Source organism: Benincasa hispida, chromosome 7, assembly GCF_027475165.1.
Source record: "Benincasa hispida cultivar pf3 chromosome 7, pf3_genome.v1.1, whole genome shotgun sequence".
NCBI lineage: Eukaryota > Viridiplantae > Streptophyta > Magnoliopsida > Cucurbitales > Cucurbitaceae > Benincasa > Benincasa hispida.
The window spans coordinates 55059992-55131448 of record NC_143484.1 but is presented as its reverse complement, the minus strand read 5'-3'; the positions used below and the strand labels follow the sequence as shown (position 1 = coordinate 55131448).

The 71457-nt window shown below is 35.8% G+C and overlaps 5 protein-coding genes across 9 annotated transcripts; all 5 read left to right on the top strand.

Moving 5' to 3' along the window:
- Positions 1 to 13305: 13305 nt before the first annotated feature.
- Positions 13306 to 25748, top strand: LOC120082055 (heat-inducible transcription repressor). The gene is made up of 11 exons (XM_039037275.2): positions 13306 to 13440; positions 13585 to 13895; positions 14674 to 14751; positions 14864 to 15381; positions 15865 to 16497; positions 16677 to 16831; positions 17326 to 17513; positions 23555 to 23682; positions 23841 to 24196; positions 24267 to 24370; positions 25232 to 25748. The coding sequence occupies exons 2-11, from the start codon at positions 13604 to 13606 to the stop codon at positions 25300 to 25302; spliced, it is 2523 nt and encodes an 840-aa protein (XP_038893203.1). The 5' UTR covers positions 13306 to 13440; positions 13585 to 13603; the 3' UTR covers positions 25303 to 25748.
- Positions 25749 to 29804: 4056 nt separating this feature from the next.
- Positions 29805 to 34054, top strand: LOC120081287 (serine/threonine-protein kinase PBL34-like). Of its 3 annotated transcripts, XM_039036029.2 has the most exons (7): positions 29805 to 30179; positions 30270 to 30609; positions 31755 to 32098; positions 32247 to 32382; positions 32649 to 32785; positions 32862 to 32985; positions 33272 to 34054. In XM_039036029.2, exons 2-7 carry the CDS (start codon positions 30405 to 30407, stop codon positions 33790 to 33792), a joined length of 1467 nt encoding a protein of 488 aa, XP_038891957.1. In that variant the 5' UTR covers positions 29805 to 30179; positions 30270 to 30404; the 3' UTR covers positions 33793 to 34054. The 3 variants fall into 3 exon arrangements, with proteins under 3 accessions (XP_038891957.1, XP_038891956.1, XP_038891958.1); XM_039036028.2 differs by having other exon boundaries at positions 29841 to 30609; XM_039036030.2 differs by lacking the exons at positions 29805 to 30179; positions 30270 to 30609 and adding an exon at positions 31114 to 31444.
- An 8579-nt stretch (positions 34055 to 42633) lies between these two features.
- On the top strand, positions 42634 to 51069 carry AMY3 (alpha-amylase-like 3). Of its 2 annotated transcripts, XM_039036032.2 has the most exons (13): positions 42634 to 43151; positions 43339 to 43469; positions 43606 to 43660; positions 43744 to 43866; positions 43996 to 44116; positions 44800 to 45152; positions 46239 to 46897; positions 47253 to 47442; positions 47779 to 47885; positions 48296 to 48545; positions 48978 to 49100; positions 49670 to 49837; positions 50602 to 51069. In XM_039036032.2, exons 1-13 carry the CDS (start codon positions 42879 to 42881, stop codon positions 50761 to 50763), a joined length of 2715 nt encoding a protein of 904 aa, XP_038891960.1. In that variant the 5' UTR covers positions 42634 to 42878; the 3' UTR covers positions 50764 to 51069. The 2 variants fall into 2 exon arrangements, with proteins under 2 accessions (XP_038891960.1, XP_090171746.1); XM_090315620.1 differs by lacking the exon at positions 42634 to 43151 and having other exon boundaries at positions 43347 to 43471; positions 43586 to 43660.
- A 1455-nt stretch (positions 51070 to 52524) lies between these two features.
- On the top strand, positions 52525 to 54355 carry LOC120081717 (putative pectate lyase P59). Its single transcript, XM_039036811.2, has 4 exons — positions 52525 to 52838; positions 52932 to 53583; positions 53661 to 53903; positions 53991 to 54355. Exons 1-4 carry the CDS (start codon positions 52660 to 52662, stop codon positions 54213 to 54215), a joined length of 1299 nt encoding a protein of 432 aa, XP_038892739.1. The 5' UTR covers positions 52525 to 52659; the 3' UTR covers positions 54216 to 54355.
- Positions 54356 to 56476: 2121 nt separating this feature from the next.
- On the top strand, positions 56477 to 59556 carry LOC120081716 (Cystathionine beta-synthase (CBS) protein). Of its 2 annotated transcripts, none has more exons than XM_039036808.2 (6): positions 56477 to 56713; positions 57344 to 57527; positions 57631 to 58073; positions 58307 to 58573; positions 58647 to 58819; positions 59139 to 59556. In XM_039036808.2, the coding sequence occupies exons 2-6, from the start codon at positions 57362 to 57364 to the stop codon at positions 59416 to 59418; spliced, it is 1329 nt and encodes a 442-aa protein (XP_038892736.1). In that variant the 5' UTR covers positions 56477 to 56713; positions 57344 to 57361; the 3' UTR covers positions 59419 to 59556. The 2 variants fall into 2 exon arrangements, with proteins under 2 accessions (XP_038892736.1, XP_038892738.1); XM_039036810.2 differs by having other exon boundaries at positions 56538 to 56713; positions 57352 to 57527.
- Positions 59557 to 71457: the final 11901 nt, after the last annotated feature.

Sequence of the window (71457 nt, the reverse complement as noted above, 5' to 3'; positions counted from 1 at the left end):
TCGGCAAATCTCGCTCTCTCCACGAATGGCCTCCACACGAGTAGACGAAGATGGGGACAACACCACCACTTAGAACCCTTAGTATTCTTGTGTGAGAATCCAAAGAGTGGGCTCTGTTCAGATTTGGTAGAGAGGAAGAGAAAAAGAGATCGTATACAACGATCAAGTAAATGGGAGAAGACTATGTCTACCGTATAGACAAAATGCTTGATCGTTTAAGTGAAGTACTTGATCGTGTAGGAAAAGGGCAATGATCGTCTATACGATCGTTTAGTAAATGCTCGATGCTAAACAATTGTTTAGGAAAAGGTAAGCGATCGTTTAGAAAGATGGCACGTGCGTGTATGCGATCGTGTAGTAAAAGCGAGCTATCGTATAGTCTTTAATTTTACTAAGCGATAGGCAACACATTACTCTTGAGCAAATAACCGTGATCTTTCCAAAATGAAAACAATTTTTATTTTATTCTTCAGTTACAAAAACTGATTGGAACTTCCCACTGACGTACGGTTACGGAGAAAACGACGGCCAATTATCCTATAACTGTACAATTAATAAAATAATAAATATAGTCATATTATATTCATTAACTTATAGTTTAATATCATATATCAACCATAGTGTTTTCTCCTCCACTAGATATAAATCATATCTATATCCATTTTCCTCCAATTAATGTATCTTATACATAAAGTCAATCATATCATATATAATCGAACTCCCTCTTGTCAATTTGAACATTTCAATCTGACCCAAAAACTAATTATCAACTTGAATCCATTGAGCTACCAAGGGGACCTTATAGACCTATGGCTCGAAGCTCCAAAGATACGTGAATACCTAACTAAACTCTTTAGCCACGAGATCCACCACCCGTTAACTACCAAGCATTCCATTAAAGACCGACAGTTGAACTCTCCTTACCACAGATATATTTTTGTGTCCATCGGATGTAACCAATCAATAGTACAATAACCCTTCACAGATGCTCGTAAGTACAGTTGGGCCAATTTACCGTTTTGCCCCTATAGTTACATCTAACTCCTTAGGTACCATTGATCCCTTTAATGAACAATACAACATAGTTCTACTATGTGTGGACACCTCTCGATCCATGAGAAGGTGTTGGCGCCACATCGTTCAAGCCTCGGGATCAGCCCTTAAGGGAGCAATCTACCCTACTTCGGGGAAGGAGTGAATTCCATCTTGTGTAGTTGAGTTCCCAGCTCCCAAATCAGATGAATCCCCAAAGTGGTAGGTTTGAGTCGGCGATCTGGCCACTGGCACCCATGAAAATCAAAGAACCGCCCTCAAAGGCAGGAGTTGCTAACTCACTCAGGATTGAGGTCATGTTACCTATGGTCATCTTAGTGAAGTGAAGTCTCTGTCATGAACGACGTTATATAACGAGACGTTAACACTTCGTGGTCAGGTCTTTTACAAACTCTTTGTATAGGACTCCCTCACTCGCATATCCCCATATGAATGATCAGGATCAGACCATCTGTAGCAAGTCACAACACTTGTAACTATTCCACAAAGCGGGCCGCATCCATAGCGTTACTAGGATAAGGTTTCCCTCCTATATCCATATACTAAAAACCATTTTGGTTATCACTTAAGACATTATCCACTTGTATGTCACCACATACATGCTTAAGTTACATAATGACAACCAGGGATTTTAGTTTATTGGTTTGTGGTGATGCAAATAAAATATTCAATGTTCAAAGTCAATTAGTGAAGAAAATATCATATATCATACATCATAAACGCTCATATAAACTGTGTTTACAAACTACAGGACACGAGACTTTAGGGCATCATCCCCAACAACTTAAACATGACCCACCTGCATGTCTCCACATTCATGTTTAAGTTATAGAAGATAACCCTGGATCTTAGTTTATTGGTTTTCGTGGTTTAATATAATTAAATGTCAATGAAAATACTTCTTATTTATTAAATAAATAAAATATTTGTACAATACCATTACAAATTACAAGACCATGAGATTTAAGGCATCAACCCTAATAATTTTTCACTTGTCCTAAAGCTAGTAAGGTACGTATGTGTACATAACAAAAGTACAATTAAGTACATAATACACAAAAAACAAGAAACTAGGACATACAATGCGCACCCAATAAAATCTCTCACTTTCCCTTGACTAAATGTGGCTTGTCTCGCAAACTTAGACTCTTCAGGTGGCCCTCAAACACCTTAGTTGTAAGGGTCTTTTTAAACGGATCAACAATTTTTTGCTCCGAAGCGATCTTCGTGACAATCACGTCCCCTCGATGCACAATCTTCTGTATCAGGTGATACTTGTGCTTAATATGCTTTCTACGATAGCTCCTACGTTTCCTAGATTTAGCCATGACACCATTATTATCACAATAAAGGGTGATGGGCCTGACATGTCTGAAATAACTTCCAGATCAATCAAGAATTTTCTGAGTCAAATAGCCTCATTGGCAGCTTCATAAGTCGCTACATATTCTACCTCCATAATGGAGTCAGCAATGCACCCCTGCTTGGTGCTTCTCCACACTACAACTTCTCTATTAAGAATAAACATTAATCTTGAAGTGGATTTCCTAGAATCTCTATCAGTCTAAAAATCATAGTTAGTGTATCATGTAATGATTTAATCCTTAGACCCATACACAAGCATGTAGTCCCTCATTCTCCTAAGATACTTGAGGATAGTTTTAACAGTGATCTAGTGATCTAATCCTAGATTAGACTGATATCTACTGACTATCTCCACTGCATAACAAATGTTAGGTTTGGTACATAACATTACATACATCAGGTTGCCAACAACTGATACATAGGGGGTCTGTCTCATCTCCTCGATTTCTTGAGGTGTTCTAGGACACTGTTTCTTAAGCAAGACAACTTTGTACCTGAAAGGTAGAAAATCTTTCTTGAAGTTTTGTATTGAATACTTGACAAGCATCTTGTTAATGTATGATGCCTGAGACAAGCCAATGATTTTTTCTTATGATTTTTAAAGATCTGAATATCGATAACAAGCTACGATTGTCCCAAATATTTCATTTAGAATTGGGTCGTCATCCTCTGTTTTATGTCAGTGAGCAGACCTACATCACTCCCAATTAGTAGAATATCGACTATTATAAAACTAAGAAAGCCACTGAATTGTTGATGATTTTCTTGTATATACAAGGTTCATTAACATTTTGATCAAAGCCATAAGATTTAATTGCAGCATTAAACCTTATATTCCAAGATCAAGGAGCTTGTTTTAGTCCATGAATTGATCGATTAAGCTTGCAAACTTTTTTCTCTTTACCTTGGGTTGAATCCCTCTGGTTGTTGCATATAGATGATCTTCTCAAAATTGCCGTTTAGAAAGGAAATCTTGGCGTCTATTTGTAAAATCTCATAATCATAATATGCAACAATGGACAAAAGTATTCAGATAGACTTTAACATGGCAATAAGTGAGAAAACCTCATCATAGTCAACTCCCTTAACCTGCGTATAATCTTTTACCACTAGTCTAGCCTCGAAGGTTTGCACCTTACCATTTGCACCCATTTTTCTCTTGTAGATCCATTTGCAACCTATAGATTTTACCTTATCAGGTTGGTCTATAAGATCCTAGACTGAATTAAAGTACATATACTCCATTTCGAGATCCATAACTTTGATTCATTGATCTTTATCTACATCCTCCATTGCCTGTTTATAAGATAATGGATCTTCAACTTTGTCATCAGATATAATGGTTAGGATTTTTGTTAAACGCATGTACCAAACAGACGAGTTTACAACCCCTCCCATTACATTGAGGCACCCTTAACGGTTGAAATGAATGTGAGCTACTAGATGAACCAATATCAACAACTCTAATTGATGTACTAGTTCCTTCAACAACTTCTGTTGAAGGTTCAGTGATTTCGCCGGAAAATTCATTTAATACTATCTTACTATAGGATTGTATCAACAACAGCGGAAGCACAAGGATCATCTAAGCACTCAAATTCACTAATTTTGGCAAAATATGAAGCATGCTTTTGCAGGAAAAAAAAGTGAGTTTCAAGACATACCTTTTGTAAAACTTCTTCAAAACTCCTTCACCAGTTGCTATCTTCTCCAAATCTTGTTGTAGACCACCTCAAAACCTTTCCCACTATTCTCTTGGTGCTCTAGATTGAGTTGTGGGACTCAAAACAAGCTTGAATCAAGGGATGAAGGAAAAAAACTCACTGCAACAACCTTCTTGAAAAACCTTTCTTCAAACCAAATTTTCTCTAAAATTCTCTATGAACTGCATGCCTGATTTTCACTCCAATCTCTTCATTATATTGCAAATCAACATGCAAAGAGAAGAGTTGCATGAGTTGCAGCTCATGCTTGGAGAAGACAAGGCCAAGACATTGCTTCATGTGTGAGCTACTTAGGTGATGGATAATGGAAAATTCATTTTTTCCATTTTGTGTGTTTTGTTTGTTTTTCCTTTTTCATTTTTATCTCAAAAATCAAAATTTTATTTTATTAAATCTATTTTTATTTTAAAATGAAAAAAATTAATTAATTTCATAAATTAATTATTAAATAAAACTTAATTAATTTAATATCAAATATTAAATTAATTTTAACACATATTCATCTTAATATATTTAAATCATATTTAAATGTATATAAATTCTCCTATCCCATTTAATTCTAGAATTAAACATATAATTATAATTTGAACGTTTCAAATTAACTTATCACGCTATTCTAGAGCTAGTCCGTTACGAGCTAGTAGGGGGACCTCGTGGACCTACAAATCATGGGCTCCAACGATTCGAGATTAATTGGTTAAACTCATAAGACCAAATTAATCCCTTCGTTAACTAATGGGTCATTCCACTAAAGCTTATAGTTGCATTCCCCTCATTGTAGATATATTATGTCCACGTGATTTAACCATAATCAGCAAGTCGACCCTTCACAGGTTGTTCATAATAACGGCTGGGTCAAATATTTGTTTTACCCCTAAGGTTATGTCTTATTCCTCAAGTCCCTACTGATCCTCTAATGAACAACTAGTTTGTGATCCAATCACTAAACCAAACTCTTTCAGCCCTATGAGAGGGTGGGGCCCCTTGTTCAAGACCTGAATTCAGTACTTGAGAGAACAACCTTTCTTCTATCCTTAAATCGGATAGGTGTGAACTCCGTCTTGTACCCTATGTCCCCAACTATCTATCTAGTCTTACCCTTGAAATGGGATTCTTATTGAGCCGGCGCTGTTGAGCCAACCCTCAACTATGCAAATCTAAGTGCAATCCCGAATAAACAGGAGTCCATAGTTAGCTCAGGATTAAGATCGAGTTACCCAGGTCATCTAGGTGAAATAGTCAGTTTTAAACAGTAAATAGCGTTATAAAGTAAGAATGACTTATTTCTTAATCATGATCTTATGCAAACTCATTGCATAGGATGCCCCCACTCCTCATGTCATAACATGTATGAATTAGGATCACATCGTATGTAGCAATTTACAACTCTTTATAACAACTACAGAGTAGGCCGCATCCAATGGTGTTACCAGAATAAGGTACCCAATCTCATTCATATACCAAAGATCATTTTGATTATTTACTTGAACCTGATCCACTCTTATGTCTCCACATAAAGTTCAAGTACTCATACTATAGTCATGGGTCTTAGTTTATTGGATTTAGATTTTCATACAATTTATGAGATCAATAACAAATATATTGATAATAGAAAATGTTTATTATTTTACAAACTGCGAGTTTTTAGGACATAAAACCCAACACTTACGACGTGTTTTATGCTCCCTGATGTGGTTCTCTTCCAAAAATTTAGCGTTTGTCGACACAAACACTTTATTATCTTTAGGATCGTAGAAATAACCACCTCTTATTCCTTTATTTTGGGGTATTCTACAAATAGACACAATTTTGAACAAGGTTCCAATTTCTTAGGATTAACCTCAAGAACATGTGTTGGGCAACCCCAAATCCTGAAATGGTGTAATCTACCTTTACAACCATTCCATAATTCCAAAGGTGTTTTAGAAACACTTTTCTACGGAACATAGTTTAAAATATAGGCTGTAGTCTGAAATGTATAATCTTAGAACGAATAAAGTAAGTGGGTGTAACTCATCATAGACCGAACCATGTCTAACAAGATTCAATTTCCCCTTTCTGATACACCGATCTACTGAGGTGTACCAGGTGTAAAGAGTTGGGATATAATTCCATGTTCCATAAAATAGTCCTAGAATTTTAAATCCATATACTCTCTACCTCGATTAGATTGAGGCGTCTTTATTGTTTTATTTAATGCATTTTCAACTTTAGCCTTTATTCTTTGAGCTTTTCAAGGGTTTTAGCCTTTAGACTTATGTTGCGTTAAGTAAACATACATATACTTTGAGTAATCATCTATGAAGGTGATGAAATATTCAAACCCTCATCTTGTCTTAACATTCATAGGACCACAAAGGTCCTTATCTACAAGTTTTAAGGGTTCCTTAGCTTTGTGACCTTTTCCAGTATAAGGCCCCTTAGTCATTTTGCCTTCAAGTCATGACTCACATATAGGTAAATAATTTTCTTCTAATTCACTTAGAGTCCATTCTTAACCAATCTCTCAATCCTATTGAGATTAATATGACCTAATCTTAGGTGCCAAAGTTGGGCATTTTCTCTAGGAGAAACTTTTTGTCTTTTGTTTTGATTTATAGTAGTTTTGAACATTTCAGTATTAAAGGGGGCCTTAGAAGCTAATGACCTTAGCACATAAAGGTTACTCTCTAAGTTTGCAGAACAAATTTCAACACCATTTTTGTAAATAAATGCTTTACTCACAATAAAATTTAAAGTATATGATTATTCTAACAAACATTTCACTGAAATCAAGCTCCTTTTAAAATCAGGAACTACATATATATTGTCTAACAAAATATATGATTTTTGTAAATAGAAATGGAGTCCTCCTATTGCCACAGCTGAGACGACATGCCCAATTCCAACCTGCATCATCATCTCACCAATCTCCAACTGCCGCTAAGAACTAATTCCTTGAAATGAAGAACAAACATGATTAGTGGCACCTAAATCAATTATTCAGGCAGAATCATCATTCTCCACTAAACAAGTTTCTAACATGAGTAAATTATATTTACCTGGTTTGGCCTTCTTCTTTTTTGCCAAATATTTGGGGCAATTTCTCTTACAGTGTCCCTCCTGGTTGCAATAGAAACAAATTTCTTTTGCAGCCTTCGTCTTCTTGCCCTATTGGACAGTAGTGGGATTAGCTTTCCCCTGAACTCTCTTTTTCTTATTCCACTTTTTGGTGCTGGAAGAAGAAGGTACAAATTTTTTTCCTTTGAACCATTGGGGAACTTTTTAGATACCTTATTTGAAGGGAGTGGAAAGTGCCTGTTACAAGCCATCTCCGCCAAGACAACATTTGCCTCACCCTTTTGTTCCTTGATGTGTCTGCAGCTCGTTGAGAATGGTGGTTAGGTTGTAATCAAGCTTGTTTATGACAACGTTGCTACGGAACTAAAAGAAACTTTCAAGTAAAGTTCCAAGATGAAGCTAACTTGACTGGCTTTTTCGATGAAAAATTCGTTCATCTCAGCTATGTTAAAGTGGATCATCATAGAATATGTTCATAAACTGATGTCCCTTCTTTCATTAGGGAATTGAAGATGAACTTGATAGCATCATGTTGAGCTGTGTGGACGGTTGTCCAAACATTCCTCTCAGAGACTCTATGATCTCACAGGCCGTGAGCATGGGCTCATGCTTCTTGCCCAAAACATCAGATAAACTAGCCAAGACATACGCTCAGGCCTTTTTCATTCGCCTTGACCCATCACTCATATGCCTCCCGAATATTTCAGAATGCATTGACAGCTGTGACTTGAGAACACTCCTCAACCAGGACGCATCGTAGGTCATCGATAATGAATATAGTATTAACAATATTTTTCCAGCTCGTATAATTGTCTCTATTTAACTTATCAGCGGAAAGCAGGTTTAAAGTATCGCTCGTCATAATGAAATTGTTGAAACTATACTATTCATTTAGTTATTAAACACATTACCCAAGTAAACAACCAATCAATTTAGCAAAATCTAATGTACCCTATGTGATATATATTTTGCAATGATGCTTCAATGGGGCAGGGTGAAAGCCACCGTAGGGTAATCACTTACCCCTTCACTGAATTGAGACAATCTCAACTAATAATTATATCAGAATAACTCTTATTCCTATAATTATTAGTCACCATTGTTTGGTCCAGAAATTGTTAACTTTAACATTTTAAGTGTAATTTTTCATTTTAGATTCTGAAGTTTTGTCCCAATGAGCTAACCGAAGGAAAGAACTGATTGGGGAAAAACTAAATAATCATATCCATTTATGATTTGAGTAAAAAATCATGCAAACATCATCCATAGGGGGTCATAAGCAAATGTGTCTCGAGGCGAGCATGAAAGTTTACTACAAACTAATGAAGGAGATCGTGGGATATGTTGATACATGTTCCTCTCCCACTTACTATGAACACTCTCTCCATTCACCTTATTATTGGCCTATGCAAATATCATCTATAGGGGGACACAAGCAAATGTGCATATTTTTTGGTGTGCCTTCCTGTCCTATGCGACATGTCTTGCTGAATGAGTAGATAACATGACACTTTGTACGGAAAGGATCGATAACCCAATTTTATTTTACATAACATATAATCGAATGGAGAATGGAAACATAAAGACTTTATTTAATATAAAATGCAATTTCACATAAAATGAAGAGGAAAAGGAGATCAAAAGATCACTTACCTTTGAAAACCAAAACTCTTCACGTTCATTTCAAAATTACGAACTCTTCGAATTCCCTTTGAATTCACGTACAACAAACAAAAAACGTAGCAACGGATCTCCAAATTCTGAACACGACCATACGAAAACCTCGAAATTCTCGAAGGGTAGAAAATCGATGAGAGTTTTATGGGCTTTAAGATTAATTTGGTAGGGATGAAATTCTTTAATTTGAGATAACAATGCATAAGAATTATGTTTCATGTTTAAATTAGAATGCAGAGGAAGATGAAAGATAGCCCTCCCTACTTCCATATGTTACTCAATGAGATAATAATAGGGAGGCGAAGTTATCAAACTACTCCCTCCCTGATAAATTATTTAATTAAACAAAAGTAATTTTTCTTTAATTATATATAGTATTAAAAAACTATATATTATATTTGATATAACACATAACCTATATATTATATTATATCACATATGATATAACCTATAGTTTAATATTCTCTCATTTAACCTATAGTATTTAATATGAATCAAATTCATATTAATTCTAATATTTGAACCATATTCAAATATTCATTTTCTCTCAAATAAAACTTTATATTATAATGTATCATATACATTATTATATCTCATATAAATAATTTTATATTAATTCCCTTTATTAACTTGAAAAATTCAAATTAATCCAAATTAATTTGCTTCTTATTAATCCCAATTGAGCTAACGGGGGACCTTATGGACCTAAAGATTGAAGCTCTAGTGGTACTCGATTAATTAATTAAACTCTTTAATTAAATTAATTAACTTCTATTAACTGTCGGTCACTTCAATAAAGATCGATAGTTGCACTCTTTGCACTATATATAAATTTCTATGTTTATTGGATATAATCAATCAACAATGCATTGACCTTTCACAAATTGCTCGTAAGTATAGTTGGGCCAAAATTATCGTTTTTCTCTTGTAGTTATATTTAACTCCTTAAGTACCATTGATCCCTCTAATGAACAATAAGTTATAGTCCAACTATCGTCAAACCCTTCTCGAGCCAGGAGAGGGTGTGGTGTCACATTGTTCAAGCCCCTGAATCGACCCTTAAGAGAGCAATTTCTCTACTTATCCTAACATTAGAGAATGAGTGAATTCCTTCTTATGTAACTGTGTTCCCAATTCTCCAATCAGATGAATCCCCAAAATGGTATGCATATTGAATCGACGAAACTAGTCACTTTCACCCATATAAATCAAAGAACGGCCTTCATAGGCAGGAGTTCACACCTCACTCAATAATCAGGTCAAGTCACCTATGGTCATTTTGGTGAAATGTAAGTCTTTTTTAGCAATGATGTTATATAGAGAGACTATTCATTTTGTGGTCCGATCTTATACAAACTCTCTGTATAGAATACTTCTGCTCACATGACTCTACATAAATGATCAGGATCAGATCATTTGTAGTAATTTACGATAATTATAACAATTATAAAGCAGATTGTACTCTTAGTGTCATCAGTATAAGGTATCCAGCCTTATCCATCTACTACAGACCATGTAGGTTATTACTTAAACATGATCCACCTGTATATTTCCACATTTATGTTTAAGTTACAGAAGATAATTCTGAATCTCTGTTGATTGGTTTTTGTGGGTTGATACAACTAAATGTCAATTAAAATACTTCGTATGTATTAAATAAATAAAATATTTATACAATACAATTACAAATTACGAGTCCACGAGATTTAGGACATCAACTCCAACATTTGCAACATGCCAAGACATTGTCAAGGACATGTGTCATGACATATAGGAAATTCTACATAAGATTTTTTCCTTATCTGCCAGTAGGATTTTGCAAATTTTGTGGCCTGCTGTCTTTTTCCCTACAAAGTTAATTTTTTTTCCTTGAATATCTTCTCAAAGTAATCTTATAGATATTGGGCTTTTCTTTTTTTTCCTTTCAATTTTAGGGTTGGCTGGTTGTAAGATTTTGATTTTTTGTCTTATGTTTGTGTCGAAAATGCAAGTGTATCAATCCATGAGATTGTAAAGCTTTTGCCACAATAAATTTTGAGTTTTTCTCTAAATCTTGTTGAATCCTTCTACTACAACTTGAGAAGAGATTCTCAAACTTTTAGGGAGTTTGAGTTCATTAAGTGGAGTGGTTTTCATTTGAAGGTGGAAAGATAAAAGTTTTGGTGAGAGGGAGTCTCACACTTAGGGGGAGCATAAGGTTCATTGAGAGGGAATCTCACGCTTAGAGGAGCCTAAGTAATGATTCATTAATATTCTTATACTTGGGGGAAGCCTAAGTATGTTCATGGTGAGGGGATCTCGTGCTTAGAAGGAGCCAAAGTTTTATTAAGAGAGAGTATCACACTTAGGGGGAGCCTAAGTGATCGTTCCCTATGTTGAGCTATTCGCATGTCACTGTAATTTCAATTTATTTATAGATAAGTACATCGTTGTAATTTTTTAACTTTATATTATTGCATATATCTTTCCAGGGGCACACAGCCCCTCAAACGTAGGTGGTATTACACCAAACTAGGCTACCAAACTCTCTGTTCTGTTCTAGCTTTAGTTGTATGTTTATTTATGATATTTCTGAAAATATTGTAACACTGTGTGTAACAAGTTTTGTAGTGTGTTAGGTAACCGTTATTTCATAAGTTATATGATAACACTATGTTTTGTTCAACAATTAGTTCCTTTTCGAGATTTTAGAAACAAATAAAAAAAAAAAAACTAGTTACTAAGGATGGTTGAAGTGTACTTCATTCTGGTTGGATTTTATAAACTAGGGATTGATGTACCCAAATTGAAAGTTTCGGTATCAAAATTGTTGAGTGGTGTTTTGTAAATGCATGTAGAGCCAAAGTATGAGTAACTACGTTGCCAAACAAGAGATGTAGTGGATGTTAAGATCCCTACACCATGCTTGCTTAATATCCTCAACTAAAGGTAAGATCTCCCTATCAGACAGTTATTTTTCTCATAACGAAATCTTAAACTGTGGTAGAACCTATTCTAGCATACATAGAGAAGGAGAGAGTGGAAAAAGGTATGTAAGTATGCAAATATTTAAAGGATTTTAAGATCTGATGTTTATAAAAAGATGAAAGTTTTTTCCATTTCATTAGAGCTTCTTCCTTTAAATAGGAGAGAAGCAAAGAGAAAGTACATCCTAAATATAAGATGTGATCTCCCAAATCACACAAATCAGGGGAGATTAGGTGGAAGAGTATATGTGTAAAACTAAGTACTATCTAACTTACAAGTACATACAATACTTCCAAAAGTAAACATAAAATTAGAATGCAACTAAATTACATAACAGTAAAGTAAAAGGATAAGACTTAGTTACGTCTTAACAACCCCCCTCAAATGAGGCGAAGGTGCAAAGCAAATGTCGAGTTTGTCACAAAGAAGCTTAAATTGATATGAAGGCAACGACTTGGTGCAAACATTAGTGTTACTGCCTTGGCTTCTAATTCGATGTTCCATGCTCGTACCAAACACATTGAAATTGACGCTCTTTCATCTTCTCATAAATATCAGATCCTAAAATCCTCAAAATATTTTCTGGTATCAGAGCTTATTCCTTTAAATAGGAGAAGAGCAAAGAGAGAGTACATTGTAAAGATAAAGTGAGATCTCCATAATCATACAAATCAAAGGAGATTATGTGGAAGAGCAAACGTTCAAAACTAAGTCACTGCCTAAACCCTATCTTACAAGTACAAACAAGACTTCCAAAAGTAAACATGATTATACAACTAAATTACACAACAATAAATTAAAGGAATAAGACTTAATTATGTTTCAACAAGTATCTCTAAGGCTTAATTTAGGTTAATCTTATTATTAATATGGACTTAATTGTTAAAGTGCATTTAGCCAATGTTACACTTATGAAAAAGAAAGAGATTAATTTAACCCCAACCACGCTTTCAACAACCAATGTTTATGTCAAGGTTTCAAAAATATATCTCAACCACTAAAGTAAGTATAGCTCTACGATAATTAACATGAACTCATTTTTGTGAAATCATATATCGGGTAGTACTCAAACTAAAAAGAAAAAAAAAAGAAAAAAAAAAGAAAAAGATATCTACCTCAACATAATAGTAGTAAAATGTTAAAGTTTTATATATAAATTCTGGGTCTATTTGGATTGACTAAAAAAAAAAGTATTTTTCAAAAAATTCATTTTTATTTACACATTTTTAATAAAAACTGATTAAAATACACATGAAAAATTATTTTGAAACAAACAGTCTAATTTCTTTCTAAATAATTTATTTTTTATATTAAACACTTTGAAAATTTATTTCAAACATCCTCTTATTTCGTTTTTATCTGTGAGATAAAAGGGAAAGAAATAAAATGGCCGGGGGCATATCGGGTATTTTAGGAAAAGTTTCCAATTATTGGGCCCAAATAAACTCTGTACAAGTACAGCCCGGCCCATTAGTGCCGTGGTGAGAAATCATGTCAGGCCCGGCCACCGATTTCCTTATGTCCGGTGCTCCGCCACCACTGGATCTATCCTCCACTTCGCAAACAGAGCTTCTCCGGCTCGATCGCCGATCAGGTAGACCCAAGGGCTGCTTGTTTTCACCGAGTTTTTTATATTTCTCAATTTCTTTGCCCTACATGCTTAACGATTGACAAATGGCATCAACGATCAGTTTCAATTTCCAACTACGAGTTTACCGGACGCTTCTTGATTTTGCAGATACTCTGTAGATGCGACAATGAATTTTCTACTCAGATCTACTCATACCGTGCCTCCAGAGCGGCCATCTCTTCAAGAAACTCCTCCTCCAGCTACCTATTACGCGCCAAAGCCAGCAGTAACTTTGGAGGGTCTGATTTCTGAAGATCCATTTCCACAATATTCTACTGTTGATGATAATGACGAGGAGGCTGATGCATCTGGCGGTGAGAATGGAAGTATTGCTGGTCATAGGGAGAAAAGCGGCCGTGCTAGTGTAGTGAAGCACTCTGATGTTTCCGAGGAAGAAGGGTGGATTACCATTCCATGCAGTGCGTTCTTTGTTATATCAGTTCACTAATGTCTGATTTTGATAATCGGTTAATGTGTCGTCGTGCATGAATGTATCACTGATGCTTAACATAACAATCTGGTTGCATAAGATGGTGACCATAACACACCGTATAGTGTGTATGTACTGTGATTTATATTGAAAGAAGATACATCTGGCATTCTATGTGAATAGTCGACTCGAAACTTTTGGCATCTGTTTCAAGTCAAGACGCCTAATTTATCTCTCCACGTATACTTTCTTCGTCATCACTTCTTCTTCTTCTTCTTCTTTATCATGACGAATCATTTTATTGGATAAATTCCGATCAAATGTTTTTTGAAGTTGGATATGAAGTTTTAGTTTCCTAAACTGAATGCAACACTTAATGAACTCAAATATCAACTCCCTGTCCTTTTGTTAGAAGTTTGAAGTTTCTCAGATAGAACTAGCTTGGGAACTTTATAGCATAATATCTTGCGGTTCTTTATCACACATCTATAGTATAATTTTTTTTTAATATCATGTTAGTGTTTTAAGTTGCGAGATTGTTTACAGTCTTGTTACTAGGACCATTACTTAGTAACGCATTCGTTTGATGTGGAATTTTTACATTCAAGAAGATACACCTGAAATTCTTCCACAAAAAGTACGGTTGGAGGTTCTGACTCCTGAGTAGTAGAATGCTTAACATGACTATATTCTTTATGTGGTAGATGCGTGCTCCTCTTTGGCTTCTGATTCATAAAGGAAATCTAATACTTGATATTTTTTTCTAGAGGGTCTTCCTTGTGATTGGAAAAATGCATCAGATATACATTCATTATGCAGTATGGACCGATCTTTTGTTTTCCCAGGTACATATACTTTATCCATGACTTGTTTATTTTGTTTTTCATACACCTGCATCATCAGATGAGAGAAATGCTGTGTTACCGGTATGGTACTTTAACTCTGCCCTTTATACAGGTGAACAAATATGTATCTTGGCATGTTTATCTGCTTATAAACAGGATACAGAAACCATAACTCCTTTTAAAGTTGCAGCAGTTATGAGTAAAAATGGAAAATCGCATAGTCCTAAAAAAAAAAATGAGCACATGGATGATGGAACTAATTCCACAAATGGGGAAAGACATAGTACAGATCAGAATGGTAAAAATCTATTAAGCGAGAAGATTGACCCATCAGAGGATGTTTCTGCCAGTGAATCTCTTCTCCGAATGGAAGATCACAGACGACAAACAGAAACATTGTTACAACGATTTGAGAACTCTCACTTTTTTGTAAGAATTGCCGAGTCTAGTGATCCCCTTTGGTCAAAAAAAAGATCTGACAAACAAAGTGACTCTGAGATAGTGGGTCAGACCATTATTAAGTCCAGCATAAATGCAGTGATTGATCAAGGAGACTTTGATTCCAATGTCTCTGGTGGCGTAGCAAGAGGTACCTTCAAGTGCTGCTCTCTTTCTGATGGAAGCATAGTGGTATGTATCAAAAAGCTTCTGGAGTTCTCGTGCATAGTTGCAGAAACTTTTGATTGAAAATTTCAAGTGTTATGTCCCGCTTTTCTTCTTGAGCCTACACCCTGCAGTAGGCTCCTAGAAGTACTGATAACTTAGTCTTGCATCAGACTGTCCACCTGAAGTATGAATTGATTATCCCAAAGAGTACAATTTTCTATATCTTTTGTATTGATGTTCAGCTTGGTTATTGTGTGATGCAACCTGCTCAGTAGAAATAAGTACTTGTTTGTTCCCTATGTAATTCATATTTGTGGCAAAATTTCTTTTATTTCATATAACTATTCCTGCTGTCAGAATAATGGTTTCTGGTTCATTGGATATCATCATACTCCTTTTGAGAATCCTTTATGCCTATATAAGTTCCCAAGTCTTAATATCAGTATCAATTTCAACACTCTTTCTAACTACTGATTCTCATTCTGTCTTCTTGTGGGAAGGATGCAGGTGCTTTTACGTGTGAATGTTGGTGTTGACATATTGAGAGATCCTGTATTGGAAATACTTCAATTTGAGAAATATCAAGAGCGGCCAATATCATTTGAGAATCAGGATGGCTTAGGTTATTCAAATCTGGATCCATGTGGAGAATTGTTGAAATGGTTGCTTCCTTTGGATAACACCATTCCTCCTATTTCCCGTCCTTTATCTCCTCCCCGTTTAACTACCAATGCAGGAATTGGTGGCACGTCTCAAAAGTCTAGTGTTTCTTCATCTGGCTCTCAACTCTTCTCCTTTGGCCATTTTAGAAGCTACTCTATGTCCTCAATACCTCACAATACTGCACCACCTTCTGCACCTGTTAAAGCTGCAAGTTCAAAGCCAAACTTTGAACTTGAAAATTGGGAACAGTTCTCAACCCAGAAGTCCTCAAAGAGTAAAAGAATTGGGGGCCGTGACCTTTTATCTTTTCGAGGTGTCTCTTTGGAGCAAGAGAGATTTTCTGTTTGTTGTGGACTGAAAGGAATTCATATTCCAGGAAGACGATGGAGGAGAAAACTTGAAATTGTTCATCCTGTTGAAATCCAGTCCTTTGCTGCTGATTGCAATACAGATGACCTTTTATGCGTTCAAATTAAGGTTTGATCACGATTTTTTCTCTTCCTTTTTTCTTTTTCTTTTTTTGGAATCAAGTTATAACCAGTACATGATACGCCAATACGGTTACATATATATCATTTATATTATATTTCTCAAGTATTCGTTTGAAATGTTCTTTGTGCAATTTTTTTTACAGAGTTACATTTGTTGTTTTGTAGAATGTGTCTCCAGCTCATATACCGGATATCATAATATATATTGACGCTATAACGATTGTTTTTGAAGAGGCATCAAAGGATGGACTCCCTTCATCATTGCCAATAGCTTGCATAGAAGCAGGAAATGAACACAGCTTACCAAATTTAGCCCTCAGGTTGTCATCCACTCAAAATATGTTGTATTCATTAAAGTTCTCATGCTTCAGTTATTTTTTTGGTGGTTGTGCTTTTGCTGTACCAAACAAGTGGTGGGGTTGCATATCTGAGGGGGCGGTTTGTGAACTAACTTTCTATTTTCTTTGTGGTGAACTAATAAAATTTTTTGGTTATGGCTTTTATTTTTTAATGGTTGCTTGTTGTATGTGGTTATGGCTTTTAGTACTATAGATCCCAGTGAGGGGTGAGTTTTACAATGCAGCATTTCGCTCTTGATTAAAATATCATCCAAGATTGAGAGTTTTTAGTTTTATTATATTTTTTATTTTTTATATTGCATTAAGTGAAATTGTGCCCTTCAAATATATCTGAGTATTTCTTATGAATCATTTTGGTATGAGAAGATATCTACATTGGTGCCTCTCTTTTCATTCTTTTATGATAACTGAAAAAATACATTCCTTTGATCGTATGTGGAGCTTCTCTGTGGCAGGAGAGACGAAGAACACTCCTTTATTCTCAAACCAGCAACTTCTATGTGGAGGAATATAAAGGCTTGTGGAGAAAAAATTTCCCAATCCTCCCGATTACAGGCTGGAAATGCTACATCAAGTTTGTCCCTTACCTCCAAAACGATTGATCAATATGCAATTATGGTAACATGCCGGTGCAACTATACTGGTATATTCACCGATCTTTATTTTTCTAATTTACTCAATTAATTTAATTGTCGTAATTTGCCTTTTTCTGATTCTCATAGGATAAACATGTCCCTTTCATTGATATTGTGGAAAAAAAATTAAATTGCACAAGTATTACCCACCCACAGGAACATATAGAAAACAACTCCAACTTAAGGTAACCTTGGATGGAGTATAATTTGTGAGACCCCCGATTATTAACACATATAAGAGAAGGGGTACAAGAGGAATTACACCAAGGATCTTAAATGAGGAAGGGAATAATCGTGAAAGGGAATAATCATGAAAACCGTATGGAAAGAGGGAGGGACCACTGGGGTGCTATAAAACCAACAAAGGAAGAAGGCGGGGTGGACCTATTTTGGGGAAAAGCTGAAGTAGCTTTTGGGAAGGAGAGATTAGCAGCCCTCTCGGATTGGCTGGGTATCTGTTATTTTTTTCTTTCATTTTCTTTTATAACTCCTTGAATCACCTTGAGGAGATTTCCTATTGTTCCTTTCTGTTTTCTTCATTGTACTGACATTACTGCTTATTTACTATATCAATACAACTATATCAGAGCTTGTGCTCTGTTCTTTGTCCTAGTTGTTGTTGGGTTTGTCGAGTGCAGGAATCAGACACTTTACACATTGGTATCAGAGCCCTAAAATCCTGGGGCGAACAAGGAAAATGGCATAGAAACAAATAAAGGAGAGAATCGAGGCAAACGAGAAAGAAATCGCTAGCATGAAGGATATGGTTTTGGAGGCCTCTGTAAAAGTATAGAATAACTCACTGAAGAGATGAGGGAGAATAGCTTGATCCGGAAGGGTAGTGAGTTTGGCGCTACTGATGGATCTCGGCTCAAGATGAAGGAGAAAATGGATGAAGTTGATTCAGACCAGAATCAGGGAGTGGGAGGACCAGACAAGAGCAAATACAAACGTCTGGAAATGCTGGTTTTCACGGAGGAAAATCCCGAATCCTGGGTATATAGAGCGGAACACTATTTCGAGATACACAAATTGAGTGATGCTGAGAAGGTGAAGGTGGCGGTCGTTAGCTTTGCTCCAGACGAGGTCGACTGGTTCAGATGGAGCCACAATCGCCGACCGATATCGACATGGGATGAGTTAAAGAAGAGGATGTTTGAGCACTTTCGTCCGACAGTCGAAGGAAGTTTGGGGGCAAGGCTGTTTCAGATCAAACAAGAAGTTATGCAGATTACGTGAAGAAATTCGTGACATACTTAGCGCCGTTACCCGAGATGGCGGAGAGCGTGCTTACTTATGTGTTTTTTAATGGACTTGAGCCATCATTGCAAGTCGAGGTCATCAGTAGACACCCTGTGGGCCTGGATGAGTGTATGAGGGAAGCCCAGTTAGTCAATGATCGGAACCTGGTACTAAAGTTGGCTTTGCGCGATTTAGGAGTTATTGGGCCTTAGAAGGGCGAAGCCCAAGCCCAAAGTGTGAATAAATCAAATAATTATACAACCAAACAAAACCCTAAGGGATTAGATGTGGGATCGACGAGACAAGTATTGATTCCGATCAAGGAAAATTTTATGAAAAAGGAACTGCTGGTAAAGCAATTGTCGGACAGAGAATATCGAGAACGGTTGGAGAAGGGGTTGTGTTTCTGGTGCAGTGATAAGTATTCGCAAGGCCACCGTTGTAAGGTCAGGGAGAATCGAGAACTAATGTTGTTCATCACGAACGAGGACGTGGAGTGTGAGGAAAAAGAAACAGAAGAAATCGAAGCGGAGGAAACGTCAAAACTGGCGTCCATTGAGATCATGGAAGACGCGGAATTTTCCTTATGTTCAATGATGGTGTTTCCCAAGAGAGGAACGGTGAAACTGAAGGGAATGATGAGGGGAAAAGAAGTCGTTGTATTGATCCATTGTGGTGCAACCCACAATTTTGTCAATCAAAGATTGATAGACGAGCTGAAGCTTACAATAACAAGCATTGCGAAATACGGTGTTGTTATTGGCAATGGGGAAGTTGTAAAGGGGAAGGGTTTTTATAAGGTAGTGGTAATCAAACTACAAGACTTGGTGTTCACCGCCGATTTCCTTCCAATTGAGTTAGGGAGGATGGACATGGCTTTAGGAATGCAATGGTTGTTTACCATAGGGTTCATGGGAGTTCATTGGCCGTCTTTGACTATGTGTTTCAAGGAGGGGGAAAGAACAGTCATGTTACAAGGAGACCTATCTCTCACGAGAGCAGAGATTTCCTTAAAGGTTTTGGCTAAGGAATGGGAAGAAAGGGATCAGGGATTCCTTATTGAGTTCCAGAATTGAGAAAGAAATGAAGATGTTGAACAATGGGAGGAGAAAGAAAAGAAACAAGAGGAGGTATTACCGGTTATGATTCAAGCACTACTCCAGGAAAACGAAGACATCTTTGAACTGCCCACTGACCTTCCCCCGAAGCGTGCTATTGATCACCAGATTATAACCCAAGAAGGGCAATCTCCAGTTAATGTCAGAACATATAAATATGGCCACCATCAGAAGAGATCGAAAGGCTTGAGGAAGAAATGTTGCAGGCAGGAATCATTAGGCCAAGTCGTAGTCCTTACTCAAGCCCTGTTTTGATGGTTAAAAAAAAGGATGGGAGATGGAGGTTTTGTGTAGATTATCAAAAGTTGAATCAAATCACGACAGCAAATAAGTTTCCCATCCTAGTGATCGAAGAATTACTCGACGAACTTCACGGCTCTGCAGTCTACTCCAAATTGGATTTAAGATCGGGTTATCATCAGATTCGAATGAACGAGAAAGATGTGGAAAAAATGGCATTTAGAACTCATGAGGGCCACTATGAATTTCTGGTAATGCCCTTCGGATTAACAAATGCTCCAGCCACCTTCCAGTCCTTAATGAATCACATATTTAGGCCATTTCTACAAAGGCTTGTGTTAGTCTTTTTTGATGATATTCCGATATATAGTCCTGACATCTCGACTCATGAAACACACTTGGCCGTTGTTTTTAATGTTTTGCGAGATCACAAACTGTTTGTCAACAAGAAGTGCTCATTCTGCCAAACTTGAATCCAGTACTTAGGACATTGGGTATCTCAAGAGGGCGTTGAGGCAAATGATGAAAAAGTATGAGCTATGACCAACTGGCCTTAACCAAAGAATGTGACGGAGCTAAGGGGATTCCTAGGTCTCATGGGCTATTATAGAAGATTTGTGCAAAACTATAGGCAGATTGCAGCGCTCTTAACTCAGCTCCTACATAAGAATGGGTTCTATTGGAATGAGCAGGGTACACGAGCTTTTGAAGATTTGAAGGTGGCAATGAGGACGATTCCAGTGTTAGCTCTACCTGACTTTTCCCTTTCATTTGTGATCAAGACTGATGCATCCAGTTTTGGGTTGGGGGTTGTGTTAAGTCAGGACTACAGACCGATAGCTTACTTCAGTCAGAAGCTATCTACTTGGGCTCAAGTGAAATTGATTTACGGATGAGAACTAATGGCTGTGGTGTTGGCCGTTCAGAAATGGCGCCATTACCTCCTAGGAAATAAGTTTACTGTAATCTCAAACCAAAAAGCACTCAAGTTCTTATTGAAACAACGGGAGGTACAACCACAATTTCAAAGATGGTTGGCAAAATTGATGGGGTATGACTTCGAGATCTTATACCAACCTGGTCTACAAAACAAAGCTGCGGATGCCCTATCCAGGTTACCAACCGAAGCAGAAATGTTCATGATGACCTCCTAGCATTGGTGGAAGTGGTAGTTGTATTAAAAGAGGTAGAGGAGGATGAGGACTTGCAAAAGATTATTGCTATACTGAAAGAGGATCTGACGGAAAGCCTAAGTATCAATTGGAGCATGGAAAGTTACTTTATAAAGGAAGGCTGGTAATTTCCCAAAATTCATCCTTAATTCCCTCACTCCTCCATACCTTTCATAACTCGGTGTTAGGGGGCCATTTAGGTTTCCTTAGGACTTATAAGAGAATGTCAGGCGAGTTGTTTTGACAGGGCATGAAGTCAGATGTGAAAAGATATGTAGAACATTGTGAGATATGTCAACGGAATAAAACATAAGCCTTGAATACAGCCGGTTTGCTACAACCTCTACCAGTTCTAGAACAAATATGGGAAGATTTGACCATGGACTTTATCGAAGGGCTGCCTAAATCCGAAGGATACAATTCCATTTTAGTGGTAGTGGATTGATTGAGCAAGTAGGCTCATTTCATCAGATTAAAACATCCTTTTTCAGTAAAACTAGTGGCAGATCGATTCATCCAAGAGGTTATATGGCATCACGGGGTTCCTAAGTCCATAATCACAGACAGGGACAAGATTTTCCTCAGTCACTTTTTGGAAGGAGCTTTTCTCCATGATTGGAACTGTTTTGAAAAGAAGTACCTCCTTTCATCCCCAGACCGATGGACAAATTGAAAGAGTTAACAGTTGCCTTAAGATAGACTTGCGATGTTTTTGCAATGAGCAACCCTCAATATGGAGCAAGTGGATTCCGTGGGCAGAATCATGGTACAACAACACCTTTCACACTTCAATCAAAACCACTCCATGCCAGGCAATATTTGGAAGAAAACCACCTCCTTTGTTATCTTATGGTAAAAAAAATACCATTAATGATATGGTGGAACAGCAATTAATGGCTAGAGACGCCGTCTTGAATGCCCTGAAGGAACACTTAGTTGTGGTTCAAAATCGAATGAAGAAACAAGCAGATCATCACATAAGAGAATTACAGTTTGAAATAGGGAAGGAAGTATTCCTGATGCTACGTCCGTATAGACAGAAGTCTTTAGCAAGGAAGAGATGTGAGAAGCTAGCTCCCAAGTACTATGGACCCTACAAAATCTTAGAAAAGATAGGGTTGGTGGCTTACGAACTAGACCTTCCTCCAGAGGCCAGCATACACAACATCTTCCACGTATCTCACCTGAAGAAGAAGTTGGGGCAGAACACTCTGATTCAACAACACCCTCCAGCCTTAACAGAGGAGTTTGAGCTGCAAGTGGTGCCTGAAACTATCATAGGGGTTTGCTGGAATAGGGAACTGGCTACAAAGGAATGGCTGGTAAAATGGAAGAAGCTACCAGAGAGTGCAGCTACGTGGGAATCTGTGCATTTGATATCGGAGCAATTCCCTGATCTCCACCTTTGAGGACAAGGTGCAATTCGAGGCCTGTGGTATTGTTAGACCCCTGATTATTAACACATATAAGAGAAGGGGTAGAAGAGGAATTGCACCAAGGATCTTAAATGAGGAAGGGGATAATCGTGAAAGGGAATAATCATGAAAAAGGGAAATAACCGTATGGAAAGAGGGATGGACCACTGTGGTGCTATAAAACCAAAAGAGGAAGAAGGCAGGGGGAGGGCCTATTTTGAAGAAAAGCTGAAGTAGCTTTTGGGAAGAAGAGGCCCTCTCGAATTGGCTGGGTATCTGTTATTTTTTTCTTTCATTTTCTTTTATAACTTCTTGAATCACTGTGAGGAGATTTCCTATTGTTCCTTTCTGTTTTCTTCATCGTACTGGCATTACTGCTTATTTACTATATCAGAGCTCGTGTTTGTTCTAGTTGTTGTTGGGTTTGCTGAGTCCAGGAATCAGATACCTAACATAATCACAAAAAAAAAAAAAAAAGGATGGGGAGCACCAAAATGGACCGAACAATTCCTGGACTAGTTATTAAAGATTCTTTGATTTCTTTGCAACCACAATTCTCTCTTGATATGATAACTGACAACAATTCTCAAGGGATTGCTTTTACCTTGTTGGACCATAATGTTTTTGCGTTTCTTCTAAAGCTATTCATTTAAGCATATGCTCACTCCACAATTTTTCTCTCTCACCAAGTTTCTAAAACCAACTGATTAAACAAAGAATGATAGCATCCTATGAATTAAGGCTAAAGGGCCACTGGAAGAAGATAAGTATATGGATTGTTCTTACCTCAATCTAATGATTCTGCCAGTTCTTGACTCTTATTTAAGTAAAATTAATTCTTATATTTTCTGAATTTATACAGAATCTAGATTGTTTTTCAAGCAACCAACCAGTTGGCAACCTCGAATTTCAAGGGATCTTATGGTGTCTGTGGCGCTATCAGGGGATACCCCTAAACCCAATGGAATTGTTTCTCACCTTCCCGTTCAGGTTTGAAGCATCAAATATCCAGCAAACCCTACCACCCACAATTAATATAATAATAATAAGAAGAAGAATGATTAAAAAATAAATGAAATATCCATACACATCCGCACAATTTCTCATGCTCTCCAATACGAAGTCATCTGAAACAGTTTAAATTTCAGGTTTTGACACTTCAGGCGTCAAATTTAACATCTGAAGATCTGACCATGACAGTTCTTGCTCCAGCTTCATCCACTTCTCTTCCATCTGTGATTTCATTGAATTCCTCACCATCATCACCCTTGAGTCCATACATGGTTTTAAATGAAGTTGCTGGAAGGATAGGCAGTGAGAAGTATGGTACATCATTGGAAAGGCCAAGATCAATCCCTACTGTATCTGAGAATAAAAAACACAGTATTGATTTTGGAGGCCGGTCGGTTTCTTTTAAAGAACAATCTTCTCCCATGTCAGATATCATCCCAAGTGCTGGTTTAGGTTGCTCGCATCTGTGGCTCCAGAGTAGAGTTCCATTAGGGTAATAAATAATTCCTTTCTCACTCGATAAATAGTTTTTCCAACACTCATTCCTTGCTTGGTCTCTGCAGATGTATTCCATCTCAATCCACAGCTACCATCAAACTTGAGCTACTTCCCTTGACTGATGGCATAATTACACTCGACACATTACAAATTGATGTCAAGGAAAAAGGTACTGATAGTCGTTCTCTCTCTTCCCTGCATTCTTCAATTATGTACCTACTGTGAGAAAAAGCTAAATATTTCTGCTTAATTTATTAAACATTTTTTGGTTGGGGTGAATCAACATCGAAAATTCTATAGTATAGATAATGATATTTATGACAGACGCATGGCCTATTGTTTATGCTTATGGGCCGCTCATTATTGTTACATTCAAGTTATCCTGGTTTGCTTACACTTATAAGCCCAATAAAGGTAGAGTGTAGGTATATGGATACCTAGCATGTACCCCCATATGACTATAATTTATTAGTAGTACCTTTGTCTTTATTTGCTGACCATCACTAATTGTTACTTTTTCTGGAAAACTTATTCTAATATTAACTGGCGTCGGAGGTTTCTGATGAAACTTTAGCTTCAATGCTAATTCTTCTAACAAACCTGAATCCTATGTAGATGCATTTTCTTAATGGGAACAAGAATGATGTTATTTCCTTTCTCATTCTTACTGTTTATTCATCAAGTCAAAGATTTTTTTAAAAAAATCTTTAATTTCCCGTGTCCCATGCTAAAATTGAGAATCACATCTCTTGATTTATCTCTCCCAAAAGGATAGAGTCATTCTCTCATTTCCCTTTTCGATAACTCTCAGCAGATGTTTTTATTTTCTGTAGGTTTTACACCAATTCAAATTTTATTTCTATGCCTGATATCAGGGAATAATATCTTTTTCTTTATCATGCGCAAGATTATTCATTTTGTTCTCATTCTACAATTCTTCATGCCCACTGATATTCATTTAGATTCTCTCATTTTCATTTTCCTCAACTTACATCAACTATAAATTTCTTTAATTATTTTGATGCGACAGGTGCTACGTATATCCCCGAGCACTCACTGAAAATAAATGCGACCTCCAGCATTTCTACTGGGATTATTTAAGATGGTTCCTAGTATCTCACATTTTATCTCGACCTCTGGAAGGGTCCATCCAATGCCCGTCCTTTTGGCCATTCTGAATCAGAATTTTTATGGTTTCTAGGCCAATCAACGACCATTCGCTCATTTGCCTTCTCTTTGAGTGTGATTGATATACCCTTATGGCCATATCAAATTATCTTGGATATATAGCTTTTAGTCGTGTGTTGTAAGTTGTGTACCTTCGTCTTGGAAATGGAATCGATGTACATTCTGGAATGTCAAAATATATAACTTTTATACCTTTTTCTTTTAAAGAATTTGATTGTGCTTCTAGGTTACTGCGCCTAGAAAATAGTGGAGGAACTGTGAATTTGCAACTTTTGCTGTGCTCCGTTTTTGATATATTATTTGATTGTAAGTTTCTGTTTTTACATATATTCAAACCCAAGACCCTTTTTCAGATTTTCTATTCCTGATTCCTAATTTTGATGCCTTAATCACGCTTTCATTTTGTTTAGCTAATAATAATATGCCTCTTTTCATCCTTTCTGCAAGATGTAATGGTGCTTGTGGCCTGTCCAACAGGACGTTTTCAGAGCAGAGCAATCATCCAAAATAGACCACACGATAATTCAGAGTGAAATTATTGATAGTGTTTTTGTTTCTTGGATAATATTTATGACTATTTGTTCTATGTAGATGGTGAAAAAGAAATCACTTTAAAAACAGTAACAGTACTAACGTTCGAAAGTCTTTTCTAAGAATGTCGTCGAGGCTTCTTTGGTGATCGCCCATGGTTTAGGCGGTGTTAATTTTGTCCATTATAAGTGTACTTTAATTTTGTTGTCCTAGTGTGGTATGCAGTTGTTTGAGGTGCTTGTTAGAGGCTTGTTGGGACTCTATTTATTCTGATTAGGTGTCGTCTATTCTTAAATACTAAATTATATTTGTAATTTTGTTGTCCACTCTGGTGTGGTATGCAGTTGTTTGAGGTGCTTGTTAGAGGCTTGTTAGGACTCTATTTACTTTGATTAGGTGTCGTCTATTCTTAAATACTAAATTACATTTGTAATTTTGTTGTCCACTCTGGTGTGGTATGCAGTTGTTTGAGGTGCTTATTAGAGGCTTGTTGGGACTCTATTTAATTAGGTGTCATCTATTCTTAAATACTAAATTACAGATGAGGAGATTCAAACCTACAAAGTATAGTCACTCGAAGATGGTTTAAAATTTGTATATGATAGACAACTTTTTTAGGACAACAAAGTAAAAAAGCAGCAAAACAACACGAACGAGGAGACTATATCACGAGCCGCAAATTTCGAAAACCACATGGGGTAGGGAGTAGTAAGGTAAGAAGACTCGCGCTCCTCTAAAAATCTAGATGCAAGAGAGTGTACTAGATCATTTTGACATTGATGAACATGATCGATAAAATTAGGACAAGGATTAACATAAGTTGAATGAATTTTGTTGTTTCCAAGTAAGAAATAATAAATTGTTTTCACCTCCAAATCACTCGTGATTATCACTTAGATACTCATAATCTCTTTCCTTTGTAAACTAATAGGTCAAAAAGGAAAAAAAAAACCCTTGCTATGGTGGTGAAAGTTATTTGTCATTAGCTAGCAAAGTTTAGAAGGGCTTAATGGTTTATTAGTTTTCAACACTTTTTGACTTTTATATCTAATACACACATGCTATATGGCTAGTGAAATAAAGTACAAAAACAGAGAATTCCCTCCTATATGTAAAAAGAGACTGGGAAACAACTCCTAAGTATGGCTTGTAAGACTACTAGAACAAAAAGGAACGATAGCACCTCCCACCCTATCCAATAAAAGATAGAAAAAAGAAATCCCCAAACTAAAGTGTGTAGAAAAGGATTTTCACTTCAAGCACGCTTCTACTTATTATACTTGCAAATTGAGTTCCTCCATTTAGAAATGGTAGAACACACTTTACAACCAACAAGTTTACTACATCTGGATGGAGTTGGTATGTTCTTTCACCTACATCATCTTTCCTTTCAATATCTTTGATTTTACAAGTCTCAGATCAATTTGTCTACCTCTTTCTATAATATTTGAGTGTAGAGAAAATTCGTAAGATATTAAATTTTAGGTAGATAATTACCATGGATTAAACTCATTTCCTTTTAGTCTTTTATCAAACTCATGTGCGTAATTTACCATTTGGTCAATCTATGATAGTTAGAATTCATCCATTAGTGACCTTTTATTTGACGTAGTTGGTAATAGTTCCATTTTTAACTTTACATATTGGGACAATTACTAGAGCTATTTGACTTGTACATTTCTTTGAAGTGATGCAAAAATTTGATCGTCTTTCTTCTCTCTTTGTCATCAATTTTGATTTGATTTTTTGGAACTGTTTTTGACAAACACCAACATTATTTTGTTAGTTGAACTATTTCAATATATTATTATCTTTGTGGATTTGACTTTCATTGTGAATATTAGGGAGAAAAATCTCAAAATCCACTCATGAAAGAATAAAAACTAGAGCATCTTTATCTATTTATTTATTTATTGGGGGTGTTATAACGTTGTATAATTTAAATATGGAAATAAAGAAAATATTTATATGATAGATGACAAATTTGAAAGAAAAAGAAACGAATGTGACAATTAAGAAGTTGGATCTTTCTTCCATTTGAAGAGTTTTTGTGAATATAGCAATCGGAGGATGGGGATTAAACCTCGGATTTCTTGGATCGGATCGCATGTAAATGCTCACTTTGGCCTCTATTTGAAGAGTTAGAAAATTTTATTGTTTTTTTTTTAAAATTTTTTCTTTAAAAATTCTTTTCCATGAAATCAAATCTTATTTCTTCTCTATTATTTTTAGTCATGTACAGTTCAGGATAATGCTTGCTTATACTAAAATTGACCCTATCATAAGAGTGTATTTTTTTTAAAAAAAAAACAAATATTTTCTTCTTAATTAAAGAAAAAAGTTCTTTTAAAATATAACAATAATTTACATATAAAAATACCGGTACCCTTTTTTGGGTGCATTGTTAAGCTATATAAATTACTATATATCATTAAGTCATGAATGTGTCATTTTCAGGGGGTTATTTTATAAACTTATAAGTTATATAAAAAATTATTACATTGAATTAATAATGTATAAAATTTTAAAAATAATCAGCTTTAATCAATATATTAAAACTAGCATTACAAAAGTCAAGCTATGTGGTGCACGTTTATGCAACAAAAGTCAATCATTTATTCCTTGAACTTGCTAGTAAACTTTTTTTTTTCTTTTAAACAATATTGTGAAAATTTAAGTTTATCATCAAACTACATTAGTTCTAATATGTAGTTTAAAATGAACCAATTTATTAACTTAAAGGTAATTTGAGATTTCATTGCCTATTTTTCTCAATAAAATAACATAATTATGTATTTACTAAAATATAAAGTATCAATATCGTTAATCAAAGCCACTTATTAAAAAATCAAAAGTTCGTAGAAAAAGAAAATCCACTCAATATTTTTTAAAAAAACTATTCATAATTTTTTTAAGGAGCTAATTTCCATATGAATTTTCTTGTTTTGTATATTTGAAGTGACTAGTTTTCTTTTTTCTTTTTTTTTTTATTCCGTTTAATTATTTTTTTTAACAATATGTAAGATGAAAATTTCGAAAGGAATAATTCCATATAGAATCATTTACAAATTCATAATTTATCACAACTCTAAAATTATTTATTTTAAAAAATAATATTCTTTAAAATGTGAAGTGAACCTCTTGTCGATCAAGTATAAAAAAAAAAAAAAACCACCTGAGAGCACATTTACATCTAACAAATTAGGAAGGATTATTTTATTACTTATTAAACATTTTTTTAATTTAAAACATATTTTTCTCCCTTAATTTTGTTCATAGAAATTACGGAACGTAATTATAAAATTGGGAGATAATAATAATTGATTCAAGCTGATGATAGTAAGAGATTTATTTTGAAAATAATGAAAATTAATGTCCAAATCACAATATCCTTTGTGCTCTATTTGATTATCTTACCAACAAATTTACTTCAATAAAAAGCTTGAAATGATTGGGGTTGGGGCTCTATTATTATAATTTAGGGCAGAGGGTGGGGTAGGGGTAGAATCGGTCTTTCAGATTTTTTTATAAAAAAAATTAATTTAGAAAAAGAATTAGATAAATTAATAATTCGAAAAAATAGAGGGAAAATTGAAAAGAGGTGCGTGCAATGCACCGAATAATTTGACGTGCGCATTCAAATCCGCCCACGAAGGCAGACACGTCAACATCCCTGTGGGCCCATGGTCACCTTCTCTCTCATGCCCGAAATGCCCGACTTCCCTACTTTCTATCTGCCCGAAATGTTTGGTCCATTCTAATTTGGACCCCCGGGCCACGGTCAGCTGACACGACCGGCAGTTTGGTCTCTGCCCGTTTCCCCGGGCAGCTACGCTAACTTTTGCCCAGTCTTTGATTCCATTGGAAAATGCAAATAAATAAATAAATAAATAAAAAGAAAAAAAAGAAAAGAAAAAGAAAAAGGAAGAGAGAGAATTGATATTTTGGAAAATAATTTCCTTTTTCTTCTCTATCTTTTGTTTAATTTTTTCTTTTTTAATTTTTCTCCGGCATAAAATTTATAACTCTACCAGCTTAAAACTAATCTGGTCGTTCTTGTTGGAAACCCATCTTGGGGATAATCTGTAATCTGTATCTTTGAGCGCGGAGATTTGTAAGTTGAGCTGCGAAAGACTGAGAATATCATTGTCTTTTGATGGAAGAGGAAACTTCTTTATGAGCTCATTCTAGTTATCGATCCATTTGTTTTTGCCCTTTGAAGGGTTTCTCTTGGAATTCATCGATTTTTATACGATCTGGTAATCTTCCTCTCGACTGGGTCTCAACTGGGTTTCTTCTTCTTTTTTGCCCTAAGTGAAACCTGGTAAATTTGAGTGATCTTTTGGTAGGTTTTACTTGCGCTGTTTCAAGGAGAAGTTAACTAGCTGGGGTTGAAGTGGTGACTTGGGGAAGGTGAGGCACTGGATGGTGTTTTGGATTCGAGGAGTTTTATGATTATCTGTGTTCTTTTGGGTACTTAAGCTATGGAGGTAATCGCTGAAGATGGGAAAGTTGAGTCTCGGGAAGTGAGGGAATCGAAAGGGAAGAAGAAGCAGAAGAACAACAAGGAACAAGTTGAAACCGTGGAAGAAGAGACTGGTTGTTGGATTGCTCTGAGGATTTTTGGTAGCTGCATTTCTTCGAGATCCAAAGTTGATAGTTCGATTAGTGGGACTAGTATCAACTATGGTAATGACTTAATGTTTGCGGAAGATCATTTTCCTCTTGTTATTATCTTCTGTAGTTCGCTTGCTGGCTTAAAACTTAGATTTATTGCTTTCCGGGACTTCCTGAAATTTATACTTTACTCCATGTTCTCTAAGGGTATCATTTCGATTGTTGTGATTTGCAAACATTTTCTGATGTCAGCATTCATTCTTTTAGAAAAAGTACTCGAGAGTAGGCGTGGGGTGTATATTGTTGTCACAAGTTGATTAACAACAATATTAGTGTTCCTGAAATCACTTAACAATGCGAGCTTTTAATCCTGCATTTGTGTTATTTAACCCTCAGTTATGGATAATAGTAGATGATTATTAAGATTCAAAAAGTTGTAAAGTCACAGAGCTTAAAGTCATGTGGGGGATTTATTGCTTCAAACCAGAAAATGGATCTTGAAGCCCTGCTAAGTGTATTGTGAGACTTATCCAGTAAAGGTTCCGTAGTAAGCGGGAGTGGTTGTCTTAAATGCAGGTTTTACCTTCTGAATCAAGAACGATCTCCTAGATTTATGAAAACCCTTGTTGCAAAATGCAGACTGGTGTCTCTTATTAAAAAAAATGCAGATGGGTGGGGTGTCAGTACCCAAGTGGTAGTTTGCATGGTAATCTTCAAAGGTTGTAGATGGTGGGTAAATAACAGATTGTATAGAGGAATGGGAAATTTAGTAACTTTTCTTGAGGAATGGAAGGCCTAGAAGACAAAATGTGTAGACCCGGAAACATTCTCCTTTTATGTATGGATCCAGTACATATTGGAGGTTTTCAGTTCATGGTTGTGCTTCAAGTTTATATTCCATTATAAAGTTAAGTATTTTATATACCAATTGAGGAGTGACACTTGGACTGCTTATGTACTGGACCATCTTTTTTTTTTATCCCTGTATTTTCTTATTTCTAAATGCTAATTCATTTTCTTCCCCTCGTGTAGACTTGTCCACAAGTCTATGTTGCATGATTCTGTTCTCTTTTCTTTTTCCTGCCAAAAGATGGGATTTATTACTTTAGATCAATGTTTTAAGTTTGAAACAAAATTGCATCCTACGTGGTTGATATTTATCTGCATTTTACAATATATATTCGGATTTTTCCTAATTTATAATCTTTTTGTGTCAGCTGAAAGCAAGTCTACGGCTGATTCAAGTAGAGACCAACCAACACCTCGAGACATATCTTCAACAACCACAAGTATGAGTAATGCAGAGAGTAATTCATCAACTTCCAAAGTAGAAGAGGAACTTAAAATTTCTCCTCATCTACGGAAATTTTCATTCAATGATCTTAAGTTGGCTACAAGGAACTTCAGACCCGAGAGTCTTCTTGGTGAGGGTGGTTTTGGTTGTGTTTTTAAGGGTTGGGTTGAAGAGAATGGAACTGCTCCAGTTAAACCTGGCACAGGACTCACTGTTGCTGTTAAAACCCTCAACCATGATGGTCTTCAGGGCCACAAAGAATGGATGGTTTGAAGCTTCTCTGATCTATTGGCTTTTTAATATTTTGATGATTACATTTCTCATCTTGTATGGATGTGATAAAAAGTTGTTTGGATGGTAGGAATTTCCATATGTTCTACTCTTAAATTGATGGGAAGGTTGTGGTTTGTGGCAGGCTGAAGTGAATTTTCTCAGTGATCTCAAACATCCCAACTTGGTCAGACTTATTGGTTACTGCAATGAAGATGATCAAAGACTGCTTGTATATGAGTTCATGCCTAGAGGAAGCCTGGAGAATCATCTTTTCCGGAGTATGTTGATTCTTTTTTCACGATTAAATTGTCCACTTCCTTTCAACATGTAGTTTTTGGGTAAATGGTCCTAGAGTCTTCTCTAACGAATATATCAGGAGGTCCATGACTTATGATCTGGTCTGTTAACTAGTTAGCTAGCTTAGTCTTTAATCTTTAGAAAACGATTTTGGCATATCTTATAATCAAACATGCCTTAAATAGAACCAAGCATGCACGCATGCATGCTTCTGTTTCTCACTTGTAAAAATCTATTTCCTGTGCAGGATCTCTACCCCTTCCGTGGTCTATTAGGATGAAAATTGCACTAGGTGCTGCCAAGGGTCTTGCTTTTCTTCACGAGGAAGCAAAAAGACCTGTGATATATCGTGATTTTAAAACATCCAACATCCTATTAGATGCCGTATGTGACAGAAGCTGTGGTTATAATTTGTTTTTCTTCATTTTTTTAAATCTTCCTAATAATATCATTACTTCAGGAATACAATGCCAAGCTTTCTGATTTTGGACTTGCAAAAGATGGACCAGATGGAGATAAAACCCATGTCTCTACTCGTGTGATGGGAACATATGGCTATGCAGCTCCAGAGTACGTTATGACTGGTGAGTTTTAGAATATTCAACCTTCTATATCTCTGCTGTTGTATTTAAAAAGTACATTAAATGGAAATTTTCCTTGAACTAAGTAGAACTTATGGTTCTATAATCTAGGAACGGGTGGTGATTTCCATTCTTTTCACTTGTCAGTTCTTTTGCCCATATGTTCCCACGGCATGCAACTCTAAGATTAAAATTGTTGAATTTGGAACTGTGTTATCTTGTTCAGTCTACTTGTGCCTTTTCATTCTTCCTGGCGATTGCTTCTGGTCTGATAAGTGCTCTCTGACAGGACATCTTACATCAAGGAGTGATGTTTACAGTTTTGGGGTGGTTCTTCTCGAAATGTTAACTGGCAGAAGATCCATGGATAAAAACCGTCCTAATGGCGAACATAACCTTGTGGAATGGGCACGGCCATACCTAGGAGAAAAAAAGAGATTCTATCGCTTGATAGACCCAAGGCTTGAAGGTCATTTCTCAATAAAAGGTGCCCAAAAAGCAGTACAATTAGCTGCTCAATGCCTTAGCCGAGATCAAAAGGTCAGACCCTTGATGAGTGAAGTTGTTGAAGCCTTGAAGCCTCTCCCAAACCTGAAGGACATGGCAAGTTCATCTTATTATTTTCAGACAATGCAAGCTGACCGCATACGATCCAGCCCAATGGCGAGAAACGGCTACCACACAGCAGCTGGACCAGTTCCGAAGAATGGGCAGCAACTACGCAGCTATTCGATCGCCAATGGTTCTCATGCTTCTCCATATCATCATCAGCAACCCCATCCATCTCCAAAACCCAATGTCAAAGCCTGAGAATTGGGTTGTTTGGTAATTAATTAGTAATTATCTAGTTGTGTTAACCCATCTCATTTTGTCATCAAATAGATCTCCCCCTTCTACCTCAGTATAGATAGATGTTTATTTTGCAAAACAGCATTTGCTGGTGGATCATTGGAAATGCTAGACAGAGATGTCTGCACTATCATCTTGTTAAAATGGGAAACCTGGCAGAAAGAGTGTACGATAGCAGATGAATTTTGTTCATCGATTTTCAATGTCATATTGTTTTGGGAAAGAACAGACAAATCTCAATCTCTCTTCTCTTCCCTTCTTTTCTTCTTCATTTTTCTGGGTCAAGCATTTCCATTCTAGAAAAGATTACACTAACCAGCAATATTTGCCAGCTTACAAAGTCAATGCCCCACATCTCAACATTGATTGACAAGCTGAACTTCAAAGAAAAGAACCCTTAGATTTACAAAGTATTAGGCAACAGAGAGCTACCTATATGGACCAGATGATTGATAATGAAGACTTGATTAGTCAAGGGGTTTGACTGCCAAATTATTGGAATAATGTTACATTTTGATGTTGGAATTATAGTGGATGTTGAATGGACTTTCCCAGTTTGCTTCAGTCATTCATTCTTGACTTGATAGGTCATCGTTGTCAATATAAATTAACCATTTGGTTTATATTTCAAGTCATTGACGCGTGTGTTCTTCCTTACACTACATCCACTTTCTCAGTGCAAGTATCCAAAATACCAACTGATCGAGAAAGCAAAAAGTATGCAGCTATGGACAAAATTCTATCGTGGGGAAGATTAATTATAAAATAGAGGACGTAGGTGGCCGACGGTGAACCGAAAGGTCCTGAACCGTTCAGAATCCGCCGCGTGGACGGCGGAGAAAAGAAGGAATCATTACAGACAACTGAAAAGACCTGAACCCATTCCGTAAAACTCTGATTCAGTCACAGGCTGATGAATTCATGAGCGAAAATGGGTTACCTAATTCGCACAGTTACTCCACTATGGCGCTTGAGTAATTCTTTCAATGATGAGGAGAAGGACTCGGAGTGTGTGCGGTCTGGTCAGTGATCTCCACTTACACATTGCCATTATTTTTTGTTTTTCAGTCCCATTTTGCCATTTGCGACCTCAAATTCACTCGCTTCGCTGTCGCTAAGAGCATGTATTTCTCAAAAAGCTATTGGGTTTTTGCAGTGCAGGTAAGCTGTTTGTTTTATGTCCTGTTTTCTTTCTTCAAGCTATAGAGTCCTTATTTAGTCGTTTTATGAGAAAGACGAATCAAAATTTTGAAATGAGTGTATCTTTTCTTAACGTTTTCCTGAAATTCTTGGGTCATATATCTTTTCTGGGAATATGATTTGATGTCAACCTTCTCAGGAGGATCAAAAACGAATTCATGAATATTGGTTTGTTGGATTTTGATCTTGAAATGCGCCTATCAAGATGATGTTCGTTCTTCCCAGCTGCTGGTTTTTGGAATTCTTTAGTGAGCTTGGAACATGGCGGCAGACATTTGATTGTTACAAGTTCAGTGAAGTGCTTCAACCTGGCATTTGGGGAACCTGATACAGGACACTTCTCTTCTGTGCAGCAGGGTGAGGTTCATTCTATTTACTGGCCTTTTGAGGTTTTTCTATACATGGATTTGAAAATATTCTAAGGTACTGATGCTTGGTTCTGTTCAATTTTCTGACCTTCAGCAATACTAAAGAGGAGAGCCAAAGCCTGTGGTTGTTGCTTCTTCAAGTGTGCAGCCAGATGAGGTTTGAAAGAGCTGTGTTTTTCTTTCCATAGCAAGAAATCTTCATGTCCTAGATTTGAAATTGGGTTTGATATTGAACAAGATGAGCAAGTGAAGATGCAGGATCTGAGGTTTTTGGCAGGGCTCAGGATCATTCAACAGTATTCCATCTCCTTGAAGAAAATCAAACACTGGATTAGCTTAATCAATTATGCAAATCAGATGGAGATTTTGAAGCATGAGTTGGAAATTGGAGGTTGCTTTGATTCTTTAATCCTTCATCCCCATTACCTTTTAGTTTGTAGTTCAGCGATCCAAGCACAACTAAGTTGATAATGCACTAAGAACCATTCTAGAGGCCTTTCGATCCTCCATGGTTAGAGGGTTTCAACGTCAGATTTTTTGGTTGATGCTATACCATTTATACTCCTAAGTCTTATGTTAATAGGAACATAATTTCAAGACAAGTTGGGAGTGAACATTGAAAAAAAAAAAAAAAAAAAGATTTGAGGTAGAAAAGTAGCATAATATGGATAATTTTTATTTATTTATTTTTTAAATAGAGTCTAAAATAGATATTTTGAAGGTTTGAAATTCAAATTTAACAAATTTGAAAAAGTTTAAGAATTAGAATGAGATTTAAATACTCTCTATATATTAGTTCAATAAGAAGATTTAAACTTTTAACCTTTTGGTTGAAGATATTCGTCTTGACAAATTGAGATATTAAAGTTAGACAATTATATTACCTTCTAAGTAAATATCAATTTATATCCTTAAATTTTGGGAGTGTTATATCAATTAAAACTTTGAAATAATAGGTGTATCAATTTAAATCTTGAACTTTCGTAAGTGTATCAATTTGCATCCTTTCCCAAATTTCCTTAGATCAATATCGTTTGAAACTATAATTTTTAAGTCAATTAAAGTCCTAATTTTTATAAGTTAATCAATTTAGACATTTCATTACGATTACATTTAAAAAATTCATGCATTAATTCTAACATGTGTAGACTTCTTCATATGTCAGTTTTACCAAAAAAACGATTAGAGTAAATGCATGGATGGTTCTTAGAGGCAATTATGATAAGGATTAGAAGTTTAATTGATACAATGATAAGTTTCACACGATATTTTCCTATGTAGAATTAATAGAGGGTGTAACTAGATACGCTTATAAAAAGTTTAGGGTTTATATTGATACAACTATTAGTTCAGATTTTACATTTATATGACTCTTAAAGTTTAGGGGTTAATTGTATTGTAGATATCACGATAATAGATTTTCATTAAATATTCATGCTTAGTGTTCATTGACCATATGTCATGCCTTCATTTCTCAAAATATTGCCCATGTGTCTCAACACTACATTATTAGTGTTCATGTAATCCACCTCATATTTGCCAAATTACCTATAAGCATTTGGTGGGTTTTGGAATACACATTATGGGGCAAATTTCATGGAAATTGGAGAAACTGGAGAATTTTTGAGAAATTTCTTATTTCATATTTTGTTAATTTATTTTATTTTATTTATTTATATATTATGTTTTATTTATTTTATTATTATATTATATTATATTTATTTTAATATTATATTTTATTGGTATCCGTGTTCTCGTTGTGCTCCTCAAGTTCACAACACATTATCAGCATGAGCTCCTATCGTTTTCCTCGCTAAAGGTAGGTTCCAAAGGAATAATTAATAATTAATAAATTTTTTATTAAATTTATAATTAATAAAAACCTCACAACAGTTTTTCTCTCTTCGTTATAATTAATAAATTATATGTTAATTTTACATATTTGATATATATTAAATTTCTAATATAGATATAATATTTTTTAATAGTGGTATTATGAAAATTATTACAAAATTAGAATTTATAGCATTTGATATTAATGGTAATAATTATTTGTCATTAGTGCTTAAAGCCAAAATACACCTGGATGCCGTAAAAATGTGATCATTATACAAAAAAAAAAAAAAAAAAAAAAAAAAAAAAAAAAAAAAAAAAAAAAAAAAAAAACTTCCTAAAGCTCATTGTAAATGGATACACTTGAAGCTCCAAAATTTTAAACCAATATATTAGAGAATACATTTTTCTACATTTCGGATATACTTCTATAGTAGCAATATCGAGAGAAATATTTTAAAAGTATTCTGCACTCCTCTGATGTCTTCTTGTGGCTAAATGAATTAACGAGTTATTGATTAAAAAAAAAAAGAATCTTAGCCCATTAGAGTAACAACATTCCCTGAAGTGAATGTTGTAAATTTTAATAACCGTTGATGAAAAATCATGAATCTTGACCAACTAGAACAATACATTCTCTGAAGTGAATATTGTGAATTTTAATAATAATCGTAGTTGAGGTTGTGACCATGGCAGAGGAATAAATAATTATTATTTTCGTGGTGGTCGCTATAATCATTCAAATTTCAAAAGAACCACATAAAATGATTATCAAAGAGAAAAAACTCCACAAGATGAGAGTTTAAAAAGTGTTGAAAATAAATGCTTTCGATGCGGAATGACTAAGCATTGACCACGTACCTCTCATACATCAAAACACTTAGTTGATATCGATCAAGCTTCCTTAAAGAAAAAAGGAAAAAAATGTAGAAGCAAATTTTGCATACAAGGATAATGACTTCTGGCGCACATGACAAATATGGATGTAGCAGACTTTTTTGAATCTCCTGAAGAGAAAATCGGCAGAATTGATGGAGCATGAAATGTTTCTTTTAACTTTGGAAATATCTTGATTTAATGTTTTTTTTATTCATCTCCATGTTTTTTTTCTCTTAGCAGATGTTAACATTTGTAATTCCAAATATTGTTTTTATTATTGTAATTATTTTCTTTTAATGAAGAAATCTAGATATTTTCATATATTGGGTGACTAAAAAATGAGTAAAGAAAATCTATGTCTGGCAGACAGTGCAACTACACATACAATACTTATAAGTAAAAAATATTTTTTCAAACGGACGATGTTGGAAGCAAAAGTCAATATGATATCAGGTTTTGCAAACCTGATTGAACGATTTGGAAAAGTAAATATTATTTTGCCTACAGAAACAAAATTTACAATTGACAATGCATTGCTCTCTAGTCAATCAAAGACCAATCTACTTAGTTTTAAAGATATACGTTGTAATGGTTATCATATTGAGACTGATAAAAAGAATACGGAGTATCTTTATAGCATATCACATATATTAAAAGAGTTGTCTACTTTATCTTCTAGATTGTATTCTATTCATATACGAGTAATTGAAACATATGCAACAATGAACTTGAAGTTCATGAATTCAGACATATTTACAATTTGACATGATAAATTAGGTCATCCAGGGTCTATAATGATGAAAAGAATTATTGAGAATTCAAATAGACACCCATTAAAGAGCCAAAAGATTCTTCAATCTAATGCATTACTATATGATGCTTACTCTCAAGAAAAATTGATAATTAGACCATCACCAGCTAAAATGGGAATTGAATCCCCTATATTTTTAGAACGAATTCATGGTGATATATGTGGACCTATTAACCCACCAAGTGAACCATTTGGATATTTTGAGGTATCAATAGATACATCCGACAGATGATCACCCGTGTGCTTATTATCAAATCAAAATCTTACATCTACAATATTATTGCTCAAATAATTAAGTTAAGAGCAAAATTTCCTGATTATACAATTAAGATCATTCGTATTGATAATGTTGGTAAATTTACATCTTAAGCTTTTGATAGTTATTGTATGTCAATTGAGATAAGTGTTGAATGCTCATGTACATACACAAAATGGTTTAGCAGAATCATTCATAAAACGTTTGCATTCATAAAACGTTCGCAGTTAATTGCTAGATCATTGCTTATAAGAGCTAAGCTTCCTACATCTTTATGGGGACATGCTATTTTGCATGGGTGTCACTTGTGCGCATTAGGCTAGTAGTTTGTCATAAGTACTCGCCATTACAATTAGCTTATGACCATGAACCAAATTTTTGGATATGTAGTATATGTTCCAATTGTTCCACCACAACGTACTAAGATGAATCCTCAAAGGAGATTAGGAATATATATTGGATATGATACCCATCAATTATTAAATATCTTGAACCTCTGACGGGTGATGTATTTACTGTATGATTTACTAATTGTCATTTTAATGAGATAAATTTTTCAACATTGGGGGAGGAATTAAAAAATTGAAAAAATAAATTATATGGAATGCATCATTATTGTCTCATTTAGATCCTCGTACAGATCGATGTGAACCTGAAGTTCAGAAAATAATTCATTTGTAAATATAGCAAATCAGTTACCAGATGCATTTATAAATGCTAAGAATGTGATTAAGTCACATATACCAGCTACAAATGCTCCATTTAATGCAGTAAGTTGTCATTAATGAGTTTGGGACATGCCAGAAGCGTGATAGACCATTCATTTCTAAATATAAAAATCCTAGAAAAAATAGTCAATAAATGACTCAGAAGAAATCCTAGATATGAGTACTCACAAGGATACTAAAGCTTGAAAGACCATTCGGTTCCAAAGATAAAAATCCTCGAAAAAGAAATAGTCAATAAATGACTCAATTAAGAATATAGATGTTCTAAAAGAAATTCTAGATATGAGTACTCATAAGGATATAGAAGTAAATAAGGATAATAATGAGATTTCAATAAATTATGGAACCATATAAGTTAACAACATTTTTGCATACAATGTTACTCACGATATTATTTATGAAAATGAGTATAAAAAATATCGATATAGAAAATATTGACTTATGTGGAAAGAAACAATCCAATATAAATAAATTCATTTTTCAAATCGTGAAAACTAGTAATCCAGACATCGAAGAATGTCAAACATGTGAGATACAAGTGGAGCATTTGTAAAATAAATAGAGTGGAGTCACAAGATATAAAGTGAGACAGATCCCACAATAATTCTCGCAATAGACTAGTATTAATATGAGAAGACATATTCTTTAATGGTCGATATACAATACCATGAGATATTCAATTTATCTGATTGTGTATGAAAAATTTAATATACATCTTATGGATACAATTTACCACATTTATATGAATCTCTTAATAATTATATTTATTTATGAAAATTCCCGAAGAAATAAGGGTACCATAATCTTATAATTCAAATATTAGAGAATCATTTACCATAATTAAATCCTTCACTGTGCTCATGCTTAGTGTCCATTGACCATGTGTCATGCCCTCATTTCCCAATGTTTGTCCATGTGTTTTAAAATCATTATTAGTGTCCATGTAATCCACCTTCTACTTACCAAATTGTCCATGGCATTTTGTGGGTTTTGGAATACACACTCATTGGGCAAATTCCATGAAAATTGGAGAAAGTGGAGAATTTTAGAGAAATTTTTTATTTCATATTTTGTCAAATCATTTTATTTTATTTATATATTATGTTTTATTTATTTTAATATCTATTTATTTTATCACTATATTATATTATATTTATTTTAATATTTTATTTTATTGACATCCATGTTCCCGTTGTGTCTTCAAGTTCACAACAAATTGGTATTTTTTCCTTTATTTCTATGAGTTATTTTAATCATTTTTTCCAAAAAGTAAAATATCAAATTTTGAACTAGTCCTTGGTTTTAGTGTTGTTTTATGGTTCAAACTTCAGAGAAGGGTGTCACTTTTTTTCCTTTTCTCTTCTTTTTCTATTTTTCGTCAAATTAAAGATAGTACTTGGATGCATCTTAAGATTACTTACATAAAAAATAAAATATATTTAAAAAGAAATAAAAAGAATTTACTACATGTCAAATTATGATTGAACAATTTGATATGATGCACACAGATGTGTTGTTCGAGATTGCACACAAATATTTCTCAAAAAGTAATACAACAATTTAGGACACGGCAATGGAAGATGTACATGGCATTTGAACGAAAGCCACATAATATATTATGTACAATTGTAATTCTCCATTTTCCCAAATTGTATATAGTCTTTGCCATATATTGGTTGATCTACCGTGTTGTCATATAATAAACAAATATGGACAAATACAAGAAATTTAATAAGATAGACTCAACATATCTTATACCAAATTCATAGGGAAAAAGAGGAAATTTGGGAAAAAAAGAAAAGAAAAGAAAAGAAAAGTTGGGGAATAGAGAAACGGAAAATTGAATTTAACTATTTTTATGTTTTCTTTTGCAAAACGCAAAAGGATGCCTTTGCGTTAATTGAGAGCTTCAATTCAATAGATAGCTGCAATTCTTCACCGTCCATTTGTCTAGACTTTTGCCAAATTTGCAAAGGACCCGCCGCAATTGCCTAATTACATAAAGCTCCCCATTTAATTAATGTATCCATTTTCGTCCCCCAAGTAATATAAGAACCAAACCATGCACAATTTCATTTGGAAATGAAACAAATTGATTTCTTATCAAATCATTTTTTTCCCTTTCGAAAAGAAATATTTTTTTTGTCTATGGATAATGAATCTAGTTTCTATTTAATCTTTAAATTTAAAATATTATATTTTTATTCCTTAAATTTTGAACATAATCTTAATTTAATCTTTTAAGTTTCAAAATGTTACAATTTTACTTGAGATTTAAATTTTGTTTCAATTTGATTCACTAGTTTCAAGATTTGTACTTTTAACATCAAATTTTCACTAAATATTTACTTTTCGCCTTTAGTGTAAATGTATATTAATTAATTTAAAAGAGTTAAAAGAATTATAATTAATTAAATTTTATTATTTTTTATCATTATTAAAATTGAATTTAAAATTAATTAATAGACATTAATGCAAAATATTGAAAGAAAATATTTAATAAAAGCAAATTAAAAATTATAATTATAAACTTTAAAATTTAGGAACTAAATTCAAACAAAATTTAAATGTGTGAAATTATAATATTTTGAAATTTATAATTAATTGAAATCAAATCCAACACTTAATAACGAAAAATGTATTTTTTTTTCCTTTTCAATATGTGAGTGTCCAACTAATTTATACGTACATCCATTAATTTTATCACGAAAATTTATAAATGGCAGAATTCCCGAACTCTTTATCGTACACCTGCCTAATTGAATTGAGGAGATATTTTATTTCAAAAGCAAATAAGGAAATAAAAAAGGTTCACAAATTACATTACAATTTTTAATTAACAAATATCGTCCACTCTTGTCATTTATCTCCAATCTCCCTCTGTTTTTCTTTTGTTTTTGCTCTCTTTTTTCCGTTCTTCCCTGCATCTGGGTGCTGTAAAGGGAGGAGCGGCAACAGACAACAGTGCGATCATGTCGACGATTAGCCTCGATCCTCTCCTGTATCACTGTGGTAAAGGGAAACATAGATTTCACTATCGTCCTAGATTCAATACGCTCAAGCCCTGTTCCTTTAGTTATTGTCCCAATAAGCTTCTTCATCATGGCCGAAAGAGCTTTGTCAATTACAATTCTTATAGGCTTCCTACTTTTAGAGCTAGCGCTACTAATGCCCCTCTTCTTCAAACTTTCCAATCTAAGGATGTCTTGTTCCAGGAGACGTTTCCTCTCAAGCGGAATGAAAAGGTTTGAATTATATATTATGATGTGGGACTCTGTTTCTTCTTCCTACTTAATTTATGTGATCTCTTTTCTTGGCGCTCGGAATTGCATTCACTCTTGGGATGAAAATCTTTTTGTTTTCCTTTACTCGCTTTACTTCAGAATTTTGAAGGGTTGGATTTAGTTCATTGTTGTTGATTTGAGCTTGTAGTTGGAGGGAAGGATCTCTGTCAGACTAGCCCAGGGGAATGACCAGAATCAATGGGAGCTTACTGTAGGATGTAACCTTGCTGGGAAATGGATTCTTCATTGGGGTGTGTCCTTAATCGACGACAGTGGCAGGTACATCTAGTTTTAATCTATGTTTCTTTAGGTATGATAATAAACTTATTTTACTAAATTTTTTTTACTGATTCTGAGTTTGTTTCGTTGATACCTTGGCTTCATCTAAAATGGGTTGAATGAATGAGCCTTACAGCGAATGGGATCAACCTCCTAAAGAAATGATACCCCCGGGTTCAATACCCATCAAAGTACGTAATAGTACCATCTCCATTCCAATGTCTAAGATGTTCATGCATTACCTGAAAAAGTGTAATGACAATTATATTCTCAGGATTATGCTATCGAGACACCATTGAAGAAATCATCCTCGTCTTCTTCGGGAGATTTTGTTCATGAAGTGAAGATAAATCTTGTCCCCGACAAAACAATTGCAGCTATAAATTTTGTTTTGAAGGTTGTTATTTTCAGTGCTTAGCAATTGAGGACATCCTTCTCTACTATTCCTCTTTGGTCCTTGATCATTCTCGTTTTTAATATTGCAAGTTCTTTTGGTGAATGGGACTTCTTATTTTTGGTAGTGCAGGATGAACAAACTGGAATTTGGTATCAGCACAAAGGGAGAGATTTTAAGGTGCCTCTTTTAGACTACCATGGTGAAGATGGCAATATAGTTGGAACCAAAAAGGGCTTGGGTTTATGGCCAGGTAGGAGAGGTCCTTATGTAATATATGTAATGTTTCTCTTAATTTAGCTACGCATAATATTCTCTTTACTTTTTTTTCCCTCCTATTTATTTAGCCATACTTTTCCATCTATTGTTGTAGTGTTCGTACAGAGCCCCTAATGAATTGTGTTATGTGTTGCAAAAAAATAAAATTGTTGTTTTGACTGGAATCAGTCATTGAGCTGAACAAGAACCAGACTGATATTTTTTATGATGAACAAGAACAAGACTGGTAGCGATAACCAAGTTCATGTTCATTGTATATCTCCAGTTGATTGACGGTACACTAAACCACTGATAAAGCGTCGTCTCCTTTTCTCTTTAATCTCTCCTGTTATGTTCAATCTGATCTAATTTCATAATAGGAGTTGTAGTCTTACATGTTGAACGGCAGGACATTCTAAGTGATTTCATACTGTAACATTCTAAGTGATTTCATACTGTAACATTCTAAGAGCACCAAACAAAAAGTACTTATGGTCTTCTTGCAGTTATGTCTCAAAAGTCCTTTTCTTGCTTCCTAGGGATTTAATTTAGTTAGTGGGTTCTGATTTTTAAATTGCCTCACATCCTGTTTCCCTTGTGTTTATCTCATTCTTTCAGCTATTCTGTATGTCATTCCCATGTGGGTGGGATGCACTTCTTAAATTTCTTCAATTGTAGGGGCTTTGGGTCAGCTATCCAACCTCCTTGTCAAAGCAGAATCAAGTTCTAAAGATAAAGGAAGGAGTGGTGAATCTGGAGATGCAAAGGAGGAAAAGAAGTATTTGGAAGGATTCTATGAAGAGCTGCCCATTGTAAAAGAAGTAGCTGTTGATAATTCAGTCAGTGTTTCAGTTAGAAAGTGTCCTGAAACAACCAAAAATCTTTTGTATTTGGAAACTGATCTACCTGGAGATGTTATTGTTCATTGGGGAGCGTGCAGAGATGAGACTAGAAAATGGGAGATTCCAGCTGCTCCTCACCCTCCAGAAACAACAGTATTCAAGAACAAAGCCTTACGTACCCTACTGCAGGTCTATTGCAAAATATTTCTTTTCTGAATTTGAGTTAATACTGATTGCTAACTCATCAAATGCCTCTATTTTTTGTTATGTAAACAGAATGGTTTTTATTATTATCTGAAAGCCGTTATATAATCTTTCATTTTGTGAGAAAGAATTCTTTTCTGGCATTATTGGGACAACAAATAGAAATTGAGGGGCATATACTCAGAGGGAACCTTGATTTTAGCCTCTTTTAAGTTCTCGAACTATGTGATGAAAACCAAGAGTAATTGATCTATCATTCATCATTTTTTTAATCTGCGGTGGATTTAGCTGTGGGTGTGAATAAACCTTCTGGATAATGAAAATAAAAATTTACGTTTTCTTTATATAGGAATAAGAAATATTAATATATCTTAGAAAAGCCAACCTGAGTATAACTTATTTGGTTAAGACATATGCCCTTGACCAAGAGGTTAGAGATTCGAGATTTGAATCTCCCTCTTCCCTACACCCAACTGTGTGTTGGACTAGAAAAAAACATATCTTAGAAAATTCTATTCAAGTATATCTTTTACAACTTATGATCGAGGAGTTCTTCATCCATTTTCCGTTTAGGGGGAAGGGAGCTTTTTGTGGAAGCTGAGTTGTGTGCTTTGTTGTGGGGTATTGGGGGGAGAGAAACAATATGATATTTAGAGGGATTGAGAGGGATCCGTTAATGTTTGGTCGCTTGTGAATTTTAATGTTACTCTTTGGGTCTCCGTGATGACTAATGACTCCTTTTGCAATTATTCACTAGGTTTAGATGGGGGAGGTCTTTTCTTTAGGGTGCTCCTTGGATTTATTTCATTATTAATTTTTTTTTGTACGTCCCTGTGTTCTTTAATTTCTTATGTGAACCACCCCCCCCCCCCCCCCCCCCCCCAAAAAAAAAAAAAAAAGAAAAAGAAAAAGAAAGAAACAAGGGGTATATCTTTAAAAACTCATGAACAATCCATATTCTGTACATTCTATGCACACATGTACTTTTCAAATCTTCATGTTTAGACTTTGTATAGAAGTCTTGTTAAGTTTTGATTTTCATTCAAGAATATTGTATCATTTTTAATGCAGCCTAAAGAAGGGGGGAAGGGATGTTGTGGAATTTTTACCATAGAAGAAGATTTTGGAGGATTTCTTTTTGTTCTCAAGCAGAATGAGAACTCTTGGTTAAACTATAAGGGAGATGACTTCTACATCCCCTTGTCAAATTCTGGTAACTTGCCTGGTCAACAGAGAGAGAGCGAATTAAAAGATGCAGGAGTATCTAAAAAATCTGGAGAAGAATCTGAAGGAGTTTCTGTTACTGCTTATACTGATGGAATTATCAAGGAAATAAGAAATTTGGTTACTGACATTTCTTCTCAGAAGACTAAAAAGAAAAAAACCAAAGAAGCACAAGAAAGCATTCTACAGGAAATTGAAAAATTGGCAGCTGAAGCCTATAGTATCTTCAGAAGTTCTGCTCCAACTTTTACAGAGGAAGTAATTGAGATGCCTAAACCTGTAGAACCACCTGTGCAAATATCCTCTGGCACAGGTTCGGGTTTTGAAATATTGTGCCAAGGGTTTAATTGGGAGTCTCACAAATCTGGAAGATGGTACATGGAACTTAAAGAGAGAGCTGCAGAATTATCCTCCCTTGGTTTCACTGTGCTATGGTTGCCACCTCCAACTGAATCTGTGTCACCAGAGGGGTACATGCCGAAGGACTTGTATAATTTAAATTCCAGGTATATAAATATATTTATAAAATATTATAATTGACATGACTTGATGATTTTAATATAGGTTTCTATAATAATTCTTCATATGAAGAAACATGTAGAACCTTTTTCTTCTCAATCCGCCCCTAGATTAAAGCATTATCACTTGTTGAGTAACAATTATCATCTAATGATCCTTCAAAACTGTTCTTCTATCTCATGCATGGAGTCTAGAGAAATGTGTTCTAGTAATCTGAGAACAATCTCCTCAAGTTTACTCTTTCCCCTCATATTTAGTATATTGAAAAAATAGAAGGCATCATCATTACGAGGAGGATCTTTAAATTTTATATTTGTCAAGACTCTACTTTGTTCTTTTCAGATATGGTAACATTGATGAGCTGAAGGATGTTGTGAAGACGTTCCATGATGTTGGGATAAAGGTTCTTGGTGATGTTGTGCTAAATCATCGTTGTGCACATTTTAAAAATCAAAATGGTATTTGGAATATATTTGGTGGCCGCTTAAATTGGGATGATCGTGCAGTAGTTTCAGATGATCCACATTTTCAGGTTTGATTTTTCTTTTTGACTTCTCTGATACATGAATTTTCTTACAATGTAAATCGTTGCATGACTATCAAAATAACAAATTGAATGGATTGTTAATGATTTCTGAAAATGTTGACAAATGCTTTGCAAGCAAATACTTCTTATCCCCATTCTGTTTTAAAAACTTGACAACACGTAGTGTACCATGGTAGACCCTGCACAGGTGTGTAAGTGTCCCATTGAAGTTTATCATTAATATTGAGACGTCACCTTCATTTACATACTTACATTTTTTTATAAGTATTTTTGGTTACATGGACAAGAAAATTGATTATTCATTTTTCATGTCATGTGAAGGGTAGGGGCAACAAAAGTAGTGGAGATAACTTCCATGCTGCGCCTAACATTGATCATTCACAAGATTTCGTGAGAAATGATATTAAAGAATGGTTATGCTGGTTAAGGTTAATTCCTCAATTAATCCTTTTTTGGCTGAACTATTAATTTATGTGGATCTTTTATTTATTTATTTTAGTCCTCTATATGAAGACCTTATCGTATTAAAAAACAAACGTTAAGGAGTATTTACTAAGTAGTGTGACATAATAACCCAAAAGTTGGACATAGCAGTGAAAAGAGGCTTTCGACTCAACCACAAGGTCCCTAGTTCAATGCCCTCTCATCATGTAGGCTGTTATTTGAGACGTCTATATTTGAGACCTTTTCTTTTTTACTGATAAGTGCTGATATGGTTAGATATAATTCCTCTCTTTGAACATGCTTTCCTAATCATTTTAAATCTCTTTTGCACCTTGCTTTTAAAAATTCGAGTAGTACTATGTTTATGCATATGTTTCTGGCTGCTGACATGCAGAAAGGAAATTGGGTATGATGGATGGAGGCTTGATTTTGTCAGAGGATTCTGGGGTGGTTATGTGAAGGATTACTTGGATGCAAGTGAACCTTACTTTGCTGTTGGCGAATACTGGGATTCCCTGAGCTATACGTATGGTGAGATGGATCATAATCAAGATGCTCATAGGCAGAGAATTGTTGACTGGATAAATGCTACTAATGGAACTGCTGGGGCATTTGATGTTACTACCAAAGGGATCCTTCATTCTGTAAGCTTTCATTTAATTAAATGGTTGTCAAATCTATGGAGATGTCCTGTGAGATTAGTCGAGGTGCACATAAGCTGGTCTCGACGTTCACATATATCCGAAAAAAATCTGCAGAATATGTTTTCTGAGCTTATTCACTTTCTTTCTTTTTTTTTTTTTTTTTTGTGATTATACTCATAAGAAAAAGAAATTTTATTACGATGTCATAATTTCTGCTTTCTTCTTGTATCTGTTTTAGATATGTCTGACGGATTCAATTATAAAAATCATATTGTTGTTCGTATGATGCGGTATTTCTGCAGCAATCCCTAAGATTCTTGATGCTTGTAAAAAGTTTTCTTACTACTCGTGGAAAGTTATATACTTCTGAGATGCTTATTGTACTTTTCCACGTTCTTTTTTCTGTAACCATTTGGAAAATATCTCTTACAGGCACTTGATAGATGTGAATATTGGCGATTATCAGATGAGAAGGGAAAGCCTCCTGGAGTTGTTGGATGGTGGCCCTCTCGTGCTGTTACCTTTATAGAGAATCATGACACTGGATCTACTCAGGTTTAAACATCTTAAGAACTAGTCTATTGCATTTAAAGCTGAAATCTACTGGGTGAAACATTCATTCGAGATGCACTTTGATTTTACGGATTGATAACCTAGTTCTACAACTATACTCTTGCAATGGTTAATGTGATATAAAATATCATTTTGATCTTGGTATTTTGGATCTTACTCTTTTTTTTTCAATATCTTAAAATTAGTCAATATTGTTTGAAGTTAATATTTGTGGTAATTGGTTAAATTATAATGATAATCTATGCAAGAAATGACACCATATGGATGGAATATATAGAGATAAAAGACTAATAGAGACTAAATTTAGGGACTCGAAGTAACCAAAATGATATTTTAACCTATTATTAAATTGATAATCATATCAATTTCTGTGATTTTCTGTACATTTCTTTATGCCATATAGAATCATCAAGTTTCAGGAAATGTGAATTTACATTTCTTTGTACCATTTAGTATCAACCTCTCTTTCTTTCTTTCTTTCTTTTTTTTTTTTTTTTTTTTTTTTTTTTTTTTAATAATATATTTTTATGTTGTTTTTTTTCATCTTGTAGGGTCATTGGAGATTTCCTTGTGGGAAGGAAATGCAAGGATATGCTTACATCCTGACTCATCCTGGGACACCATCTGCATTCTATGACCACATTTTCTCCCACTACAAATCTGAAATTGCAGCACTTATTTCCCTCAGAAAACGGAATAAAGTTAACTGCCGGAGTGTAGTAAGTATAAATGACCTTTTCCAAAAATTCAAAAAAAAAACAAAAAAGAAAAACAAAAACAAAAAAATGAAGAAAGTGACCACTATGAACTTTATTTTCCTCACCTTTTTGCCTTCTTTGGGATGTTTTTTCATTTTCACATTCATTGGATCAATAGTAATATATTCTTTTTCTTTCCCTCTTTTTCCTTTTTCTATACTAAGAAACCCATTACTTCATTGAAAGAAACGGGGGAAAAAAAAAAGTGCTGGAACTACAAAAGAATTTCGAATGCAAAGAACACCATGGAGCTGTATTCTGTACAAAAATACATGGAATTGAAGGCTGATGACTTATCTTCAAAGTTTCTAACATTCCTTACTTCCATATATGCCACAAAAAGCCCTGATCGTACAGCTGTATAAAATACATTTCAGATTGAACATCCACTATATATCAATCTATGGAATTGAAAATATACTCCTGATTTGTATACATCATGGTCAATTATCTGGTTTACTGTGAAGGCAAGTTAGGCCTTTGCCATCTGATAAATGGAAGGTATAAAGTCCATAAATTGAACTGGAATTACATGCCCGTTGGTATTAACAGTGTTGGTTGGCTGTTGCCAAGTGGAAAATTACTTGCACTGGCAATTTCTTCGACTCTGTACTTCTTTCTCTTCACTTTTTAGAGGATTGTAGTTTCTCAGTAACATTCATCAGTCGCAATGCCACGAACCTCCTATTGGCCTATGCTTTAATCACTTTGTACTGTATTTTTAGGTTACAATTGAGAAGGCAGAAAGGGATGTCTATGCAGCCATCATTGATGAAAAAGTTGCTGTGAAGATTGGACCAGGAAATTTCGAACCGCCTAGTGGATCCAGTGGATGGTCATTGGTTATTGAGGGAAAAGACTACAAGGTCTGGGAAGTATCAAAGTAAATTCAGGTGAATTCTGAAATTTAGACAATAGCTAACTTCTAGGAGACTTTGTGCTTGTTGGATGATCCTCATGTAAACTGTACCAGAAGGCTGAAGATAATACTGCTATTGGATTGTGGATAGGAGATTTATACTGTTTTCTATGTATCATACATATTCATTGGCTCTATTAGAAGCATTCATCGAGGAGGCTGTTAATGTTATTGTAAAGTTCACCAATTGGTGGCTATGTATAAACTTTTCAGCAGGTTAATAATATACAAGGAGATGTGGGTGATGCAATTGTAACCCTTTTTTCCCACCTCAGCTTACTATCTTATTCCACTTATAACATTTTTTCCTTCATAATTTGTATTTTCCAAGCAAGGGAGGAGATGTCTTTCCCATCCTCTGTTTTGATCCCTAAAATTGTGTAATAATTACATGAAATTTATTGATATTATCTAGTTCGTAATGTTGTGATTTATATTGACAAGTTTAGTCTTTTATCTTTGGAGTTTGTGTAATACATCCCTAAAATTTAAAAAGTTTTTAATTGGTTTTGAATTTTAAAAAGTGTAAAATAAGTCTCTAAATTATTGATTTTATATCTAACAAATTCTTGAACATTTAATATTGTGTCTAATAGATTTTTAACATTTAAAAAAATTTATGAACTTATTGGATATAAAATTAAAAATTTAATGATCTATTAAACACACGATTCACTTTTATAGATAACAGATTTGTCAATTTTAAAAAAAAATGTTGAATAAACACAATTGAAAATTCATATACTTTTTTTACATTTTTAAAGTTTTAAACTTATTAAATACAAAATTAAAAGTTCAATGACCTATTGTACTAAAAAAATTAACCTATTAAATACTTTTCAAAGTTCAATGATTTATTAAATACAAACATAAAAGTTCAAGGACTACTTCGCAACTCAACATTTACATAATAATAATGGTATGATGGAAGTATATGTTTACTTATAAAAGCAAAAACTATATATATGTATATATATAGTGATATAATGATATGATCTTATTAGAACTTTTAGATAAAATTACAAGATTAGTTTGTGTGTAATAGGCCTTTAGAAAGAATTTACAAATTTTTAACGGTTTAATTTTTTATTTAATATATTCCAAAATTTTTAAAGTATCTAATGAAATTCTCGATAATGTCCCTAATATCTTCAACATTTTCTAAAATTTATGGATTGCCTAATAAGTTTGTGAATTTTAAAAATGGTCAAATAGGCCAATATCAAAAGGTTTATGGTTTTTTTTTTTTTATGATTTTAAAATTTTAGAGACCTTTTAAATATGGTATTGAAAATTTATGAATGTATTAAATATTTTAAAGATTTCGAGATCTATTAAACAAAAGTTAAAAAATTTAAGGATTAAATTTAAAATTTAACCAAAATTTTAAAAGCTATCATAAAGTACTGGAGAGTAAAATTCGTCAAAAGAACCCCTAAGCTTTCTAATTGGTTAGTATATATTTTGAACTTTGAATTATACCAAGAAGAGGAAGAATGAAAAAGAAAGGGAATTATAACAATAATAGAAAGCTTAATTTGTTCCACGTCTGTTTATAAGCAACGGAAATAGAAAAACAGCCGAAGCTGGGCCACAAAAAATATCAATATTAGTAAATAACTGTTTTAACCGTTCAAATGGGAAACGGTTCTCCCTTCTTCCCGCCATGAACGACCTTCTCCAACCCCTCATCTTCCTCTGTTTTCCTTTTTAACATCTTCATAAAACCCTCTTCTTGCCCATCATACAATTGTCTCCGATCCTCAAGCGAATCCTTTTGTGTTTCGCTTGAGGTTTAAATTCCTTTAACCATTGTTAAGGCTGACCCAATCTCACAACAACAATTCATCATCATCCCGTAAAAATGGCTATACTTCGGCTGCTGCTAACATTGTCCTTTCTGGCTTCTACCGCATTTGCTAACATCGGAAACGTAGATGACTACTGGAAAGCACGTGCCGCTGAGGCCGAACAAGCCGCCGCGGATGCCTTCGAGCCTAATCCTGAGAACGTCACCAACTACTTCAATGCCAAAGTTGGCCAGTAAGTTTGAAATTTGTAGTTTCTTACAACTTTAATAATTGAACTAAATTCAGAATTGGGGGAATGAATTAATGGGGGTTGAGTATGATGCAGGGTATTGATTGGAACCAACAGTACGAGGAGGAATTTGAAGAAATATACAGGCCCATGTCTAGCCACTAATCCCATTGATCGGTGCTGGAGATGCGACCCCAATTGGGCCCAGAACCGGAAGAAGCTAGCAGATTGTGTTCTGGGTTTTGGCCACAAGACCATTGGTGGAAAGTTGGGTCCATACTACGTCGTGAATGACTCGTCGGACTCGGACCTCATGAACCCGAAACCTGGGACTCTTCGTCATGCTGTGATCCAAAAGGGACCTCTGTGGATCATCTTCTCTACCAACATGGCCATTAGGCTCACTCAGGAGCTCATCATGACCAGCGACAAGACCATTGATGCAAGAGGGGCTAATGTTCAGATTGCTTATGGGGCTGGCATTACTCTTCAGTACATCAAAAATGTCATCATTCATGGCCTTCGTATCCATCACATTGTCGTAGGTAGTGGCGGAATGATTAGAGATGCCGTCGATCATGTGGGTTTGAGGACTATGAGCGATGGTGACGGAATTTCCATCTTCGGTTCCTCCAACGTTTGGATCGACCATGTTTCTATGTCCAGGTGTCATGATGGTCTCATTGATGCCATTATGGGATCCACTGCCATCACTATATCCAATTGTCACTTCACTCACCACAATGAGGTAATAGCGTATCCTATTCTGAAACAATGTGACTGCCAGTTTTATATAATTGAAGTTAAAAACTAAGTTATATACAGGTGATGTTGTTTGGAGCGAGTGACGGGTACTCGAACGATCAAATAATGCAAGTGACAGTAGCATTCAACCACTTTGGTCAAGGATTGGTGCAGAGGATGCCGAGGTGCCGATGGGGATTCTTCCATGTTGTCAACAACGACTACACTCATTGGCTTATGTATGCCATTGGTGGTAGCCAGCATCCCACCATCATCAGCCAGGGAAATCGCTTCATTGCTCCTCCCAATGTATATGCTAAAGAGGTAATCAAATATTTAACAAACAACTCAAGCAATTCATATGCTTTTAATTTTGTCAAGAAACTAAAAGTGGGTGTGAACTTAACTTAGGTGACAAAGAGAGAGTACTCACCAGAGGAGGTTTGGAAAAGCTGGACATGGAGATCAGAGGGAGACTTGATGATGAATGGAGCATTCTTTGTTACCTCAGGCGATCAAAGCAAGAGAAGACCCTTCTCAAGGATGGATATGATCTCATACAAACCAGGGACATACGTTAGAAGAATGACACGTTTTGCAGGAGCGCTTGCCTGCTTCGTCGGTCGCCCTTGCTAAATTCAACTCCCAATTTTCTACCACACATCACCGTCAACAAACAGATTCATGATACTAATTTTTGGGATCAACTGCTCAACTCACAAGCTTAGTTTTTCTTTTTTGGCTGTGTCGACTGATTTGGGTGAAGCCATAAACAAACATATCACATTCTGTATACTCTGTGGCTTTCAAGATCTCTCATATAACTGAACTTATTTTATGATAATCTCTTTTCTATTTTCATGTTTACTTCCTTCTAGTTACCATGAAAATAATAAACATTTATGATTACTGGATTTTTAAACGGTGAAGAAAGTTATACACATGGGGGAAATGAACTGTTTCGGAAGAATCTACCAAATGTTAAATTAGATAAACGTAAATTTGAGGAGCATTCTAAAATATAATGTAACAACTTTATCCGCTTGATTTGATAGAGCTCTACTTGCTTGCTGCATCTCAAGTACTCTTGGTTCAATCTGAAGATTCATCTACAAAACTCACTAACTTTTGTTCGAAATCACTGAGGATATACCCACACGATTATGTTTAGACCATAACTCTGATACCAATTAATAAGGACTATGAAACCTCTACCAATCTCCACAATAGTATGATATTGTCTATTTTGGACATGAAATTTTCATGACTTTACTTTTGGAACCATCCAAAAGGCCTCGTACTAATGGAAAAAATCGATTTCTCTCTTTTCCAACTAACTTTGTTTGCACCTAAAAACCCTTACATATCATTGATTTTGTAGAATCTAGAGGTAAACTGAATTTCTCAATACTAAGGTTTATTTGTGTGAAGGAGTAACCAATTTCTCAAAGTATAATATGAATACTGTAATCCAGTAACATTGTTGCACATTAGCGAGCATCAATTACTTCTTCCACATGCATACACTAATAATCTGAAAGCAGAGGAAGGATCAAGAAGAAACCAAAGTCTTAAAACCTGAGCAGGGCTCTTGGTTGGTCTTCTATAAAATCTGTTGAAAGTGTTTCAGTAAGTTCTTGAAGAGCCTGAAAGAGTAATTGAGACACTTACAAACAACTGAACAAGTAATAAATATTAAACCAATACAAGGACACTTATGCTAGCGTCCATTTGATGCTTTTTCAGTGCATTTGAGAAATAAATGCCGATCATAGAAAGTTTTGAAAGGTCAATTTGTGCTTAGGAATAAACCAATTGGGGGATGCTGCATATTGTATATAGGCCTTCAGTTTCCAGATGCGCCAGCAGCCGTGCAAGCAATGGGATGGATGATGGATACAAATATTAGTTTCATAGGAAAGCATGAAGTCGAGAATCGGATACATTATATAACATCAGTTCCAAGAACTGATTCAAGTACTTAAATTGATCACATATGATAAATATGTGAAAAGTTGAAGAAATATAAGTTAGGTTCTTGTTTTTGTATGGATGACCTAAACTTTTTTTAAAAAAATGAAATTTGATCCGTTTTTTTAAAAACATAACTTTCGAACCTTTTGTTAGCATCATATAGGGTTCTTTTTTTTTTTTAATGATTATTTTTTTTCCTTATCTCTTATTCTAGTTCTAGCTTACTTTTTAGTTCACTTTCTTGCTCTTACTCTTTACATATTAGTTCATTTGACATTTGAAAAAACTCCATTTATTGTCAACTACTGTCGCACATTGTTAAAGGGAGAAGAAACAACTCTGGACGAGAGCATAGTCATTGCTAGAGACAGAATTCAAAGAAGGAATCACATGAAGGAGAGAGATTTATGGGAGAAATAAAACTAGAATTGTCAAAACCTTATTTTAAAAATCCATGCGACATTTTGACCCAATTTGTTAGGTCATTTTATCCAATAATCCATATAACTTCCCGACCTCTCTACCAACAATGAAATTAATTAGCGAACCATAAATCCAACTATAAAGAGACTATTTTAAAATAACTTCAAGACCCCTTCAACCATTACAAAATTTAAAATAAAAATTTAGAGACCAATTTTCTTCTTTTAACTTGGGACAAAATAAAATATATTTTAAGACCTTTTTTTGTCCCAAAAATAGTTTAAAATAAATATATGAATTATTAGTGTTTTTTTTTTTTTCAAATTCAAATGTCTTTCTAACCATTTTAAAATTACCAAATTCCCATAAATTCACTTTTTGGGTTATTTTCCAGGAATGGGCCCAAAATATGGTCATTCCTTCCACAAATTCCCTAATTATAAGCCCAAGGGCCCAGAGGGGAGGAGGAAACAAGACGCAATGCTTGAGAGAGAGAGAGAGAGAGAGAGAGAGAGAGAGATGCTGACCATTTCAATGTAAAAATACCAAGTGGCAGCTGAAGGAGACACATTCATAAACGTGGCAGGAAGTTGGGATATTAGCGATAATTCATGAAGAACAACAGTTAAAAGAGAGAGGGAACATGTTTGTTAAACTGGAAAAACTTTCTGATCCTATTTCCTGAATTCATTTGATGATCCACAACAAAGAGCCTTACGAGAAGCACATCTTCTGAGGTAGGTATAAGATGTTTTTTCTTAAACGTTTCAATCACGAGATCATATTGTGTTTTTTAATCAACTTTGACGACGTCCAACTGTAGTTTTCTCATATATATTATTTGGATGGTGAAGAATAGGAGAATCTTTGGTCAGTGGAGAGTTTTGCGAGTCCCTTAGATTTAACTTGTCTTTATGCTCGTCATGTTAATCGGCTTTAATTACTTGCTTGGTCTCATCCTTTTGATTGTGTACACTCTTGTCACTAGTCTTGGGACTTTTCTTGGCGTGCTTGTTTTTGTTTGATCTTGTTCATAGAAAGTCATGTGATTGCGATGCACGTCACTTGAAATATTTCTGAAATATGAAAATTTTCGATCCAAATTTACTACCAGAATAGGGTAAGAATTACCCTAATATCAAATAAAATAAATTGAACTTAATAAATATACTATTTGTTGAAATGGGTGGGTTTCGGTGAGAATGTGCAAAGACAGAGAGTCTGACTCTTAAAACATTGTGGAGAGATTTCTTTAATCAAAATGAAGACTTGTCTAAAGTTTATTTTTGAAAGATGAAATGATCCTATTGACGTCCTCTTGAATTTATTTATGAACCTTAGTACGAATGAATGATTCGTTTTTCTAGGATCTCAGTTTACAACATATGGAACAAGGAAAGGAGGTTAAGTATTCTGCATTGTCAAACTGCGAATCTTATTTTGAGCGCATTCAATCTACGAAGAAACTTCCGAAATTCTTACAAGAGACACTGAATGATGCATTCGCCAGGATCCCAGTGTCGTCATTTCCTGGAGTCCCAGGAGGCAGAGGTAATAATGAGTACCAACAACTTCAATTTTAGAATTTCATTCATATGAATATGCATAAAAAATTATTAGACGGGTTGAATAAAAAGAAAAACACTTTTTGCAGTTATTGAGATTCCAGCAGACACAACTATTGCTAATGCTGTAAAGATTCTATCTGAATGCAACATCTTATCAGCTCCTGTAACAAATCCAAATGCAAAAGCAAGTATGAATTGGAGAGATAGGTACCTTGGAATTGTAGATTATTCGGCAATTATCTTGTGGGTGTTGGAGAGTGCAGAACTTGCCGCAGCTGCTTTATCTGCTGGTTCAGCTACTGCTGTTGGAGTTGGTGCAGGAGCTGTTGGTGCTATTGGAGCATTGGCATTAGGGGCAACAGGCCCTGTTGCAGTCGCAGGGATAGCTGCAGCGGCGGTTGGAGCTGCTATGGCTGGTGGTGTTGCTGTCAATAAAGGAATCGGTAAAGATGCTCCCACAGCTGCTGATAATTTAGGAGAAGATTTTTACAAAGTCTTACTGCAAGAAGAGCCATTCAAATCAACAACAGTAGGCTCTTAAACTATGCCAGTAGGGTAACTCTTATAGCTCAAATTAACGAAACTACGTACTACTTCATATCATATGTAGTCATTTTCTTGGTATTCATGTACTGATATGTAGAGCCATTGTTCTCCATGGTGCAACCGTGTTACAAGACAAAAATGTCAGTCCTACCCAAAAATAGAATAGGCTGTGCAACAATTTTGGAAGAACTAGACACTAACACTTCGATGTTTCAGGTTCAGTCAATATTGAAATCCTACCGTTGGGCTCCGTTCCTTCCAGTGACCCTAGATAATTCCATGTTATGTGTCTTACTGCTACTTTCAAAATATAGATTGAGGAATGTACCTGTCATTGAATCAGGGAAACCTGACATCAAGAATTACATAACTCAATCTGCAGTAGTTCAAGGTCTTGAAAGGTGTAGAGGAAGAGACTGGTTTGACTGTATAGCTGCAAGACCTATTTCTGATTTGGGACTTCCTTTCGTGTCTTGTAACGAGGCAGGTATTCATAATGGCTGATTTGGGTTTGTAAAATTTTCGAACTTTAATGGTCATTTCTCGTTTTGGTCAGGTTATTAACATCCAAAGCAACGAGTTGATATTGGAAGCTTTCAAGCGAATGAGAGATAATCATATTGGTGGCCTTCCAGTTGTGGAGGGGCCAAAGAAAAGGATGGTGGGAAATATAAGTATAAGAGACATAAGATATTTACTGCTTAAACCTGAACTTTTCTCCAATTTCAGGTAGGATAAAAGGGTGGAATCTTCTTTATGCACGTTGAATTACGTTTAATTCACATACTTGACCTTATACTATAGAAAGCTCTAGTAACTGCGAACTATGAATATCAATAAATGTGGATAGAAGAAACATGCCTGGAAAGGATACCATAGTAATTATGTTAGAAACTAGTGCCACAGAGAGGTAATGAACTTGCTTTTATGACTCATATGGGCTAATTCCTTCTTCCTTCTCTATATTATCAAATATCAAGTGTGTTTGAGCTCTAAGAGCCTATTTTTTTTAATTAATCTTTTATGTATTTCAATCGTGGGATTTCAGGAAGCTCACCGTTATGGATTTCATCAAAACAGTCGTCACGTTGACTCAAGATATTGGTAAACTTGCCCCACCAATTACCTGCAAACTTGATTCAACTCTTGGCTTTGTTATTCATAGCCTTGCTTCCAAGTCAGTCCACAGGATCTACGTCGTAGCTGGTGATGACGAAGTTGTCGGGGTCATCACCCTGAGGGATGTGATCTCGTGCTTCATTTTTGAACCACCCAACTACATAATCAACAACTTTGGATTTTCTGCCGAAGAAATGTTGAATCAGTGACATTTACAAGTGTTTTCTTAACAATTGACAGATATGCAAGATGTAAACTAGTTGCGAATTCTGGTTTGACATCAAAAGTATACTAGTTACTCTGCTTATGTACTCTACTCTTAAACTAATGTCAGATAGCTTTCCCAATCCTTAATCTATAATTATATCTCTTACTTCTTCCCACCTTTATTGGATAATATAACAAATGGAAGTGGGTCCTTCGGCTCTAATTCTGAAGTTCTCAAAGCCATTTCTTCGCCCAGTTTAGAATCTTTGTGCAAGCTATCAGAACTAAGCAAAGAAGCAAGAGATGGCCCATCAAATTCTGCCAACAAAGTAAAAGGCTACGGTAGAAATACAGGCTACAATAGCTTGTATTTCAGACAAAGTTTAGTGACATGAGCTGTCCAATACTTAAGCAATGAGGGCATGCAGCCGATTGTATCAATAGAAGGTAGGAAAAGAAATTTATTTGCCCAATTTACTCAAGCAAATAAGGAAATTCTGAGTGGAGAAGGAGACCGAGGGCTTCCATGGTGAAATTCACCCAAGAAAATGCTGAAATTTAAAGGAAACTTGAGGTTTGTTTGAGTTTTAGAGCCATGGAAGCAAGCTGGACTTTTTGGTAGGTTTTGAGCTATTTAGGAAGAATTAGAAGCTCAAAATTGAAAGTAATTTGAATTGATTTGGTTAGAGATCATGTTTTCTGTACTAAAAATGCAATTTGGAAATTAGATGTAATTTGGAAATTAGATGTTTGAAAAGGGGTTGAAGTGAAGGAACTCTTATTCAAGAGTACCTACGAGCGGAAGCGGATCTTTCCAATTTATTGTGACAAAATTTCTACATATACATTCAAACATACAGATAACATTCATAACGCTAAATTATTGGCATGCTCAAAGGAACAATAAACAAGAGATCGAGAGATCATACCAGTTGAAGTCTTTTTCTTTTGCTGGAACGATAAGCTATCGTTTAGCAAATCCCGATCGTCTACCTCGAACAATCTCCACACGAACAGAAGGAAACGGGGACGACACCACCACTCAGGAGCCCTTAGTATTATTGGAGTGAGAATCCAAAGGGTGGGTTTTGTTCGGATTTGGTAGAGGGAAGAAGGAAGGAAGATCGTATACAATGATCAAGCAAGTGGGAGAAAGGCTCGTCTATCGTATAGACAAAATGCTTGATCGTTTAGGTGAAGTATATGATCGTGTAGGAAAAGATAAGCGATCGTCTTAATGATCGTGTAGGAAAAGCTAAGCGATCGTCTATACAATAGTAAATATCGGGCGAACGATCATAAGCGATCGTTTAGTAAACAGCGTATGTGGGTGTAAGCGTTAAGCGATCGCTCAACACTATCATATAGGTAAGCGATCGTTCAGCATTATCATGTAGGCTTTGGTTTTTTACTACGCGATGACACACTTTAATACTATGTTCACGTATCCAATGCTTAACACACCGTGAGCTATTTAAGCGTCTCAAATCAATTCTTCATCTTACTCATCCGTTATGAAAACATAAGAGACGTCGGCCAATTATTCTTTAACCATCCAATTAATAGACAATAAATATAATCACATTATATTCATAATCTATGAATTAATATCATATATTAACCATAGTATTTTTCCTCCGGTAGATATAAATCATATTTGTATCCAATTTCCTCCAAATTAATGTATCTCATACATAAAATTAATTAGATCATATATAATTAACTAGTTCAATTATATCATATATAATTAAACTCCCTCTCGTCAATTTGAACATTTCAAACTAACCCCAAAACTGATTCTCAACTTGATTTCCAAGCTACCAAGGGGACCTTATGGACTTATGGCTCGAAGCTCCAACGGTACGTGAATAACTGACCAACCTTTTTAGCCACGATATCCACCATCCGTTAACTGCCAGGCATTCCACTAAAGACTGACATTTGAACTCTTCTTACCATAGATATATTTCTATGTCCATTGAATATAACCAATCATCAATACGATGACCCTTCACAAATGCTTGTAAGTACAAATGGCCAATTTACCGTTTTGCCTCCGTAGTTACATCTTACTTCTTAAATACCATTGATCCCTCTAATGAACAATATAACATAGTCCTACTATGTGTGAACACCTCTCGGGCCATGAGAAGGTGTGTGGCGTCGCATCATTCAAGCCCCAACTTAAGAGAGCAATCTATCTATTCAGCCTTGCTTCGAGGAATGAGTGAACTCCATCTTATGAAGTTGAGTTCCCATCTCCCAAATCAGACGAATCCCCAAAGTGGTAGGTTTAAGTCGGTACTCTGGCCACTCGCACCCATGCAAATCAAAGAACCGCTCTCAATGGTAGGAGTTCCCAACTCACTCAGGATTGAGGTCATGTTACCTATGGTCATCCTAGTGAAGTGAAGTCTTTATCATGAACGGAGTTATATGACAAGACGTTAACACTTCGAGGTCAGATCTTATACAAACTCTTTGTATAGGATGCCCCCGCTTGCATGTCCTCTACACAAATGATCGGGATTAGACCATCTGTGACAAGTCACAACACTTGTAACTATTCCACAAAGCGGTTACGTTCATAGTGTTACCAAGATAAGGTTTCCCTCTTATATCCATATGCTACAGACCATTTTAGTTGTCACTTAAGACATAATCCACTTGTATGTCACTACATACATGCTTAAGTTACATAAAGACAACCAAGGATATTAAGTTTATTGGTTTGTGGTAAAATAAAAAAAAAATCTAAATGTGCAAAATCAAGAAGTGAAGTAAATATCATATATATTATACATCACAAGTGTTCGTACAAAATTGTTTACAAACTACAGGACACGAGACTTTAGGACACAAATTCCAATATGAAGAAGCTAGGCAAGGGAAGTAGTCTGTTGGTGGGCACCCAGTGCAGCACTTATTGCGCACCATTGTGCATGCAATGGCGCCCAACCAAGCGACCACCATTGCCCAGGCCTACAAACTTATTTGTTGCGGCCTGCACAAGTGAAATCCCTCACTCGCACGCACCATCGATGCCTAGCATCGCACGTTCAATGCCTAGCATGTGCATGCGTGCTGCTGCCCACACACTCATCAGGACACCCTGTGCACGTATCCTAGCACCCATGCCTACCCCTGGCTATGCACCTAGTTGTCGTGAGCTTGGCATTGGCTTGACTTGAGAATTTGGAGTTGGTAAGCAAATTTTGGGTCCATTTAAGAGTGTTATGGATTTTTAGCTTAAAAATGATTAAATATGGACTCTAAGAGGAATTTAAGGATTTGTTAGAAACTAAAAGAAGTATGGAATATTTTGAAAGCTATTAGGATTATTTAGAGGTTAACCAAGGGTTCTAATTCATTTTTCAGGACAAACATAGATCGGAATAGCCTATAGATCGTTGGGAGCTAACCAATGACAGTGAATGACAAAATGTTTTAAAAATTAGTTCTTGAATGTTTCTAAGCATGATTTCCCTTGATATAAAGTTTTATCTCAATGCTATGATGAAAATGGTTGATTTACCATAAGATTCATGATTTACATTTTCAAAGGCTATGACTTAAGCATGTTTATGAAACTTGAATTTTATTAGTATGATTTGAATCATTATGTTCCTAATGAGCTATTTGTCATTCATGCTTTGATACCTATGATATGTTTACATTATCTTGATGCTAAAGCATAGTTTTATGAACCCTTGAATCATGTACTCTAATTTGAAGACTCTGATATCCAAGGAGATGAAGGTATCTGGGAAGTTCATAGAATATATATGATATAGGTCTATGGGATCCACCTTGGCACACACATAGGTTTTCAGTCGTGTGCATGGGTGTTTAGCCTTTTGGGGGCATTTCTACGTGCGTGTATGAGAGTTATCAATGCTTATTGTATTGGCTTCACTCTATTTCAGCTAAGGTTATCGAAGTTAGGTGTGTTGAGTTTGCTCTACCTCATCTAAGGCTTAGGGTATAAGTTCTATGTATGTTTTATAAATTATGAGATCCATAAGCATGATATTCCTGATTTGACGTTATGAAAATAATTTCAGATGTCGTTACATTTGCTAAGTTAATCGATTTCCAAACATATTTACAAACTCTGAGTTCTAAAAATCTATCCTTGCTTTCTCATTGGTTATTAGTAATTTCAAGCATGTTTATACTTAACTAGTCACTTTCCCAGCTTACGTTTTTAAAATGTTTTCTTCCCCAGGCAGCGAACAAGTTCTCAGAGCCTAGTCGACTGTGGACGGTCTGCCACATCCTCAGTTGTCAGAAAGATTGAAGTCTCCTAGGTCATAATCATGTATCTTATTTGTCTCAACGTGTTGTACATATTAGTCGGGTTGTGAGGAACTTTCTGGATGTACTTATAGGTCTGTAAATCTTTTGCATGTTGAGCCCACGTTTGTATAGGTTCTGGTTGCCTAAAGGCTTGAAGAATGAAATGAATGCTTATAAATATGTTATTGTTTATCAGGCCAAACAAGTGAATAAGTTAAGCAAGGAAATAGGTGGGCAATAGATGTCATAAGAGGGTTGACATTTGTTGTCTTTGAAGGATCTCTTAATGAAGAGCATCCATGAGTGCATTCGGATCTTTCTGATTTCATCATGACCGAAATACAACATATACATTCTAACATACAGTTATACAAAGGGAAAGAGTTTTCATACCAGTTGAAGACCCTCTTCAAGTTCGGAATTCTGACACAGCGGAAGACCTCTACGCGATCCCTATCGCTCAGTAAACAAGTCGGCTGCAGTAGCACGGTCGTCTACACGAACGGCAGCAACACGGATAGCCACGAACAAGTGAACACAATGGGGACGACACCACCAAAATGGAGCCTTTGGTATTCTCAAAGTGAGAATCCAAAGTGTGGTTTTTGGTGAGTTTGGTAGAGGTTGGAGAATGAACTAATCATGTAGACAATAAGCAAGTGGGAAAGAAAAGGAAGCTATCGTATAGCTAAATGCTTATCGTTTAGAAGAAGCCACACGATAAGTGATCGTTTAGTAAAAGGTAGACGATCGTTTAGAAGACACAACACATTATACGGTCGTTTAGGAAAGCTAAGTGATCGTTTAAGGACTAGTGTGCAATCGTTTAGGCGTGAGGTGTGTGATCGTTTAGGCGCTGAGCGACTATCGTATAGGCTTTCGACTTATGCGGTCGTTTACGTTTCCACACCGATGCCACATTTTTCGAATCTTTCGAACCTTTGAAAAATGAAACAAAATTTCATTTTATTCTTTGATTACATTAACCGACGTGGCTGCTCCCACTAATACACATCTGAGAGAAATTTTAGGCCAATTATCATATAATTAACTAATTAAATAATTAATAAATATAATCACATTATATTCTTATAAATATAATCACATTATATTCTTACCCTGTAGTTTGATATCACATATCTACTATAGTAATGTCTCCTCCACATGATACAAATCATATTTATATCCAAATTTTCTCCAAAATAATTTATCTCATACATTTAGTCAATTATATCATATATAATCAACCAATTCAATTATATCATATATAATCGAACTCCCCCTTGTCAATTTAAACATTTCAAATTAACCCAAACACTGATTCTCAACTTTATCCAAGCTACCCAGGGGACCTAATGAACCTGTGGCTCGAAGCTCTAATGGTCCGTAAATAGCTGACTAAACTCTTTAGCCACGAGATCCACCATCCGTTAACTGTCAGACATTCCACTAAAGACCAACAGCTGAACTCTTCTTACCACAAATATATTTCTATGTCCATCGGATATAACCAATCATAAGTACGATGACCCTTCACAGATGCTCGTAAGTATAGTTGGGCCAATTTATCGTTTTGCCCCTGTAGTTACATCTCACTCCTTAAGTACCATTGATTCCTCTAATGAACAATACAACATAGTCCAACTATGCGTGAACACCTCTCGGGCCAAGAGAAGGTGGGTGGCGCCGTATCGTTCAAGCCGTGAATTAGCCATTAAGAGAGCTATCTATCTACTTGCCCCTACCTCGGGGAAGGAGTGAATTCCATCTTGTGTAGCTGAGTTCCCAGCTCCCAAATAAGACGAATCCCTAAAATGGTAGGTTTGAATCGGCGATCTGACCACTCGTACCCATACAAACCAAAGGATTGCCCTTAATGGCAGGAGTTCCCAACTCACTCAGGATTGAGGTCATGTTACCTATGATCATCCTCGTGAAGTGAAGTCTCTGTCATGAACGGTGTTATATAACGAGACGTTAACATTTCGTGGTCAGGTCTTATACAAACTCTTTGTATAAGATGCCCCCGCTCGCATGTCCCCAACACGAATGATCAGGATCAAATCATCTGTGACAAGTTACAACATTTGTGACCATTCCACAAAGCGGGTCGCATCCGTAGCGTTACCAGGATAAGGTTTCCCTCCTATATCCATATACTACAGACCATTTTGGTTATCTCTAAAGACATGATCCACTTGCATGTCACCACATACATGCTTAAGTTACATACAGATAACCAGGGATTTTAAGTTTATTGGTTTGTGGTAAAGCAAATAAAACATTCAATCGAGCAAAAAACTAGATGTGAAGTCAATATCATATATTATACAACACAAGCGTCGTACAAGCTATTTACAAACTACAGAACATGAGACTTTTAGGCATCAACCCCAACAATCTTCCACTTGTCCTAAAGCGAAGTGGGGGGTACATAAGACTAGTACAAAACAATAAACTATAGCATAAAAGACCAGTACAAGAAAATTTCCCACTTGCCCTAGTCCAGCCGCAGGCAATCCTGTAGACCCATGCTCCATAAGTGACCCTCAAACACTATAGCCGTGAGAGCCTTCATAAACGAGTCAACAACATTGTGCTCCGAAGCGATCTTCATGACGATCACGTCCCCTGATGCACTATCTCGCGGATTAGATGATACTTCCGCTCTATGTGTTTGTCGTGCCTGTGACTCCTCGGCTCATTAGAGTTCACCACTGCCTTACTATTATCACAATATAGGGTAATGGGCCTAGACATATCTGGAACAACTTCCAGTTCTGTCAAGAACTTCCTAAGTTAGACGACCTCCTTAGCAGCTTCGCCTCCATAGTAGAGTCGGCGATGCACCCCTGCTTAGTGCTTCACCACACTACAGCTCCTCCGTTAAGAGTAAAGACTGACCCTGATGTGGACTTGGGAAAGTCCTTATCAGTCTGAATGTCAGAATCCGTGTATCTAGTAAGGATCAAATCTCTAAAACCATACACGAGCATGTAGTCCCTCATTCTCCGAAGATACTTGAAGATGTTCTTCACTGTGGTCCAGTGACCTTGGCCTGGGTTAGACTGATACCTACTGACTATGCCCACAGTGTAGCAGATATCTGGACGAATATATAGCATCCCGTACATCAAATTGCCAACGACAGACGCATATGAGACTTGTCTCATCTCCTCAACCTCCTGAGGCATCTTAGGACACATGTCCTTAGACAAAGTGACTCCATGCCTGAATGACAGTAGGCCCCTCTTGGAGTCCTACATCGAGTACTTGAGCAACATTCTGTCAATGTACGATACCTGAGATAGTGCTAACACTTTGTTTTTACGATCTTGAAAGATCTGTATACCAAGAAAAAACTGAGACTCGCCCAAATCTTTCATTTGGAATTGGGTCTCTAGCCAGTTCTTAACTGCAGTCAGTAGACATACATAATTTCCAATAAGTAAGATATCATCTACGTACAACACTAAGAAGACTACTGAAGCATTGATGATCTTATTGTAGACACAAGGTTCATCAATATTTTGGTCAAAGCCATACGACTTGATCGCAATATCAAACCGTATGTTTCAAGATCGAGACGCCTGTTTCGGTCCATAAATAGATCGATTCAATTTGCAAACCTTTTGCTCTTGACCTTGGGCTATGAATCCCTTGGGTTGCACCATATAAATGTCTTCTCAAGATTGCTATTCAGAAACGTCGTCTTGACGTCCATTTGCTAGATCTCATAATTATAATAAGTTGCAATGGACAGAAGGATGCGGATCGACTTTAACATGGCAACAGACGAGAAAGTCTCCTCATAGTTGACTCCCTGTACCTGGGTATAACCCTTTACCACAAGTCGAGCCTTAAAGGTCTGTACTTTCTCATCAGCACCCTATTTGCGCTTGTAGATCCATTTACAACCTATAGGTCTTACCCCATCAGGTTGATCTATAAAATCCCATACTGAGTTGAAGTACATCGACTCCATTCTCGAGATCCATGGCCTTGATCCATTCATCCTGGGCAACATCCTCCATTACCTTCTGGTAAGACAACGGATCCTCAACGTCGCCATCTGCTACTATAGTAAGGATTTTCGTGAAACCTACATAGCGAGCGGGTGGGTTCGCAACCCTCCCACTACGTCGAGGTTCCCTCAACTCTTGAGGTGGAACCGACCTACTAGATGAACTCCCATCAACAACTCTTGCTGATGTAGCAGGCTCTTCAACAACTCTTGTTGAAGTTTTAGTAGTTTCATTAGAAAGCTCACGCAACACGACTTTACTTCATGGACTATTCTCCCTTATATGATCTTCCTCCAGGAAAGTAGCGTTCGTTGAAACAAACACCCTACTTTCCATCAGATCATAAAAACAACCCCCTCGTGTACCTTTGGGGTAGCCTACAAAGAGACATAACCTCGACTGTAGTTCCAACTTCTTGGGATTGGCCTCAAGCACATGTGCAGAGCAATCTTAAATGCGAAAGTGACGTAAACTAGCTTTATGCCCATTCCACAACTCCAGATGTGTTCTTCAACACTCTTGGAAGAAACACAGTTGAGTATGTATACCACAATCTCCACTGCGAAACCCTAAAATGAGTCCGGTATGGAAGCGTAACTCATCATCGAGCGAATCATGTCCAACAAGGCCCTATTTCTCCTTTTCGCTACACCATTTTGCTGAGGTGAACCTCAAGCACATATGCAGGGCAACCTTAAATGCGGAAGTGACGTAAACTAGCTTTACGCCCATTCCACAACTCTAGATGTGTTCTTGCAACACTCTTGGAGGAAACACAGTTGAGTATGTATACCACAATCTCCATTGCGAAACCCTAAAATGAGTCCAGTATGGAAGCGTAACTCATCATCAAGCGAATCATATCCAACAAGGTCTTATTTCTCCTCTTTGCTACACCATTTTGCTGAGGTGTACCCGACGCTGAGAGTTGGGAAACGATTCCATGTTCTATCAAATAGTCCTGGAATGTCGAGTCCAAAAACTCTCCACCTCGATCCGATCGAAGTGTTTTAATCCGTGTATCCAATGCGTTTTCAACTTCAACCTTAAACTCTTTGAACTTTTCAAAGGATTCAGACTTTCGTTACATAAGATAAACATACCCATACCTTGAGTAATCATCAGTAAAACTGATAAAATACTCATAGCCACCTCGGGCTTGTACATTCATAGGACCACAAAGGTCAGAACATACTAACTCAAGAGGCTCTTTGGCTCTATAACCTTTTCCAGTAAAAGATCGTTTAGTCATCTCACCTTCAAGGCAAGACTGGTACGCTAGTAAAGAATTTTCTTCTAACTCACTCAGAAGTCCATTCTTCACCAATGTCTTAATCCTATTGAGATTGATGGGCGCTAAACGTAGATGCCAAAGTTGGGCATTTTCTTTTGGAGAAAGACGTCGACATTTTGATTGAGTTACGACAGTTCTAAACAATTCAGTATTATGGAGGGAATTAATGGCTAACGGCCTTAGCACATACAAATTAGATTCCATATTTGCTGTGCAAACAAAAACACCATCTTTATGAATAAATACTTTATCCACATTAAAAGAGATAATATATTTACATTGCAATAAACACTTTACAGAAATAAGGTTCCTCTTTAGTTCGAGAACAATATATACATCATTCAAACTAAGAAACTTATTATGTAAAGCTAACTGGAGCCCTCCCACTGACATAGCTGAGACGACGTGCTCGGTGCCTACTCGCATCGTCATCTCATCAGCCTCTAACTGTAGCCAAGATCTAATCCCCTAAAAAGAAGAACAAACATGGTTAGTGGTGGCCGAATCAATTATCCAGTCTGAATCATCATTCTCCACTATACAAGTTTCAAGAACTAGTAAATCGTATTTACCTTTATCGGCCTTGGTTGCTTTCTTCTCTTTCAGATACCAAGGACAATTCCTCTTCCAGTGTTCATCTTGGTTGCAGTGGAAATACTTTCCCTTTTCAATCGGTGGATGCCTCCTTGGGGCGACATGCAGTGGGTTAGTAGGTGCCTTCCTTTTTCCCTTACCACCCTTCTTCTTCTTCCCCTTTACATAGTTAGAAGTAGAAGGTGCAGACTTTGTTCCTGAGGTCGAACTTCTATGAAACGTCCTGGAGGATGAAGCAACATTTGCCTCACCCTTCTTCCTTTCTTTACTTTTCAGTAAAGATTGGTAGGTCTGCAACTCGTTGAGAAGAGTTGTAAGGTTATATTTCACTTTGTTAAGAATCGCATTGTTAACAAAGTGCAGGAAGCTTTCCGGCAATGAATGCAGGATTATGCTAACCTGGCTGCCCTCATCGATGGTAGACATGTTCAACTCTGCCACATTAAAGTGGACTATCATGTTAAGCACATGTTCACGAATAGAGGTGCCTTCTTCCATTTTAGAGCTGAATATATATTTAAGAGCCTTATGCATGAGCTGTTCAGATGGTTGTCCAAACATCCCCCACAGGGACTTCATGATCTCACTCGCTGAGACCATAGGCTCATGTTTCTTGGCCAAGACTTTAGAAAGACTTGCCAAGATGTAGGCTCGAGATTTCTCATTCGCTATTGTCCATCGCTCGTATGCCTCCCGAACATATCGAGCGGCATTTGGAGTTGGAATAGGAGGACAAGCCTCCATGAGAGTGAACATGAGATCCTCGGTGATTAAGATCGTCGTGATCATGTGTTTCCATGTTGCGAAATTATCGCCAGTAAATTTTTTGGAGCTTAACAAAGCCAACGTGGCTGTTGCCATTTTGAAAAAGAGTTGTTGCTGAAAATACGAACAAAACTTTATTAGATTTTACCAAACCACTTTTAAACCAATCAATTTTGCAAATTAGTTTCAAGTACCCTAAGTTATAGACTTATATTTTGCAATGATGCCCCAGTGAGGTAAGACAAACGTCACCGATGGGGTGATTAGTTATCCTTTCTCTGGAATGAGACATTCTCAACCATTAGGCAGAACCAACTCTTGGAACTGAACTTAACAGTCACTATTTTTCGGTCAAGAACTGTTAACCTTTAACAATTTCGTATAAGTATGACGCCTCGCTTTCGATGCCAGAGTTCCGCCCTAATGAGCCCACCGTAGGGAAGAAGTAGATTAGGACAAGAGACTAAGTTACCTTATCCTCTTACAGGAGATCAAATAAAGAAATGCGCAAAACTGTCATCCTTTAAGGGGACATTCCCAGGGTGCCTCGAGGCGATGTGCAGAAACTTTATTCAATCTAACGAGGGAGATCAAGGGATATGTTGTCGCACTTCCCGCTCCCACTTACTATGAACACTCTCTCCATCCACCTTGATATTAACCTACCCAAACACCATCCGTTAGGGGGACACACCAAAGGTGCCTCGAGGCTGAGAGTAGATCTCACGGTGTGGACTATTTAAGAGAAACGTGAAAGGTTTAAGTGAAGCATTTTATGCCCTAAGTACCTCCCACTGAATGTTCTACCTAGGGTTCATTAACCTAGACAATCCGACTACTGATTTTAGTCTAAATCGTCTTTTTAAACTTTACTCATAAACAACGTTTGTCTATGAAATATGAAAATTTTAAGTAGTCACATTTAAACACTTTAATGGACTGTTCTTAACTTGCATGCATGCATCAAATCTATCTAATTTACGTTTCCAGGTAAGTTCCCAAGTAGGAGTGTTACGTTTTCGTCAACTTAAATACCCCAGCCTAGACAAAACCCACCTTAGACA

Coding starts and splice junctions, on each gene's coding strand:
- AMY3 (XM_039036032.2), top strand. CDS start 42,879: ATGTCGACGATTAGCCTCGATCCTCTCCTGTATCACTGTGGTAAAGGG. Junction 44,117..44,799: donor GGGCTTGGGTTTATGGCCAG/GTAGGAGAGGTC, acceptor CTTCAATTGTAG/GGGCTTTGGGTCAGCTATCC. Junction 47,886..48,295: donor GAATGGTTATGCTGGTTAAG/GTTAATTCCTCA, acceptor GCTGACATGCAG/AAAGGAAATTGGGTATGATG.
- LOC120081716 (XM_039036808.2), top strand. CDS start 57,362: ATGGAACAAGGAAAGGAGGTTAAGTATTCTGCATTGTCAAACTGCGAA. Junction 58,574..58,646: donor CTTTCGTGTCTTGTAACGAG/GCAGGTATTCAT, acceptor CGTTTTGGTCAG/GTTATTAACATCCAAAGCAA. Junction 58,820..59,138: donor GAACTTTTCTCCAATTTCAG/GTAGGATAAAAG, acceptor GTGGGATTTCAG/GAAGCTCACCGTTATGGATT.
- LOC120082055 (XM_039037275.2), top strand. CDS start 13,604: ATGAATTTTCTACTCAGATCTACTCATACCGTGCCTCCAGAGCGGCCA. Junction 16,498..16,676: donor TTTTATGCGTTCAAATTAAG/GTTTGATCACGA, acceptor GTTGTTTTGTAG/AATGTGTCTCCAGCTCATAT. Junction 16,832..17,325: donor TTACCAAATTTAGCCCTCAG/GTTGTCATCCAC, acceptor TCTCTGTGGCAG/GAGAGACGAAGAACACTCCT.
- LOC120081717 (XM_039036811.2), top strand. CDS start 52,660: ATGGCTATACTTCGGCTGCTGCTAACATTGTCCTTTCTGGCTTCTACC. Junction 52,839..52,931: donor TTCAATGCCAAAGTTGGCCA/GTAAGTTTGAAA, acceptor AGTATGATGCAG/GGTATTGATTGGAACCAACA. Junction 53,584..53,660: donor ACTTCACTCACCACAATGAG/GTAATAGCGTAT, acceptor AGTTATATACAG/GTGATGTTGTTTGGAGCGAG.
- LOC120081287 (XM_039036029.2), top strand. CDS start 30,405: ATGGAGGTAATCGCTGAAGATGGGAAAGTTGAGTCTCGGGAAGTGAGG. Junction 32,383..32,648: donor GGAGAATCATCTTTTCCGGA/GTATGTTGATTC, acceptor TTTCCTGTGCAG/GATCTCTACCCCTTCCGTGG. Junction 32,786..32,861: donor CCAACATCCTATTAGATGCC/GTATGTGACAGA, acceptor TCATTACTTCAG/GAATACAATGCCAAGCTTTC.